Consider the following 72,089-nt stretch of genomic DNA (forward strand, 5'->3'; position numbering starts at 1 on the left):
AGTGATATTTTCACTTTAGGCACAATTCTCAAAAAAATTGAATGCATATCCATTATGCAAACCACCACAAAGGATGCATAACACATTATGCTGCCATATTTTGGTTTATGCATAGTCTAATTTTCCGTTTCAAGAAAAGTGATACTTTCACATTCTGTTTTACGAAAAGTGACAGTTTCACTCTGTTTCAGGAAAAATGATATATATATTTTTTTAATTTGGCATACTTTTAGGAAAAAATGAAACTTGGAAGTATTTTTTTTTTTCTGAAACAGAGGTAGTATGTGCTTAAAAATATCATTCCAAAAAAAAAAAATACATGCATAAGGAATTATGGAGCCACCACAAAAGATACATAACAGTTTATACAGCCGTATTTTAGTTCATGCATCCACTAATTTGGTTATGCAATATGACTCGAAAATATATTATTCCTACAAAAGATGGATCTATAATATGTCATGTAATCAGCGGTGTTTCGTTTTTTTTCTGGTCGGCCCTTCCCACCGTTACAGCGATATTCTAGTTTTAATATGTTAGGTTTATTAAAACCTAACACGATGTAAGTCTATTATTCTCCAATATAATTAATCACCGGATTAGGCTTACCACTGATTGAAGGGTTTATTCTGATTATCATATTATTGTCGAATTGGTTAAAAGCTTTACAACGGATTGGATTTATACTGTTGGGTTTTGTCCTGGTGGGTATCTCTTATTGTTCATCTACAACACGATGCCAGTCTATTATGCTCCAATATAATTAATCACAAGATTAGACATACCACTGATTGAAGGGTTTATTCTGATTATCATATTATTGTCGAATTGGTTAAAAGCTTTACAATGGATTGGATTTATATCGTTGGGTTTTGAAAGCTCACCTTGGTGATGCCAAAAATTAATAAATGGAATTTTGTCATAATTGTGATACAAAATCATCTGATTCATTCGACGATAATATTTATCTGACCCTGGTCTAGAGATGAACAAGATAAGGATGTCAGAAACAAAGATGATTTGCATATATTTGTAATCCATATCCTCCTGACATTGTAAGGTAAACCCAAAACTTGGCAACTGTTACAGAAACCCAAATTTCAATATTAAAAAAGTACGAGTCATACGCTTCTTGTTCTAAAGAATGATGGTTGCTGGTGCATGTGTGTTGATAGTCGGGTTGTAAATAAAACTTATGAAGTACCGGCTTCCTATTTTTCGCCTTGATGACCTTTCAGACCAACTCCTTTTTTTCTTCTAAAATTGATCTGTATTATCAAATTACATTATGAGTTTAGGAGACGAATGGAAAAACTGCATTCAAGATAAGAGGTATGAGTAGATGATAATGCCTTTTGTTCTTATCCATGAAGGTAACCAGATTGCTTGCTTTCGTGCGAAGTTGAATAATCTCGCCTAGAAGGGTTGTGTAAGATAAACAACCATAACATTTTACAGTGTAAAATAGAATAGTACCGTTGGGTAAAATTTCAACTACATTATCTAAAAGTTGTGAGAAAAAAATTGTGCATGTAAAATCATTTTCATGTGTTGTATAAAAATAAAAATAGATACAGCAAGAGCCCTCAATTTTCATGTACATCTCATATTTACAAAATAATGCCCTCAATTTTGTTTCTTCTACAAAATTCTTATTCTTTCAGAATATTTTTCTTTCCCATACTCCCCATGTAACAACTATAAAATAAAGTTTAAAGACATTAATCATTAATACAAAACAAAGCTAGGCTAAGTTTGTCTGTGTTAGTGGTGGTCAGGATTTGTCTAGACAAAGATAAATCAAGGGTTGTGGTTCTCCTGACCACCCCCTACAACTCGCACGCGTGGCATTAATTCCAATATTATGAATGAAAAATGAATAATCAAGTCAAGATATGGATTTTCAAAAATTATAACGGAGAGGTTCGAACTCATGACCTATTGTGCCATAAGAATGGCCTCTAACCAGTGTTCCACCTTGATTGGAATTAATAGAAAAGATAAATCAACGGTGGTGGTTTGTTCAACTTAAATATCATAATTGCTTTATTAATTAGTGTTTCACTAATTGCACATGATAAATAATGTATTCATTATAAAGTGTTCTTTTATTAGTGTTTCACTAATTGCTCATAATAAATGACTAATCATTTTTTAATTATAAATGTTTTCTTAATTAATTATAATATTTATTTCTATTAATAAGTAATTTTGATAAATAATATCAATTGACATTTTTGGCGACAATGAGCAGTAGAAGAGGTGGAGGCCGAAAGATTAGTGGTGGTTAAGGACGGAGCCAAGCACAATTATATTTATTTTTGTTCTTTTATCGTAAAATGGGATACAAAGTCCATTTTTCACATGTATCCAACTTTTCAAGAATTTTTTCTCCCTCTTTCCTCAAAACCGTGACTCCGCCCCTGATTTGTGGTGGAAGAAGTAGTGACGGTGAGTGCTGGTGAGTAGTGATGGACAATATTAATTTTATGTTGTCGTTACAACATCGTAGTGTGGAAGATGTGGTTGGTTGTTTTTAACACTTTTGATAAATGAAGGTACCATATATTTCAGGGATGATATCATACAAGACAATATTTTCATGATTGTAGTTGGATCACCCAAATGGTATCCATGTTATATTTGGTACTATATCGTACAAATAATGATTTTTTAATGTAAAATAAAATTGATCGCAATACAAAAAAGAATATATACACGGAAAAAATAATTAAACTAATCAATTGACGACATTTTGTTCAATCTAAACCTCATACATGGCATTTGTAATTGAAAATTAGAATTGCGTCCAACAACCTACATGGGGTGGGCGACAATGATGGTGGCAGTGGTGGAGTCAAAAATTGACATTGAGGAGGCCTACTTTTAAAAAAAAAAACGAAACATGTAAACTTTGGTGGACTAAGCCATAAATATATATGGACAAAGTACTATTTATAAAATAAACTAAAAAATTTATGTAGTTATTAAAAATTTATGGGGTTAGAGCCAGGTTAGTCAACCCTTGGCTTTGCCACTAGGTGGTGGTGGATAAAAAAAATGGATTCATATGGTTTTATGGTGGTGGCCGGTATTGGTGAACAAAAACATATTATGCTAATTTCGTAACGCCAATATGTAACATTATATTATAAAGTATAACACGTGGTTGATCATTCTAATATTAAAATAAACTCGATAAAACACATGTCCATTTTAAAAAAATTGGTGCAATCAATTGTCATGTTATATAATAACTAAAAGAACGACACGAATCAAGATCAGAACATATAAAATTATTTATTATCGATTTGTCTATGTAAAGTGTGGTCAGGATTTTTCCTTGGCAAAGATAAATTTACCGTTGGGGTTTGTTCAACTTAACCATTTTTAAATGTTTTATTAATTAGTATCTCATTGATTTTTTCATAATGATTAATTAAATTGCTATTATAAATGCCCCTTTAATAATCTAACATAAATGCATAATTCTATTAATAAATAATTTTACTAAAAACTATATTAATTCTAATGATGGCGGGTGTTTGTGAATGGTGGAGGCGGTAACATTACTATTGGTGGAAGAAATAGTGGCGGCGGATGGTTTTTATGGTGGTGAGTGTTGGTAATAGTAGTGGATAATAATATTTTTTGCTTTTTAGTGAGTTTTATTGACCGAGTAAAAAAAAATCTTCACTAAACATGCAACATTGTATTGTGAAAGATGTAATCGGTTATTTTTAGCACGATTGATAAGGACAAAAACCTAATATTTCGAGGATGATACCAGAACGTATAAGACAATATGATCATGACTGTTGGATCACCGAAACGATATCCGTATTATATAAAGGAAATTGGTGTACCCGCGTAAGAGAACATTATCGCTCTCTCAAGTACTATTACATACTTTTTCCTGAAAGACCATAATGTCGAGTTGTTTCGCGACAACTACCTACAAAGACAACAACGTACTTTCACTCAATTCCCGATATAAAACATTATTGACCGGGAAAATGTATTTACATTCTAAAATATTTGTTTGAAAATTATGTTTGTTCATCAAAATCATCATAAAAAACTCTAAATCATAAATCTAAATTTTCCTCCAATGTTTATAGAATATTTTTTATATTTTACATTCTCAAATCATGCGACCTCTTGATTACAAATCAACAATATCAAATTACGGATCAATATGTATAGGTTTCATTCACTGGGTTAGAAGGTATAATACATACAGATGGGTAGATCACACAAAGCAGAACATGACTGAGAATAGTTCAATAATTTGGTTAAGAAATAAGGTCAAAAATTTAAGATTAACTTTCTATAGGACTAACTAGATCGGCTTCGATAAGAGCCGATTAAAATATGGATTAATAATAATTTCCACGTAAGACAATTGCAAAACATAGTTTGGCTAACTCTTCCTATGTAAAGAGTTGTCAAGATTTGTCCTTCCTCAATTGCTATGTTATGTGAGAAGAAGGTGATATCTAAGATTGAGGTACAATTCAAATCTATTAGATTCATACCATTTAAAACTGGACGCCTTGAAAAAAGACGTGTTGTTATTATTATTACAGTTAAGGGATACATTGACCACACTTGCCTAAATAGCTCACTTCGCAAATGATTGGTGTTGCATGTACTGTCAAATTAATTAAGGAAATAAATATAGTTTCCTTAGTTACAACACATTTCCCATATTCTATTACAATTTTAAAACCCGTATCATCTAAAACACCACAAGAAACAAGATTTTTGCAGATGTCCGGAACATGAAGAGCTTTATTCAAAATGAGAGTCTTGCCAGAAGTGAGCTTGAGCCCAACTTTGCTTTTTCCTACCCGAAGCTACAAATGAGTTACCCATATAGAGTTTCTCGCCTTCCCCTACCTTATTATGAGAGGTGAACATATCTTTGTTTCCACAGACATGTTTGGTAGTACCAGAGTCTACCCACCAGTCTCTCACATTTGTTACCAAATTTACTTCAGACACCGTGCCAGAAAATTCATCTTTGTTGTTTTCAACCAAATTAACATTATTTTTCTTTTTAAGGTCCTTACAGTTTGTACAGTGTCCAGGATTTCCGCAAGCATAGAAATCACCTTTAAGGCTATAAGCAGTGTCCGGAGTATTTTGGATATAATAACTTAGACGCGATGTAAGAGTTATGTTCTTTTTTTTTTAGTTTTCCACAATCTATTTATTTAAGAAAAATGAACATTGCAAATACATAACATCAACAAAAATTGGACAGATTGCGTTTGACAATAATGACTACTGATGGTCCGGAAATGGCAAAAGAAAGGAATTGCTGTAGAAGAATTGTTGGGACATACAACGGATTACTTGATACGAATGAAAGAGGTATAACTATTTCGATTCTGAAATCACATAAAGTTCACAATAGAAGATGACATCAAGTTTAAAGTTAGTAACAAACATAATATGACTAACTAAAATGTTAAAAACAATCTTAGAAAGCAACGATCCACAATATCATAATTTTCTTTTAATAAATATTCAACGTAGAAGATGTCAACTTTTGGTAAAGGATCTATTGACAACCTATTAATTTGAAATAGGATCAGGGAGTACAATATGTGTTCAAGGTTCTTTATGAGGTAATGTGTCGCCAGATTGTATTCCAAGTGAATGTAGGAACATATAGAAGTGACAAAATGTCCAAGACTTTTGAAGTTACCAAAGCCTTCGTTAAGACGAACTGATGGGCACAATATTTTGTTAAATATTTAATGGCAGAGGTTCACATATATACAATCACTTTGAAAAGATAATGGGTACACATTTTAAACATTGTCATCTAATGGATGTTGAAAAATTAAAGGAAAATCATGTCACATTGAAGAGTTTGTATCATCCGTTCAATGCAAAAAAAAAAAAAACTATTCTATGCCTATTTGGAGGTCGACAACATGACCATGATAGATGAGTCAGCTGGAGCGAAATAGGAGCATGGGGAGACTTTTATGGACAATATTAATTAGTTGATTTCACTGAGATGAGCGTTGCTGACGACATATTTCCAAAAAATATTTAAACTTCCATGTTCATGTAGAGCATTGTCTCATTATAAGCAATGAACCTAAATAAAAAGTGTCTGGAAGTTAAGATTATATTTCTTTCCTTTGAGCAAATCTTCGGCGGTAAAATATTAAAGAAAAAAAACAAGAAAAAAGAGAGGAAAATCCCAACTATTTTTATGACAAACCCATATTAAATCATAGGGAGTTGATAAGTATTCGGGACGCAAATTATACAATATATTAAAAATGAACCAACATCATGGCCTGTGCCGTTTGGGCACGGGTTAAGGGCTAGTTACATACAAATAAAAGACATTTATTTGTGTATATACCTACTCCGGCCCATCGTATTGATTAATCAATGACAGATGAACACAAGAAGAATAAGGAAAATTGTTATTGTCAGGTAGGTAAGAAGAAAAAGAAAAAACCGTGTCGTCGCAATGTGATAGACACATTTTTGTGTCTGATTTGTCCTCGATGTCCGTATTGTTAGAACTCGATTTTTGTACTAATATTATGTTTTTATGTATTTTTAGGTATTTTTGGAAATAAACATTTTTGGAAAAATCAGCTCGTGAAGTTGTCTAAAGCACCCGGAGGAACGTGTTATTCAGACTCTCTCTTTTGGATAAGAGGCACCTCAATTACTAAGGGGTACCCTAAGTGATATTCTCACCCCAAGCTGCTGGTTAAGGGGCACCTTCATCTTCCCCATTCAAATTGCAGTTTTAGCGGGAATTCAAGTGGCAGAATTAGGGTTCATATTTTGGTCGGGATTGAAGGAGACTCAATGGAGAATATTTGTTGGGATGACTAGATTTATCTTAACAGGCGTGGTAAGGTTGCTGAAATTGATCATAATTGGATGAATCATCGGGATTAAGTGAAGTAGGGAATTACGGGTTTTCCTTTTTGAAAGTCCAAGAGTTTTTGTTTCTGATTTGAGAGATTTCTGGAGAGATTTAATCTCTCCAATGGAATGTTATGGGCATGTTACTCTTGGACAGGTTTTTTATAGTCGCTTGATTCGAGTAGAATGGGACGGATAATCAGTTTCGAAGAAACATGGCATTCACGTACAAAAGTGACACACGAGATTCTGTTGGAGTCGTTTTGGAAAGACTGCGTGTGTTTTCAGCATGTTGGCTCATTCTTTGATGTATTTTATGCATTATTGGAACGTGTAAACGCTGATTGACAGCTTCAAAAGACGAGAAGGGAAAGAATATTCCAAGAATATTATTATTTACTGCCGGAGTTATGAAGATTATTTGGAGTAATGGGGTGATATTCGAAGGCATGTATGGGTATATATAGGCTTATGGCATCACATAGAAGGGGGATGGAGAGTTTGGGAGACGAATAAAACACCACAGAGCCGAAACAAATCGAGTTGCAGAGAACTACCATTGCTGCTGGTGAAGAAGGCAACGAAGAACATAAGACCCCTAGGAACAGTCGTTCATGCTACAATGGCAAGGACATCAGCTCGAGGGTCGTAGTGTTACAGCCACAGTGACACTTCACCATTATCGTTCTCTGTAACAATTGCGTTTGTAACTTATATAAGTGTTACAAACTTGAAAAAGCGGGGGTCTAACAACACCACCCAATATTTCGCTTAGCAATCTGTATGGACTAACTCTGAAATACTTTGCTAGAGAATCAACTAGACAGTCTGACTCAATCTAGATAAAAAGTATCTCAAGGAGTTATTATCTCAATCTCTCGATTTGATCTTTACTCAAGCAAATAGAAATCTGCGAGTCTTTATCAAAGAGAGATAACTTGCACGGTACCAAAGACCAATGTCCAAGGATCATTCAATATCAATCAACAACCAAAGTTTGGATTTCCAATTGATGATCACGAACATACAACCTGTATTATTTCAATTATATAAAATATAATGCGGAAAAGAAATAACACAGACACCAGAAGTTTTGTTAACGAGGAAATCGCAAATGCAGAAAAACCCCGGGACCTAGTCCAGATTGAATACACACTTTATTAAGCTGCTACAGACACTAGCCTACTGCAAACTAACTTTAGACTGATCTATAGTTGGACCCCTACCAATCTCCCACTGATACAAGGTACAGTTGTACTCCTACGCCTCTGATCCCAGCAGGACACTGCGTACTTGATTCCCTTAGCTGATCTCACCCACAACTAAGAGTTGTCGCAACCCAAAATCACAGACTTGATAATAAACGAATCTGTCTCACACAGAAAAGTCTATCAAAAGGATAAATCTGTCTCCCACAGATAAACCCTAGGTTTTGTTCCATCTTTAGATATAAAATCAAGGTAACATGAACCAATTGATAATTCGGTCTTATATTCCCGAAGAACAGCCTAGATTAATCAATAACCTCTCTACAATCCTTCCTGACTACACAAGCGGATAATCCCAGCAGAAATTCTCGGTCGAGAACTTCCGTCAGTTCGCGGACTTGGAAAGCCAATTCCACAATCCTACTGATTTCTCTTGTTCAACAAAGTTCGAAAACTTCGGTTCAAGAAATACATGGTTATGTAATCTAAACTCTCATTTCAATCATTGAAACATTCTCAGAGGGCGATATTCAGTCGTGAAGAACAACAAACCTTTCTCGTCAGAGCAATTTCCAAAGTGATTGAAACTTTCATGACTTTCGTCACTAAGTGGAGATAAACCTGATCAAAGCGAAACGCTTTACCAACACATGATTTCGAGTGAAAGATAAGCAATGAATACTCAACTCGAAATATCAAGTGTATATGATCTAGTTTATATAGCATACGACTTTTGTCTCATAAGAAGTATGAGAAGAATAAATAGACTTTCGAGTGATAGATAAGTTCAAGTCTTCACATACCTTTTTGTTGATGAAGTTCCACGATTCCTTGGTGTAGATCTTCGTCATTGTCGTTGAATCACCATGAAGTCCTTGAGCTCAACTACACTTTTCCTATCCTAGTCCGAGACTTAGCTAATAGGCTAGAAATAAAGACTTTATAGTTTTAATCACTAACATTGACAAACATGCTTGATATAGCAACGCATGTGAGGTTGACCGAGCTATGATCCAACAATCTCCCCCTTTGTCAATTTTAGTGACAAAACTATTAATACATATGGAACACAAAAAAGATAAACTTTAGTGGCTCCTATTCCATAGTCTAATCTTCAACGTTCCTTGAAATCTTCGTCCTTCCAAGTACTCCAATGATCCCAAAGGTTGTAAGTTTAGTATCACCGTTGTTGAAGATCTGTAGCTATAACACTGATAGAAATCGAGATTCTCGATCATTATTATACGGTGTCACAGTATTATTATGAACATCAAAGTCCAATTGCATCAAGACTTTAACAATAATACTATGGTGATATGTATCACTCCCCCTTAGTCAATACTCCATCTCGATCATGGAAACCACTCCCCCTTACATAATGATCCGAAAACCATATGTATTTGTAGTGTGACCTACAATATTTCTCCCCCTTTTTGTCAATAAAATTGGCAAAGGTACAAGAATGGGTTCATAATGAAATTTCCACAAGAGACATTTCATGACCAAAAGAAAGACAACATATCATCTTAATTTAGATGCAATCTTATAGCCGAAGCTAACAACATTCATCAAGGAGTATTACGACGCAAGATAAACCCTTTAAAATTCCACAGCCGCACTCCCCGCAAGATATTACCATTAAGCACAAGTTCAAAAGAACTCTCCCCCATTTGATGTCATTCCCAGAGGAACAACAAGAGCGACCTTAATTTCAAAAGAAAAGAAGGATTTTTATTTGGACACCAAAAACCATGTGAACGATTTTTTATATCCAAAACTCAATCAAAATACTCACAAGTAAACCCATGAATATTATAATTGGAATACACAATTAAATTAAAACCACAAAAGTGATCAATTCAATTGAAAGTGCTCAACATAAGTAAACTCACGGAGCAACAGTCTACGACTAAGTTAATCAAATGGAGGTGACTAACTTAACCGTTAAAGTACTCAACATAAGGAAAACCTTACGGAATACGTGACTACATTAACCAACAGACATGATAGTGTAGCCGTTCATATACTCAACACAAGAATTTGTGGAATATATGAAAACTCAACTAGATTAATTACAAGAAAACCTATAACTAATCTAATCAGAATAAAAACAAATAACCAAACTAATCACCGAGGTAATCAATTTAATTATCAAAGGATTTGCTCAACAAAAGAAGACTTTCGGAGCAAATAACTAAATAACCAAGCAAGATGATTAACTTAGTTCTTTTGGGTTCAATATAAGAGATTATGGAACCCCGACTAAGATTATCATGGAACATGACCATCTTAACCGTACATGTACTCAACATAAGAAGGAAAACTTATGGAGTACAAAACTAAATAACCAAGAATGATTAATTTAGTTCATAATGCTCAACATATAGCATCTTACGGAACAACCAACAAAGCCAAGGTTAATCGACTTAGTTGTAAGGTGCTCAACATAAGACACACAATGGAGCCTTCACGGTAAAACATTGCAACATGGATCAATGAAGATCAATACCGTGGTTAACATACAGGGATCTATTCTATCTTTGCATCATTATATGCATAACAACATAATAGACTTTATCCTTGTCACAAAAAAGATTTAATCCTATTTTCCATCAAATACATGATTGCATAGGCATAACTTCTATATATATCAAAAGTCCATTCGTCCTTTCATCAATACGAGTACCAATTCATGGAAGACTTTACTTTTGACCGCAATATGGGACCTTCAAGTTCACGGACGCAAACAATACATATCCCATAAAATATTGCAATATAACAAACCAAGAAAATATTGCAATAATAATCATCCTCCAAATATTTTTAGAATTTAAAAAATAAACCTAAAAAATAAACACAAGAAAATGAAAACAAAAATAACTATGTGTAGTCACAATCATCGCTATTCAAAGCACTAGTTATTCTTCCATCTAATCCAAAAAAGAAGACATCCTAGGCGACAATGCCTTTGAGAAATTCAGCATCATTCCCGAACTCCTTGTTGTCAACAACCATTGTAACATACGGTTCACGAAGATAGGAGTTTATATCAACGAACTGTCTTGACTGACTATGTTATACCAGGGCTTTCTGAATTTCTAAGGACTTTGACACAAAAGCCTTTATTTTACGAATCTCCTTTCTTACTTCCTTCAACTCATCAAGAACATCGGAAAACTTCTGAGAGTTAGAAGACAATGCCTTTGGCTTTCTTGTATTCCTCCTTTTTCTTTTTCGGGACGGAGTTACATGAGATTTTTCTTTTTCCTTGATTGATGGCTTAACAATCATGTTGACATCACTTATCTCCATATACATGCTTTCAGAACAGTTATAACCAACTTATTTTTGTGGATGGAATTCACAATCTCATCAGGTCTAGAGATAAAAAGGATTTCAAGAAGGAAAAAGGAATGTAGGGTTCAAAACCTATAAACATGTTCGTGGTCGTTCAACTCTAAACCCTATAAAGAGTAGAATTATCGATAATAATCCTTTCTTTTATTTGATAGACAAACACAACAACTCTAAAGAAAAACTTTTCTACAAGCCTGCATGTTTGCGATCTTGTCTCTTTCGATCAGGCACATGAGACAAGATTTGCACAACAACACAATTAATTTGTTCTGTGGTGAATAACAAATTTTCCACCACTTTCCTCAAGAGAGGAATCTTCAGGCTTCTGTCTATCAAAACGATTTGACCATACTTTCTTTTCAAATGGTTTAATTCTATCCCTGGAAACCAACTTCTTCGATGAAGATAAGATCCTACATACCTTGGCGGTCTTCTGAGCAAGTTCCAACTTTCTTGCTCATCGATCTTCTCTTCGTTGAAGTTTGTAAGCGTGCCTTATTTGATGCTTGTACTTGTAACATCTTAATAGTTTGTGACCCTTCATCGAACAAAACAAGCACGTCAATCTTGGATAATATTCAGGCATCTGTGGTGCGACAACAGCTAAACATATAGTAGATCCTGAAACATCATGATCAGAGTTTCCATAGGATAAATCAATCGAATCTTCCAGCTTGATTGGGTTTCCTTCTTCCCTGAACCCATTGAGGTTGATATATGTATTTCTACAAGTATAAAAATCGATGTTTTCACCAAGAAGCCCTACACTTGATTTCCTATCTTCATCGGAATCATAGGTTTCAGACATTTCATCAAGTGCTACAGCTAGACCTTTGTTCCCAGTGTATTTTCTGCGATTAGGGCATGCGTTTTCAAAATGGCCAAACCCCTTACAGTTAAAGCACTGAGGCATGTCCTCGTCAGCATCCCTGTTTTTAGGAGGTACGCGACCGTGAGGTTTGTCTGATGACCTAGGTTTGTCTCTTGGAAACCGTTTACTTCTCTTCAACAGAAGATCCCTAAACTGTCTTGTGATCAAGGAGACCGACTTGTCAAGGTCTTCATCTGAAAAATCATTCTCAGACTGATCATCCTCCGAGACATGAACACTTTTACCTTTGGCAAGTAATTTAGTGCTCTTCTGTGCTTTAAAGGTAACATCCTTACCGACTTTGGATGTATGCTCATGATCAAAGATCTTTAGCTTCCCAACCAAGGTGTTTCTGGAGAGATTATTAAGGTTATTCCCCTCAACGATGGCATGCTTATTAGACTCGTATCTGGATGGAAGCGATCTGAGAATTTTCATCACAATGTCCTTTTCAGGAATAGTCTTACCCAATGCAATAGATGCATTAACAATTTCAGACACTTTGTGATTAAACTCATCAAATGTTTCTTCATCTGCCATACGAAGGTTCTCCAAATCGGAATTAAGGTTTTGAAGCCTAGCTTCCTTTTCACTGGAGTTTCCTTCAAATACGGTTTTTAAGATATCCCAAGTAGCTTTAGACCTAGTGCAATTAGACACATAGTGTTGAAGACTTGGGGCAATGGCATGTAAGATAGCATTCAACCCTTCAGAATTCTGCTTTGTAGAAAGAATCTCGGCAACATTATATTCACCAATATTCTTGGGAACAGTTATGTTTCCGGATGCAACAACGGGCGCATCATAGCCATTGACTACATATACCCATGATTGAAAATCACGCGATTGAAAAAAACTCGCATAGCAATTTTCCACCATAAGTAATTTGAGCCATTGAAGACTGGTGGTACGTTAATAGAGATAGCACCTCTGTCCATTGAGTCAGATCGCTACAAACACAGACTGATGAGGTCTTTAACGTGTTTGCCTGCTCTGATACCAATTGAAAAAACGGGGTCTAACAACACCACCCAATATTTCGCTTAGCAATCTGTATGGACTAACTCCGAAATACTTTGCTAGAGAATCAACTAGACGGTCAGACTCAACCTAGATAAAAATTATCTCAAGGAGTTATTATCTTAATCTCTCGATTTGATCTTTACTCAAGCAAATAGAAATCTACGAGTCTTTATCAAAGAGAGATAACTTGGACGGTACCAAAGACCAATGTCCAAGGATCAATCAATATCAATCAACAACCAAAGGTTGGATTTCCAATTGATGATCACGAACGCACAACCTATATTATTTCAATTATATAAAATATAATGCGGAACAGAAATAACACAGACACCATAAGTTTTGTTAACGAGGAAACCGCAAATGCAGAAAAACCCCGGGACCTAGTCCAGATTGAATACACACTGTATTAAGCCGCTACAGACACTAGCCTACTACAAACTAACTTCAGACTGATCTAAAGTTGAACCCCTACCAATCTCCCACTGATACAAGGTACAATTGTACTCCTACGCCTCTAATCCCAGCAGGATACTGCGCACTTGATTCCCTTAGCTGATCTAACCCACAACCAAGAGTTGCTGCAACCCAAAATCACAGACTTGATAATAAACAGATTTGTCTCACACAGAAAATTCTATCAAAGGATAAATCTGTCTCCCACAGATAAACCCTAGGTTTTGTTCCGTATTTAGATATAAAATCAAGGTAACATGAACCAATTTATCATCCGGTCTTATATTCCCAAAGAACATCCTAGATTAATCAATCGCCTCTCTACATTCCTTCCTGACTACACAAGCGGATTGTCGAGGAATCACAAACAGTGAGACGAAGATGTTTGTGACTTCTTTATCTTGCCTATCGGAGAACTCTCACGATCTCAAGCCAATCAATCGATTGTACTCGTACGATAGAAGATGCAAGATCAGATCATGCAACTACGATAAAAGTAGTATCGGTTTGGATTTACAATCCCAATGAAGTCTTTAATTCATTAACCCGATTTTAGAGAAGAAAATCAAGGGTTAATGGAGATCGACTCTAGCGAGCGCACTAGTATCACACAGACGTGTGGGGATTAGGTTTGCTCAATGCTAGATGTATCCTATATATAGCCTTTCAAATCAGGGTTTTGCCTTCGGTACAAAGCAAACTCTATCCACCGTTAGATGAAAACCTGATTTAGATTTAAGTCAATATATCTCAACCGTTAGATCAAAAGACATAGCTTGTCACACACACTAGAGTACACGTTTACTGGGTTTGAGAAAACCATGCCCAAACGAGTATACGTATGTTAGTTCAACATGATAACCCAAAAGGTCAACCATATGAGCATCTCATATTAATAATGTTCTTCTTCACCATAACTAGTTCAATTGACTTAAATGAACTAGTTAAGAGTTGTTCAATTGCTATGAGATCTTATGTAATTACACAAGACACAATTGAAACAAAGATGATTCGATTCGATTAGAATCGGCTCATGAACATTATATCCATGGTTTGCATAAAGCATTCCTTAATAATTAATGTTTCATGTTCAGAGCACATCTTTAGATCATAACCTCTTAAGCTCACAAACAAGTTCTCAGACTTAAGTTAATCGGTTGAGTTTTCCAAACTCAGCAAAAATTCTCGGGTCGAGAACTTCTGCCAGTTCGCGGACTTAGCACACAAATGAGTTTTGGAAATCCCAGCAGAAATTCTCGGACGAGAACTTCCGTCAGTTCGCGGACTTGGCAAGCCAATTCCACAATCCTACTGATTTCTCTTGATCAACAAAGTTCGAAAACTTTGGTTCAAGAAATACATGGTTATGTAATCTAAACTCTCTTTTCAATCATTGAAACATTCTCAGAGGGCGATATTCAGTCATGAAGAACAACAGACCTTTCTCGTCAGAGCAATTTCTAAAGTGATTGAAACTTTCATGACTTTCGTCACTAGGTGAAGATAAACCTGATCAAAGCGAAACACTTTACCAACACATGATTTCGAGTAAAAGATAAGCAATGAATACTCAGCTCGAAAAATCAAGTGTATATGATCTAGTCTATATAGCATAGGACTTTTGTCTCATAAGAAGTAGAAGAAGAATATATAGACTTTCGAATGATAGATAAGTTCAAGTCTTCACATACCTTTTTGTTGATGAAGTTCCACGGTTCCTTGGTGTAGATCTTCGTCATTGTCGTTGAATCACCATGAAGTCCTTGAGCTCAACTACACTTTTCCTATCCTAGTCCGAACTTAGCTAATAGGCTAGAAATAAAGACTTTATAGTTTTGATCACTAACATTGACAAACATGCTTGATATAGCAACGCATGCGAGGTTGACCGAGCTATGCTCTAACAAAACTCGGTTTTTATTCATTTTCACTCTATTCATCTTTGTAAGCACTTATTTGATCAATGAAATCATACTTTGAGCGTGTTTCCAATATGATGAGCTAGACCCTATCACTGGGACGACGATTGAGGCTGTTTTTCGTTCATGTGGTAATTAAAATAATTCTTTTATAACTATTTGCATAGAATTTAATTGTTTTATGATTTCTATTACTCCCTCTGTTTCTGAAAGACCGTCATCTATTCCTTTTTCGTCAGCTTCAAAATTGTGTCCAGCTTCTGTTTACAGTAATACTTTTTCAATGAACTCTCTAATATACCCTTGAATTTTTTTATATTCATAAATTCATTTTTAACGCGACCCAATCTAAAATATTAAAGAAATTAGTATAATTGAGGAAACAAATATATCCTTCATTCCTTTTAAGAAAATTTACACTTAACTCTAAAATTAAATTCCTTATAAAGTTTATACTTCATAAATTAGATATCTTTTAAATTTTCCTTTTATATTTCGTATTTACAATTCTCACAACAATTTTGGATAGTCTTCATTGCTACCATTTTTGTTAAAATAAAATAGGTAAGAAACTAAGTGTAGTCAAGTAAAATAATATGGTCTCCTTAATATTTTGAAAAATTCAAAGCGGACTATCTTTGTGAAACGGATGGAGTAATTATTTGTTATTTTGTTTGATGTCGCATGCTTAGTTTTAATTACTTTTGAGGCATCATGCTCACAACTTACAACTACTGTTTTATAAAATCTACTTTGGAAAAGAATAGAGTTATTATTTCTTTTGTTTTGAGTATAAATGTTTAGGACTAATTTATGAACCCATGAACATGAAAAACAGTAAAATCCCGGGTCCCAGTAAATTATTCATCCTGTGACAACATTTTTTATATATTTTTCTTTTATTTTAGTTTATTAATTCTTAAAATCAATCTCATCAAATACGAGTGAACGAAAACCTTTTTTTACTACAACATCATTGAAAATAACCATCAATTTTTGGCGCTGCCGACGCGCACTTGTTTATAGATTTGTTTCTAGGTTTTATTTTTGTTCATTTTTAGGCGTTTTGGTATTTCTGTTTGCTTTCAGATTTGGAGCGGAGCGAAAGAAAAAGAGAAAGTGCTGAAAAGAAAATCAAATCCAAAATAGGAAAGAAAAGAGAGATCAGAACACAGTGAAGAAGAAAATTTTGTATATAGTTTTATTTTTTTATTTTTTTTAGAAACTGCAATTAGGATTTTATTGTTGTAATTTTTCGTTTTATTTTTTTGGACATTTTCCTTTTTATTTTTGGACTATTTGGACATTATTTTTAAACCCCAAGGAAGGGTAAGTTTAAATATAAACTGCACAGGGAAGGAAAACAGTTACGATACTATCTCGGCTCCTCGAGTTCGTACACTGACACAGGAGTCGGTGGCCCGAGTCGACTTCAACGATTCATCCCCCGTCTGGACCCGCGAATCCCCTGTCAGCGGGTTTACTGGATGATTTTGTATGCATATATGTTGAGGTCTGAATACGGTTTAATTTCTAGTAAAGGGCAAGGCCTGGCCAAATTAAGATAAGGACTCAGATTTCATCACCGTTTCCTTCTTTCCCGCCTTGGGAACACGTAACCTACGCGAACCTAAGCCTTAAAATTTGACTAGAACGAGACTGATAGGGTAACGAGCTTAATAGGAAAGTCGTTCGAAATATATTGGTAGCTCTATTAAGCATACTTCGAAGTTCATGATGGTTAATGTAAGTTGAGCATGTCGCCTTGTAACCCAAGTGAATGTTTTTCCAGTGAATCCTGGGTGTCAAAGCTCCATTGAGCTTCCCTTGTCTCTATTCAACTTGCTTTAACTCAGATTGATTCCAGAAGGGTTTGCTGAAATTGTAACGAATTGCATTTCGAAAGAATAGAAGCTGGTCTAGAAACAATCTAAGGGAGCCATCATGCTTTTTGTTTGCTAGATAAAATAGGTTTGTTGTGGTCGATTCAGCCTTGTTTGTGTTTGTCTAGAATTCCCTTGCAGTTAGGATGTCAAACTGGTATTATAATAGCCATCAGAATGAATATAATTATCCAACTGAACAATATGGACATTACTCTTTTTATGACCATAGTGCGAATAATGGTTGGGAACACCAACCTTTTGAAGGTTATGGGTAATACCATGGTGAGCCAAATTACTATCCACACGTGCATCAGTCATACGAGCAAGAAGATTATAGAACTAGTTCTTCGTCTCTAGAGGATACAATCAAACTTTTGAAAAGTAGTTCTTTTTATGATCCATCTGTTCCTATTCCTTCTCTAGAAGAGTCCCTCAGGGGTTTAGCTGAGTCGACACGTAAGTTAGCTTATTCAACATGTAAGTTAGTCGAGGTGAATAACGTAGTTATGGACGAAAGAACTGCAACAACGACTGAATCTTCTCTAGAAGATATCCTCAATAGGTTAACTGAAAACTTAGATCCATCACTAAGGGAACTATATTTAGAAGAGATCCTTGAGAGGATAGCTGAGTCGACACGTAGACTTGAGTTTGAGACGAACGAAAGTATTGCTCAAAATTACTTGAATTTCCAATATAGTGTTTCCAATAACACCCTTGAAAATAATGATAGTTTTTATTCACATAATCATGACGGTGAGGTTAGAATTGGAGACACTACTTTAAATAAGGTTCAGCCATTTTAATGTTATTATAATGATGATTATGATGAGGATAGTGTTGATGAAGAATCATACATATGTAGGCATAGTGATCAAGAAATGGTTACTCCAGTTGAGATTCATAAGGATAGTATTATTTCTATTCCAAATCCCGATAATTTTAATGATTATTCACCTATTCAAAAGGATGTGGATTTGACTAGAGATACCACCGTTTTAGACGATGTAGTTCATGATCCTTTAGACTGCAGTGTGTTGGATAATCCATTAGTTGATGTGCCTATCAGTAAATCGGAGGAAGTAACTATGATTAACACCTTAGTTAATGAGCCTTTACTGGAAAATTTCGTTGATAATCCTTTATATGATTGTGATGATGGTTTATAGAAAAGAGTTTATTCTGAGAATATTATTTTGGAGTCTAGCGATTTAGAAACATTAGTCTTAGACAAAGAAGATAAGCTCATAGAGATTTCAAATATGAGTTAGGATGCACCTCCCAATTATAACTTAGAAGAATCAATTGACCATTTTCAAGAATCTGATGATATAGAAATTGTGACTAGTCTTCCTAGAGACACTGAAAACTCTAAGTTTGGTGGTGATTATCATTCTCCATGCGCCTTACCTTTAACTCTCAGAGAGTTCCCTCGCGTAGGACTTGACATCTGTGCCTCAACCATTTTACAAGATTATCTTCATTCACATTTTCCTGAACCTAGTTATGCCCATAGAGAAGTTCAGTTGTTAGAAACCCATCATCTGGTTGATGTGGTTAACCCATGCTATGATACCAAGATTAACTTTGTTTTCCCACCGAAAACCTTTCTTCTAATTGTGGGAACATATAAGTTTCAGATGTGTCAGTTATTAAGGTTTGAGACTAAACCTAATTACTTAAGGAGATTAGGGTCGACACATTTGCTTAAGAATGACCACCATTGTGGTCGATTGTGTGAGTCAAATATGATTGACTTAGAGGATCCCCAATTATTCAGGTTATTATTATGTGCTTCTAAGTTCTTATTTAAGTATTTCCAGACTTTACAACCTGATCTTCCGGATCCTGCATTTGAGGAAATCCATCCGATGAAAACTTTTTATCTAGACCCGTTTATAGAGCCCGAACCTGAACCACAACTAGATGTAGTTGTATTGAACAAAAAATCAGATAAGGGTATGTTCAATATCTTCTTAGTATATTCCAATTTCCTCTGTTGTGGTTGTCACTTTTTGCTCCAGATGACCCGTAGTTATTTCGGCTGCTGCTTTATGATTCTACGAGGTGACTAATCTCTTCCAATGTATGGTTGAAGACTTTAAACTTAGCACTTCTTGGAGGGTATCCCTTTCTCATGCAAAACGGTAATATCTTTCCTTAACTCTTTTCTTCAAGTGGTAACAGTTTCTCCTTGTTCATGCTTTTAATTTCATCTTTAGAACATTGAGGACAATGTTAGATTTAAGTTTGGGGTGAGGAAGAACTTTTAGTTAGTTGCATTTTTGAAACTTCTAGCGTCACATAGTATCCGGTTAGTTAAGTTTACATATTGTTTCTCACTGAAAAGATGGAAATTGGAATTGCTAGGGATAACATTATACTGAGACATTAAAGAAAAAGACATTGAGATCTTTGACTTTCAGGAGAGAACATGTTACTTTTAGAGGGTAATCGTGATGAACCTAACCATCCATGATGGAAAGGCAATTAGGCCAGAAGGAAATGCCAGAAAGACAAAGAAACCTCACAATGTAGTCTTAGTTATTGGATTACGACTCGCTCTCAGTAGAAACTTATCATCATCAACAAGCGGAGCGACAACAAAATCTCTGAAGAAAGTTGAAGGCGTTTAAGGTTTAGAAACAACAATATAAAAGCATAATTCAAAAATCAAAGTTGAAGACTTTATAAGAGCAAAGAAAATCAAACGATATAAGTTGTTGAAGTTCATGATACCAAGACATTACAAGTTAAGAAGATCCAAGTGCTAAAGTCCTTCTTTCATGGCCATATTTTGTGTCCTGTTATTAATTCGTTATCAAATAAAAAAATGAAAATGAAAAAAAAAATCAAGTTTAAATTTTGTAGTTACCTTAAGGGCATAGGGAAGTAGAAATCTATATGGAAGTTTCAAGCAAGAAATCGAAGAGAATAGTTAATTTTAATTGTCAAGGTTCTACGAGGTTCGAGAATTTATCATCAACAGTTGAAGCCAAAAAAGACATTGTTTCTACTGAGCACTATGAGAGAATTTAATTGTCATGGTTACGTCCAGGTAGGATAGAAAATAAACCAGGGCGTAACTCTGAGAAACACTTTCTGTCAGGCTTACGCCTAGGTTTTTTTTACCCTGAACCTGGGCGTAAACCTGTGAAAATCCCAAAGTCGGTTGTGTTCAGTCTTACGCCTCGTTTTTGCCTAGCCAAAACCTGGGCGTAAATGTTCCTGAGTACCTAATTTTGATTTTGCATTTCACTTTAAAACTAGCAGCACAAATCCAATTTTTGGACTTATTCATTCATTCTAGATAATACTAAGCCAAATTTGTGCATTCAGTCAAACCTAAAGATAAGTAAATAGAATTCATTATAGCTAATACAAACCAAAGGAAAATTTCATTCTTGAAAAGAAAACTTGTTCATAACAACCAAAGAAACAACCAAAGGAAACTAAATAGTCTTCTACACCAAAGGAAACTTGTTCATAACAACCAAAGAAACAACCAAAAGAAACTAAATAGTCTTCTACAATTATGACATTGATAGAGTTTAAGGACAATTACGACCACGACCTCTTTTATTGCTTTTGTTACCACCTAGAGTACGAGGACCGTCACGACCACCATGACCACGACCCCGACCTTGACCCCGACCATGAGCATGCATATCCTCTTCATTGGTTTCAGAACTACTAGGTGATGGCTGACGTTGACTAGTATCCACATCTCTACTCCTCTTCGTGCCTATCTCTAAGTTCTCGTAATCCTTGTTTGGATCCGGCAAATCTTTGATTTGTTGTTGGAAAACCTTTACTTGTGCACTTGTGAGGCCCTCACCCTTTTGGACGCATGGAGTCAATGTTTGTGCCAAGTGAAGGCATTTCTTTTTCTATTTTACATATCAAATGGAACATATTAGTACAAACAAATATAGTGTTATGAAATGGCGTCATGAAAAATAACAACTTTACTCACCATCTTGAAATATAGCGCCTTCCAATCCGTATCAAATATACTTCTCTTTTCGGCTTCACGCTTCTTCTTTTCTTGAGCCTTTTTGATATATGCTGCCGCTTCCGGATCATTATTAATCACATGAGGATGACCAAAAGGGTAATACCATTCCAAATAACCTTCTTCGGCTTCCTTTGTGCCTAGAATAGGAATAAGCTCCTTCATGCGGACTTGGTATAGTGCATTATTGCGGTCGTTCCAAACATCAATACTTGGATCTGGGTTGTAGTTGAGCACGACATTGGCACTTTTTACGGAAGAAGCATTATCCAAAAATTTGAACGATTCATGAGTGACTTTTTCTTGCACATAACCATATTGGCGGAGAACTCGACGTGGATTGGCCATTACGTACCCATGAGGATGAAACAAAGGCCCGTTGTAAGATTCCAAACTTGAAAAAACACGATGATCAATCTCTTCTCCAAACTTATCTTCCTTTAGATCTATGTAAGGATCAAATATCACATATTCAACAGTGAGAGCATCCATTTTCAACCTTAAATCAACTATCTTCTCTTCTTTGTGCTTTATTTGGGTACCAGTGAATACAAACTTCTTTCCTATAGGACGACCAATCTCATCGTCTGACCAAAATGTAGAAGGTCTCATGGTCGGAAAGTGGTCATATACCCATGCCTAACAAATTATAGATAACCATAAAAACTATATACATAAAACCAATAAAAAAACAAATGATAAATATAACAAAACCGAAACTATATAAATTATCTGAAAAAGACCAACATTCCCAGCAAGTTCAGTGGCTCCAACCCTCGAAGCTTTTCGAAAACTATCAAGTAAAAAAGCGAGGGCGGGAGTGCCCCAAGCATACTTTTTGGTCTCCTGGAATTTTTTTAACCATTGTAGATAGTGAGCATTAACTCGATTCCCCGAGTTATCAGGAAAGAACATGGTACCAAGGGAATGCAATAGGAATGCGGTGGCTGTATGACGAGCTCTTGTTTCATCTATCACCTCATGCCGTTCTACTACATCCATTTGTGTTCCTCCAAACATATCTTTCAGATTCTCCAACAGTATCTTTTTGACAGGTATAGCTGGACCTTCTCTTGGTTCAGTTGGTTTATCTCCACCAGCCCACTTAAATTGTTTCTCCGTCTCAGCTTTCTCCCATTCAAGTGTGTCTTTAACAAGGACAAAGGTCTTCCAAACTCATATTGTTGTCAAAACCTTCAGAAATAGATTTTCCTTCAACGTTTAAGTTCAAGATTTGCTTCACATCATCCGACGTTATTGTCATCTAGCCGAATGGAAGATGAAAGGTATCAGTTTCTAACCAATATCGCTCTCTAAAGGCATGTGCAGTAATAGAATCAAACTCATGCTGATGGTTGAGAATTCCATTACCTAGCCCTGTATTCACTACAAGATCACGAACCTCTTTAAATTCTTCACCTAACGACCAATAACCAGCCTTTTTATGTTTCAGTTTCTTTATCGCAATTTCATGATCCTACAAAGAATGTATAAACAACAAATTTGTTAAGAGAAAGTTGTTAAGGCAGTAATAGAATCAAACTCATGTCTAAATTGTACCAAATAAACAATATATCAAGTTGACCAAATCATGCAAAATAAGAGAACGTTATAGATTATTACCATGCTTTCACAAACCTTAGCATCCCATGAATGTGGATAACCGAATAAGACCGCAGATTTATCGGGAGCCTCACCCCAAAGTGCACCATTCTTCTTCTTAGGCAACAAATTACTGCCTTTAGTAATATGCTTGCCTTTTGGTGAAGGTTTCTTCCTCGACTTCTTTTCCTTCACTTGAGGTTTAGGTGTAGCTTCAGGTGAAGCAACAAAAACTTGTTTCCCTTTTCCTTGAACAACAACTTCTTCTTGTTCTTGTCGATTTGGTGTATCTCTAATCACGAGTGTACCTCCCGATATCACCGGTAGTTGAAATTGTTCCCCTTCAATTTCTAGATCTTGGAAAACATTATCTTCAATTCAGGACATGTTGAGCTACTTCCTTGAATCATATCCTTCTTCTTCTTAGCATCCTTGTGGAAACCTCTATGATCTACCCCACAATGAATATCATGGCGATGTGGAGGAGTATCTTTTGGTGTTAAGTTATTTCCTCTATTCTTTTTAGGATTTGCTCTATAACGATTCCTGCAAGTTACAAGAAATAAATCTTATAGAATCAGTATAGATGAATTAGCCACACAAGACAATCTATTAAAAAAAAATTTGTTCAGGCTTAATTACGCCTAGACTCGATATATAGAAAACCTGGACGTCCAGCTTTACGCCTGGGAAATGTAGTGCAAGAACCTAGGTGTAAACTCAAAGTTGGAATTCTTCAAAACATCCAGGAAGAATTACGCCTAGGATCGACATAGAGAAAACCTGGACGTCCAACATTACGCCTGGGAAGTGTAGTGCAAGAACCTAGGCGTAAACCAAAATTGGAATTCTTCAAAACATCCAGGAAGATTACGCCTAGCTTTTACATATAGCAAACCTAGACGTCCTAAATTACGCCTGGAAAAAGTGTCAAAGAAACTGGGCGTAAACCTAAAGTTCAAATTTCTTCAAAACATCCAGGAATAATTACGCCCAAGTTTCAATCGAAACGTAAAACTAGAATTACGCCTAGGTTCGCCATGGGAAAATTCAGTAACTAAACCTAGGCGTGAAATTGGAATTACGCCTGGAAATCAACTAAACCTAGACGTGAGCGACATGCAAATCAAAGTTTACGCTTGAATTGAACTAAACCTAGGCGTAAGTTCTTCAAAAACTAAATTACGACTGGAAAATCTAGTACCATACCCAGGCGTAACAGTAGCAGAACGTAAATAAAACCTTAATTTTACTTCGATTTCATTCGATTTAAGCACAAAAACGAGTACAAAAAGATGGGTTTGTTCGATTATTACCTTACATACACCATGGGTTGTTGTTGAGGAGTTTGAAAACTTGATTCTTCAATTGATTGAATCGGTGGAATGAGCTGAGGATGAAGTTGAGGTTGATTGAGATGTTGATTACCATCACTGGGATCAGTTTGCTTGTTGCTCATCTTTCATATAGATTTCAATCCAACGATGTTAAGGTTTTCGAATCGCCGATTAATCAAAAACGATGAAATGAATTGATGTGAAAATAGAAGTTTACTGTGAAGAAGAAGAGAAAGAGGAGAAGAAGAAGAGAGCAGGAGTCAAAAGGTTGAAAGTGTGAAGATTATATTAGGTTTTTATTCTGTTTTTGTTTTAATTTTAATTGAAGGATAATTTGGACAAATTGCTATTGAATCAAAAGTATCCCTTAACCAGATTTTTGGTCACCAAATATCCAAGTGAAACCCCTCTAATGGAACGTGACGCCTCAATAATAACCTTCTAAAAAAGTACTAATACTAGAGGCTCTGCCAATTGTTGGGGGATCATTAGCCTTCCTGAAGGCCATTGTCTATAAGAAAAAAGAAACAACCATACCCTTTTATAGTGTAAAACAGAATAACTACAGCATGTAAAAGCTGTGAGAAACAAATGTGCATGTAGAATTAATTTCTTCATGTGCTTTACAAAAATGAAAAACGAGACGGCAAGAGTACCAAACTGAATCAATCACGTTCATATACATCTCATATTTACATAATAATGCCCTCAAAGTTGTCCCTTCTACAAAATTCTTACTCTTTCCAGATATTTTTCTTTCCCATACCCTCCCATGTAACAACTATGAAACAAAGTTTTAAAAATATCTACATACAAGGAAAAGGCATTTATTTGTATGTACCTACTCCGGCCTATCATATTGATTGATCAATGATGGGCGAACATAAAAAGAATAAGGAGGCTTATTATTAGGTAGGTAAGCAGAAAAGGAAAAAAAAGAAAAAACTGTTGTTACAGGGCGTCGAGATCAACCTTAATCACCTTGACCACCTCAAGAACTGTTGCATTGCAAAAGAAACACCTTTGACAATTCAGAAGGTGCCTGGTTATGCAGCCAAAGCAGGATCTATGTGAACATGGCTCGAACTGAGCATCTGCCTTGGAGGCGTAACAGATGCAGCACTCAGAGTCGTCTTCATCATCCTGACCACCAATGACTTCCGTCGGCTCTGGTTTGCTTCTGAGCAGGCACAGGAAATCCTCAAGTTGCTCTAGTCTCACAATAGATGTATCCCCTGCTCTCAAGAAACCAGCCTGCAAACACAAATAAGTATTAGTCAGTAGGTATGGTAACCAGTACCACTGCGCCACAAAATGGAATCTTAATCACATAATTTAACAGTTTACGATGACTGCATCATTTGTATGTAAGTTTGTAACTGAAACTAACAGGTAATGGAACAAACCCAGTTGAAATCCAATAGGTACTGAAATCCACAATCAACAGTAACAGGGCAATCCATGCTTGCAAACACCGATACAACACTGTTCGTTTCCACAGAATCTGCGCGCACGCCAGCATCCAACAAATTCAAGATAATCCCAACAAGGGGTGCTAATATCATCCCCCGGTTTGTCTTCTCTACGGACTGCCCTTGCCGTCTATGTGACCTGTAAAAGCGACAGATGAACAAACTTTAACTTACACAGGCAAAGAAAGCTAAACGATAAGAAAAATGTGTCGTGCATAATCTAAGTTTACGAAATAGAATCTCTTTGCAAGTAAACGGATACCATTAGTTCAATACTAAACTAATGCATTATAGCTAGGCAAACTGTCTGCTCTTATTTTATTTTATTTTTGTGTATAGAGGCCTCTGTTATCAGCATTGGTGTCACAACAATGTCCACTACAAGCCCTTCCTAGGCATTCTATGTTTTCTGCACATCAAGGTTTATACTGAAAACTCAGAAAGTGGAAAGACAAAGAACACTTACAAGTCAAAGAACTCGGTATCAGCAGCAGAAGTAATGTGGTTCAGGATGAAAACAATCAACTCGGTCAGCCTTCGAAGATTCATGTCAGATCCTGATAAGAATGCTTCAGGGATCTCACGAGTACAGAATTCCAGCAATCTTGCAAGATTGCAAGAGAGATCAAATATAATTCCACATTTTCTTTGCTGCAACTCGATCACCTGCAACATATACTTTTCAATAAGCTACAACAGAACGGACTCCATGTAAAATAAAGCAAGGAAAGAGCAGCAAAACCATCATATATGGTTCAACGTTCATGTTAGCCATAGCATCAACAACCACAGGGGAACCTTTGATACTAGGGCCTACCGCAACACGCCTTAGTATAGGCCATTATCCAGGTGAAATCATGACACATGTATGAAAGATATGGAAATTCAGTAAGGACCTGATATTTTTCTTGCATCTCACGGACGGAAACTGAGAATTCAGTCATAGACCAGCTGAGAGTGTTAAATAACCGATTAAGGAAAGCTGAGAATAACACTTCATCATGAATGCATGCTTCACGCAGTAAACCCTGGACAAATGAAGTACATGAATAAGAAACATGGCAGATAAATAATCCCATAATATGCAAGGATAAACAACTCAGAGGATAATGAGGTTTACAGATGATTAGTCTCACCTGGAAAAGAACGGATGATAACTCTCCATGCTTTGGCAACCCAAATCCTGAACCTTTGCATAATCGCAGAAGTATGTTGGTAACTGGGATCCATGATCTGTTATCGAATGCAGATAGCAATGCTTTTGGCAATCTCTCTATGGCTGCTTTATTGCTTTCAAAAGCAGCCAAATAATCCTTGTACTGAACCAAGACCGAGATTGATTGGAGTAGGAGATCCCTCAGATCTGTACTTGATATCCGTGGGTCGTTGAAGTGGGTGACAACAAAAGTGACCTGATATAATAAACAAACCAAGCATACTTAATTAAGCACACTCCCATATGTTATCTAAAGTGAAGAAAGCTCAAGTCATGACGGTAAAGTGTGTGAGCCAACAAAAGCACAGCAAATAGAATTGAGTTACAAGAAAGAAACAGGGATAAAATTTGCGTGGTAATAATGACACTAAGCTGTCAGGACAAAAGGGACAAAGACGCATGTGGGGAAAATGTTTCAAGTAGATACATACAAATGAAGAAAGTCCTTGCTTGACAAAAACTGCAGAAGCTACGAAAGGAGGCTCGCTCCTTCGCAATGCATGGAAGCAATCAACCTGAAAAGCAAACCCAAGCAAGCAATAAGAACATGTCTGTGGGTAGCCGTGAAACAAAGTATCCATAGCTAATAGATGTAGTTACATGTCTGTTACCTACCAGGGTTTCTAAATAATATTCCGGGATATAAGTGAACACTGAATCCATTTTGCTAACAACCAAGAGAAATTGAGCTATCCACATACACACTGCATACATCCCTCTTTGTTTCCAATGCGGAAACAAAGAGATGCGGTACCTACACAGCAGAAAAGTATGGCTAACATAAATATTACTCTTGACGTAAACATTTATGCCTCATAACATGTGTATGATTAATGGTTTTAGAATAAGACAATATACCCGCAAAAAGGAACACAATAAGACACAGTTGAAAAATCATGAAAGAGATAGATTTACTGCAGAACATTTGAAAGGGTAAATTCGTATAGAAAATAAATAAATATAGAAGAACAGCTTTTTTACATTTACTAGCATATTTCTCTTGTGGGCACCTACCAGGCACAATGTCTCACACAATTAATTAGTTCTTCACGATACACATTTCGAGCTTCCTTCAAACGCTTTAGCTGTTCACCGCATGATCTTTCCCTTATTTGCTTATCAGTTTCCTCCAGCAGAGAGATCGATTGTGACTGATGAGACGTGTAGTATGATGCCTGCATTTAGGGAATTTACACAATGTTTCATTAGGAGAAGAAATGTAACCAACTAGCCTGTGAACAATTAGTATCATAGCAGCTAATAACTAAGAGGCTCGGAACATAAAACAAATGAAGCTAAACTGAGACATTATCTCATCACGCAATTGAGCAGCAAAGTTCAATCATTACAGAACCACTAAGTTCAAAACAAGAAAACATTGAAGATAAAACATTAGATCACCGTAAGGACTACACCACAGTACTTAGAAGAATTTTTTCCACTAACCTGCTTAAAGTTTGGAGCAAGTCCCAGATGATACAACAAAAGCAAGGCATCCAATAGTTCCTCCTCACTTAGTGTTGCTGTAGACAAATGGCTAGCCTTGGGCACACTCCTCAGTTGCTGCATGGGTCGGTAACTATATTCTGATTCTGATTGGTCACTTGTACTTGGTTTGTCCACTAGGTCATCATTCAAACTTCCTGAGCTGCACTCTGCAGCAACATGAGCAGATCTCTCCGGAATTGTGCTGCAATGGCCTCGGGATCCTTTGGCCACACTCCTAATTAGATCTTTGGAAGTTTTAGCAAAATCAGCATCAGAACTTGAGCAACAACATGGCTTCTGTCTAGTAGAATGTGTAATTATTGTTTCTTCATCATCCATACAACCTTCCTCCCATTGAATTACTCCTTCTTCATCAGTTACAGGGTGGGATTTCAGTAAATGGTCAAATGATCCTCCGAGTCTAGAAATGTCGATCCTATGAGGATCGCTTTTAAGGAACATGCTTATAGGAAAATTCTGGTGCCCTCCCTTATGAAGAAAACCAACATGGGTCCCAGATTTTGTCTCTGCTTCCCTTGTCCATCCACACTTATCTCCCATAGCAAAACCTTCAGACAGGATATGGAGGATCACCGTGTACATGGAAACAAGTACTGAATTGCTTGATACGACATGAGGCGAAGGGTTGTGGTCTGCACTCCTGTTCTTTAACAAGAGATTCTGTAAAAACGTTCTAAATACTGATCCAGGTAGCTGAGGAGGTTTGGTTGGAGGTATAAACTGTATGACCAAGCCACAAAGATTCCGGTGCATCTCTTCAATCTACACATAGAATTCACATAAATTTTTACAATCCTGTCATAATGTCCACCTTTTGGCAAAGACTGATCTTGCAATAATTTAAGTAGGATGAGGTTATCCCACGAACAAAATCAGGCAAGAGATAACAAGTAATAACAGGTTAAGCCTATGAATTTGTTCAACGCAAAACTTGCCTCGTGTCTCTTTCAAAATTTTAGTTCAAGATCTAACGTCCACCAGCATATGTACAATCACAAAATGATGCAAAAAAAATAAATTGAAAGAAAAGCACATCAGAACAGTATTCATGTTTATGTACCTGTTGAAAACTAAATTCCACAGTTTTACGGGCATATCTACTGTGTTAGAGATGGAATTTGAGATGCACATTTTTTGAAGGAAATATATAGATAAATGATTTTCCGAAATTCAGGGAAGTCCAAATATTGGTGGGGTGCAAGGCATGTACCTTGAGAAATGATAGCCTCATTATCTAACTTGCTTTCATTAAAATTTGCACTCCGCAAATACTTCTGAAAAGCAACGGCTTTCACCCATACTATAAAGCTACATAATTGAGAAAGGTACCAACACCGGCATGGTTTAAAAAGGCGCTTCTGGGGCGCGCTTTTGGGCGCTTTTTTGCGCTTTAGGTCATAGGCGCTTCTAGAGCGCCGCTCTGTGATTTGGTATATATTAGATGATAAAAAGTTGGGCTTTGAGGCCCAATAGGGACTGCTAGTCAGACCCGAGGAAGAGAAAATGAATGGTCCAATGATGAAGATTTCCCTATGGGGAATGATGATCATGATGACAATGACTGCCTACATGATGATATGAACGATGCAAACATTTGTGGCTAGTATATTTTTATAGCTCTTGAGTAGAATAGACATATCAGTATGCTTAGTATAAGTGTTCCTTTTATTATGTCTGAAGTTCACATTTTTCTTTTATTAGGTTGGAGACTTCATATTTATATAAATTATTATATATTTTAAAAAGCTCGCTTTCGCTTTACGCTTTTGCAACGCTTTACACTTTGATATGAAAGCGCTTCGCCCCACGCTTTCGCTTTTTAAAACCTTGAACACGGGTATGGATGGTCTGCGGCAGCAGCCTCAGAATGGCACGCCCATGCATAGAGTGCTAAGAACAAAATAAGCTGACCAGATATATATTACGAAAAGCCCTTCGAAAGTGTAGGTCATAGCGATATCCAACTCTATTTTCTCATGTTATGCGCATAATATCAACAGATTAGGGGGGTGGGGGTGGGGGGAGGTTTTCTTCCTATTCTTACCTTCCATTGTACCTTAATTATCTACAAAATCTATAGAGCTTATTATGTATTTTGTCTCATGATTTATGAATAATATCTGAGCGTACAACCACTAATCCCCTAAAATGCTTAAAAAAAAACTAACTCCCTAGAACACAAATATTTAAGGGTAGGAAAAACATGGTGTGAATCATAATCATTATAGTGAAACACCACAATCTGTTCTAAAGGGAGATAAAGAGTGCTATACGCAACCAAGTGCATACCTTACAAATAGCTTCCGATAAAGCAGATGTTGTCAGCATCATACTGCTTTCATGAGACACATCCTCGCACGAACCAGGCCACCAAACTGAAGGCATCAACAACTGTAAATCCTGCTTATTCAATCCCTTCATTGATAGGAACCCTTCAAACAAGAACTCAAAATCTGGTGAATTCCACCATAGTACCATCAACTCCTCCCGCCTCAAAATATGGCAAGCCAACGCGATGTAAGAGTATGAACCTGAATATGGACACTCCATCAGGACCAGTGAGGCTGTTCTGCAACTGCATGAAATGGCATTGATAACATGCTGGAATATCAAGGAAGATTTCTCAGAATTTAGAAATAAGTCCAGAAGTCTATCTAAGCTCACGTAATCGTGTGGTGCCTGTGTTCTGAACACTTCCGTCAAGAAGGAGATAAATGGACCCCACACAATGTATTCAATGCTTCCATATTCCTTGTCAATTGCAGAAAAAAACTCTTCGCAGATCAATCTGGATATTGGATGAAACAACTCCTTGAGTGGCGGATACCTCTTTAATCTGCTCAGTTTTTCAACAGAAGTAGACTCTGCCTTCTCCACGCATTGAAGTTCTAATAGCCTCGACAGACATTGAAGCAGGTCAGTGGCAAGAGAGTTCACGCTGGGAGGAGCTTGAAGAGGTATGAACCCTTTAATTGGATACTTAAATGGCCGAGCTCCAAAGTTTAAATCACAACGCTCGCCCTGAGAAAGAGAAACTGCAGGAAAATAACCAAGTCCAGCACCCATCTTTCGAACCCCGTCAAATGCCACACCAAGAGACACACCATTCCTGTAGAAAGATATCTCACCTTGATCTAAATCAATGCAACATCCAATTATATCACCAACAACCCATGATTGGCCATACGTCTCAGCATCCACATTCCATTTGCTAACTCTTCTGCCATCAAATGCATATGAATCTTCAGCATCTCCGACGCCTTTATGGTCTGTGAAGGGACACGAAAGGCTAGCCCAACCGAGCTGCTGTACTCCACAAGTTTCTAAAATGACTTCATACATCCATTTCCCTTTCCACACACATGCATTTGCTCTAGCACTACTGAACATAGCTAAGCTCTCCACAAGTAATGGTTGCTTGACAATCCGTAAATCACCACAGATACTACTTTCATCAATTACAACAGCTTGGCGCATATGACCACTATCGAAAACACATACCCCATCTATAAACTGATAAGAACTAAACGGAAACTTTTTAACTCGATCCTTCAAAATGGACCGAACAAAGTCTGAATCAATTGGAGTGTCTGATGATCGAATTGACTTGTAAGGGAGGTCAAATATGTGCTCGAGAGTACGTTCAATTGGCTGATGACCAATATCATCACAGTTAGATACAAGATGTGTTTTCTGAGATTTTCCTTTTCGGTGTTCCACACCCAATATCACAGCCAAACCAGACGATAATAACCCACCAATTCTTAGGCTGTCTTCAGCCATTGAAGAGGGAGGATTGAGTAATATCCTCCCCAATCAAAAACCCACAAAAGAAATCAATTAACAATTCCCAAACCCTAATTAATCAATCCAATTGAAACCCCCAGACCTCAGAAACCAAACCCTGATACTGATCAGATAAAGTTCCAATTTTTATATCTGAAATCCGCGAATTAATCACAACCCACCACTGCAAATCAAACAATTAACGAAAAAAAGATCAAAATCATAACCTCAATTGAAGCAAACAACTAATCACCGAAAACATCAAAATCAACAACAATCCTCAAACAAAAACATAAAAGAAAAAAACCCTTCAATGATACCCAAAAAATCTTCAAAACCCTTATACGAAACAGTTCGAAGAATATCGAATCAATACTCAAAATGAAGAGAAAAAAATGATCTTCAAGGGGACTTACAGGAATCGAAGCTGGTCTGATGCACAGGAAAGATGGAAGCTTTATAGTTGCTTTATACAGGCGGCTTTAGAAGAAAGTAGGGTTTTTAGACGCCATTAATGGAGACAGAGAGAGAAGATGAAATGTTCTTTAGTTATTACTTTGTTTGGTTATTCGCCAAAACTCGGGAACTTAAACGAACCACACAGAGAAATGAAAATGAAAGTGGTAACAGAATTACAGAAAAATGCACTACTGAAAAAAATAAAGCGTTTGACTAGAAACAGTTTTTTACCATATGAGGAGGCTGAGGGTGACCGACATGTGTCTGTCTATCTTTGTTGAATTTACCAGCTTATGACGTGGTTTATGTGACTACACTCACCACAAAGTATGGGTTTATTGATAATTTAAAAAAAAAAAAAAAAGAGAAAAATAGTTTAAATTTGTTTTACTTTTTCTTGTTGATTTTTTACAGGGTGTTAGTCCTCAAGGGAGTTGGGGAGTTGGGTGTAGTTGTGTTTTTTCCCGTTAGTCGTGAGGGAGTTCGAGTGAGTCTCTCAAAATCCCCGTTAGTCGTGGGAGAGTTTAGAAGAGTCTCCCCAACTCCCTAGAAAACCCCGTTAGTCGTGAGGGAGTTTGAAAAAAACTCTTAAACTCCCTGTTAGTGGTAAAAATTAGAATGATAGGGAGTTTGTTTTTTTTCGGGAGTTCTAGGGAGTTTATAATGAATTATTGCCTCACTCCAAATCTCTCAAAAAAGTAGAGATTTTGGGAGAGTCTCTCAAACTCCCTACACTCAACACACCAAACTCTCTCAAACTCCCTATACTCTCTTACACTCCCTCAAAATCCCCAAGATTCAAAATACATTAAACTCCCTCTAACTCACTCGTGGACTAACCCCTGTTAGTGACGTTTTATATTTTTATATAGCATGGAATTTGGGTCACGTGGTTAATTTTAAGTAAAGAATTTTGGACAAATGGTAGAATATTTTGATATTGTTGATGGTGGTGTTCACAGAGGAATTTTGTATGGTATTTAATACTAGATACTACTTCTCTATAGTTGTGGTTGATGTTGTCTATGTGAAGCTAATGAAGAATCAACTGAGCATATCATCTGGAAATGTAACTTTACCTATGTTATCTATGTGAATCTAGTGAAGAATCAACTGAGCATATCATCTGGAAATGTAACTTCGGTGAAATCATTTGGAGTTGGTTGGGAGGTGTGTTATAGGTAAGTCTCGATGTGGAGTTGTTAAAGAAGTCTAGACCATTGCTTCCTTTATTATTATGAATGTCCACGAAAATTATCGCCTTCCGGATACGCTCTGATGCGACACTCATTACGCAGTTATCTGACCATAAAGCTTTAAGACTTATCAGAAAATGTACTTGTTTTTCCTTTCTAGACATACTTTACAAACATGGTCCATTAAATGTAGTTTCCGTAGCTCCTCACTGTTCCAACATTCTCGTGTTTCACGAAGAGTGCAAGGACGTAAAGGTTAATAATGATAGTATTTGTATGCAACACATACTTCCGAGTACTTTACAAGCATCAGTCCATATAGACCATTGTAATCCTATGTTCAAGTACTTGCATCGCTTTGACAATGAGATGGATGCATGCATTACTCTTGTTCATCCAAGGACACATCTGTAACCTGTAATACCCAGTATTTTTAGTTACCATTTAGGATCATGTTATGCCCGAATTAGATCACCTAGGTTGTTGTTCCTTGGTTGTAGCCTAGATGAGTTGCTTGAACTAGGAAAACTACAAGCTATGGGTGCAAATAGTCACCTAATTATAGTTTGATTAAAATATAAAAGATAATATAATTAAGAAAAAAAATGAAAAGACAAATAAATAAATAAATACTACCTCTGTTTCTGGAAAATGTTACTTTCAATTTTTCCATTTTAGCCTAAAAATGTTACTTTCACTTTTCAAGAAACGGAAAGAGTATTATTATTAATGTTAGTATTAATATGAGTTTTATAAAAAGTTTAGAGAGAGAATTTTTAGAAGTTAGAAAACAAAATGCTAGAGAAGAAGAAGGAGGTAGAGCTAGGTTTCTTTTAGAAAAGAAGATTATTAGAGCATTGCTCGGTCTAACTCGCATGCATTGCTATATCAAACATGTTTGTCAATATTAGTGATCAAAATTATATGTCTTTATTTCTAGTATACTTATGACTAAGTCTCGGTCTAGGATAGTTAGGAATAGTTGAGCTCCAGACTCCATGGCGATTATCTTGCAAAGACGAAGAACTACTCAAGGAACCGGTGGAACTTCATCCGACTAAAAGTTACGTGGAGACTTGAACTCATCTTGTCACTCAAAAGTCTATCTACTCTATCTCCTACTCTTGAGACAACAGTCCTATAAGTATGATAGTTTTCATACATACACATTTGCTATTTCGAGCCGAGTTTACTCGCCTATCTTTTTCTCGAAATACGTGTTGGTAAGATTTAGCTTTAACCATATTCATCTTTACCAGTGACAAAAGTCATGATGACGTTTCAATATTGAAAATAGATTTGATGACGATAGTCGATTCTTTATGTCTAACGACTGTTATAACATTATAGAAGAATGTCTCAATGATTGAAATGTAGAGTTGAGAATATGTAACCACCTATGGATGTAAGCATTTGGTGTGTTCGCACATTTGTGTATAAATCCATGTGCCAGAAACCAAGTGTGTGTATATGTGTGCATGCAGTATTGGTTAAGGAGAGAGGTTGGGTATGCGTACCCGTACGCATACTGGCGGAAGTTCACGTCCGTGAAATTCTGTTGGGTTTGAAGTTTACGAACTCAAAAATCAGTCACTTAGGTATGTGTACCCGTACGCGTACTGGCGGAACTTTTTCACCCGAAAAAGTCTGCTGAGTTTGGAAACTAAAACCAACTCAAAATCCGGTAGCCTAGGTACGCATACCCGTACGTGTGCCCAAGCTGGTTATTTCTCAAATCGGTAGTTCATGGACTTAAAATAATAAATTATAAGGAATGCAATCTTTGCAAACCGTGGGTATATTGTTCATGAATTATTTCAAATGAATCAAAACGGTTTTGTTTCAATTGTGTCTATGTATAAAGACCTAAGCAATTGAACAACTCTTGAACTGGTTCTTATGAGTCATTTGAACTACTTATGAGAAAGATGAATATGGTTGATATGAAAGCTGTAGTTGCAGGAAATCCTACAGTACACCCCTCATATGATTTCATTGTTGATCAACTCATTTTTAGGTTTACACTCTTAGTTTTATTGATAAATCTTTGGATGTTCTTACAAGAAAGATAAAGAAATCAAGAATGATCCCTGCTCTGGACTTTCTCTCTCCTATTTGCTTGTTTCTTACTCAAAAAAGATCTCTCCCTTTTCTTTACAATTCGAATGACTATTTATAAGGAAATACATAGTGGATGACAGCTAATTTGTCCTTTATTTTCGGATATGGTTTACGACATTCTCGCAACCTTACAGATGTTAATTTCGCAAACTCTCTAATTTTCGCAGGACTATCATCTTTCTCGATCTTAGCTGACGTCATTTATTTTATCATTTCTGAAATTGTTGCTACGCTGTTGTTGTTTTGATAATTTCGCTGAAATATCGTTGCGAGATTCTGATCCTACATCTTGCCTCTTCTCATATCTTCTCTGCAAAGTAGAGAATGATGTGAGAAATGCCGCACTGCTTTCTTTTCATATTCTGCATTTATCACACGTATTCTTTCTTCCATTTATTTCTCGACACGTCTTTTGTAACCGTTACTTTTTAACCGCTTATATCTTTCCGTATTAATCGTGTTTATTTTCTCGAGGAAAATTCCCTCTATATATATTCCTTTTCACTCTTTCTTTTTTTTTCTCTGCAACTTCATCGTTCTTCTGCAAATTCCATTATTGCAACTTTTCTTCTTTCTTCTTCAATCTTAAGTTCTTCTTCATCTTCATACTATATTTCTTCATAGTTCGTAATTTTCTTCGAAACAATCTCCCTGCTATATTTTTCCATGGATTCATCAAGGTTAGTTTCTTTTTCTTCTTTATGAGTTTTTGATTGACTTTGAAATTGATCTTGTTTATTGCCTTATTTGATGTTGTTTATGTGATTCCCATACTCTTGTTATTTCAGCAAAAGCGCTCCAACACTAGATTTACAGTTCAGAACCCTAACATTCCCAAATCGCAGCATAAGGTTGTGCACATAAAAGAAAGTCTGCGAATGAGAAGGTAGTAAGAAACACTATCTTTTCTAATAACAATATTGTTGCCTCTGTTTCTTATCTGGATTGTAATTCGCAGGGTGATAAAGATTTAATAAACCTCTCAAGAAATCTCGCCACCTTAAAACTGTTCCAACTTCTGTTCCCTTCCACCTACTCATTCTTCAAATCTCCTGCGACATCTTCGCAAGATAAACCTTTATCTCCAATTCGCGAAAAGCTGCCTCTGACTTCATTTCTTCAGCTGACCTTTCTATGATTGAAATCCCCTTGTGATCCTTCTGTGAATGAAACCTCTTCTCTTCCCATTGAGAATGTTTCTCAACCTTCTATCTCTACCAGTTCTCTACCAAGTCTCTTCCTCTTTCGAAAGAAACCGTGGAAGGGATAGATATTGCTTCAAAGTTTTATCTGAATTCTGGATGATGCAAGAAGTCTTCTACTGATCCTATCAAGTCTAATGTTTGCGAAATTCTGAGCAAGCATTTGGGTTCTGACAGAGCTGCTTCGCAGACAGCTTTGGAAAAAGAATGTAATGCTCTTCGTCTCGAAAATCAGAAGCTTCAGAATGTTTTGCTGGATCGTGACAATCTTCGCAAGAAGAATGATGAATTGAGAGGTATGATTTTCTTATCTATGTCTTTAATTTGCCTTTTAATGGTTTTATCCTTCCCATATTTAATTATCCTTGAAATCCCTCTTTCGCATGTTAAGCTTTAAACCAGAAACGAATAATGGAGAGATATCAATTTGAATCTGCTGTTGAAGAAGCCCGTGTTGATAAAGAAATCTTGATGGATCAATATAACCAATTAGATAACCTCTATTCATATTCTCTGATGACATAAATAATCTTACCAATGAAAATACCCAATTAGTTCAAAGACAAGATTATTAAGTAATGAAGTATCTCGTCTTTCTTATTCTTTAACTAAAGCTAATTTAGGGATGGAAACTTTATCAGATGAGAATAAAACCTTATCTCAAGAGAAGAGAACTTATTTAAACAAGATGGCGATATCTTCGCAACAACTTAGTATTCTTCAAAAAGTATGTGATGACCAAGAGCAATCTCTTCGCTCTTTGAGAAATGAACTTAAAGAAGTAACAGAGTCATCTATCGCTGAAAGAATACACTCATTCAAGGTAGAATAGCTTTAAGTGTAAAAATCAGCTTAAAGAACAATATTCCAAATTAGAAGAATCTTATTCTTCTCTTGCGAAGAAAAATGCCTTTCTTATTTCTAAAGAGAAAAATCTTCAGTCTCGACTTAAAGGTTTAGTTGGAGATAAATTTGATGACGCAATGGACCGTTGAATAGTTGTCTGTCCTTGATTCAACACCTTATTTCGCAAAAGGAAGGTAGTCATAATAGTTTGACTGCCTTAATTATCTTTTCTTTGTCATATCTCTGAATTCTTATCTTAATAAAATTTTGTATTCTATTTCGCAGAGTCTGAGAAGAATCTTCATTCTTCTATTTCTGTTTTGGAGGCTAAATATGAAAATTCGCAAAGAAAATGCATTGCTCGTCTCCCTTACTGGTTCTCGCGACCGAGCAGAAAGAAGACTTGATTATCTTGCTTATTTTAAGGATATTCAAGATAGGAATCATCAGAGAGCACTTCTTCGCCAAGTTCATCTCCGGGCTGAAGTCCTTGTAAATGACATTTTATTGTCCAACTCTCTTCCTCCTACATCAATTGATCCTTTAGAAGTAGATGATGATGAAGTTCCTCGTCCTGCTGATAGTGATTATGATTACGAAAGCGGTGCAGAGGATAATTTCTTGGAAGATGAAGAAGAGTTCCTTCTAAAGAAGCATCTGCTGGTGTTAATCAGAATGAGAAAGAAATTTCTCCTGAAGAAGTAATTGCTGGCGATAATCAAGATGCTAGTCAGGCGAAGATCAAAACCGAAATGAAGGAGAGGCTTGCGAGAATATTGGCGAAGAATTTCTGTATCTCCTGCTACTAATTAATTGAAGCTTGAGCTTCTTATCTAGCTTTGTCTTCTTGAACTGTCTTATTTTTATCACTTTTGCGAGTTACACATTTTTCAACCAACTTTGGAGTCAACTTTTCCTTTAATATTTGTTGATGAGAAAGATAATGCTTCTTGTGTATTGATTCCCATACTTGCCTCTCATTATCTTTCTTGCAAAAAATAATCTGTTACGAATACTATTATAATTAATTTTTTATCATATGGTCTTATTTTGCCTTCCTAATTAAAGGTCTTATTTGCCTCTCTTGTCATTGCGACAAAATCGCAGGACGTCCTTGCACTTTCATACAAAAACCCATTGATCTTGTCTTAACTTTTTCTTTTGTATTATGGCCTCTTCAGGAATGTTGCGACAATATGACAGGCCTAAATATTCTTGCGAAAATAAAGCCCCATGACATTCGTCTTGCGACGAAATCGCAGGACGTCTTCGCACTTTCATGCGAAAACCCATTGATCTCGTTATCTTTTTTTTGTATTATTGCCTCTTCAGGATTGTTGCACAAATATGACAAGCCTTAATATCCTTGCGAATAAAAAGCCTCATGACATTTGCGTCTTAAGACACTTATCAGCTCCCTAATGGAGGGTGCCGCCCTTATCTCCCCCCTGGTTGCCCCTTCAAGGAGGCGTACTTCTACCATACAAGGTTAGCTCCTCCCATCCAGTCTTAACAACAACCAGTTTTTTCGCAGCCTCTTATCCCTTTTACCTATAGGGCTTATGGTTACGAGACTGCACCCTAAGTGGGGTTTTCTTCAGGCCGAGTGCAGTATAAGCCAAGACTTGTCAAGAATGGCAAGGACGCTTCAAACGCCCCCGCACTCTTGACTCAACCGTGTACCTCGGCGCCTTGATCAGATTCTGCACTCCTTGGGAGAGTCCTTATTACCTTAGTCGCCCAACCTAAGTCATATGCTTAAGTTGAGAATCCAAGGTGCCTCTCCCGGATGGGCTTTATTGACCCCAAATCTCCATGACTCAGGTTCCGGTGGCGGTGTAGCCTTTCCCTGAGCCATGTAACAGGTACCCCCTAATATGACGTACTTTAGGTCTTACATTTGCCTCTTGCGAAATTTTATTCGCGAACTAGGGTGTACGCCATAAAGGTTCGCCCCTTTCTTTTATGTCATTGTTCTGTGATTATCTCTGCGAAATTTCGCACATCATGATCTTCTTTTGATATGAGTAATTCTGCAATTATTCTTTCAGAATTCATAACTTCTCAAAGCTTCTTACTGATAATATCTTTTTAATACAACCTGTTCCATGGTCTGTCTAATCTATGACCAACATCTCTTCCTTCTGGATCCATTAATCTATAAGCTCTGTTCCAACTATCTCCTTAATGATGTAAGGTCCATCCCATTTTTTCGCTAATTTTCCACCATTTTCTCGCTGATATATTGGTGTTTCTCGCAGAACTAAATCTCCTGGTTGAAATTCGCGTATTTGACACGTTTATTATATTCTCGAGCTAATCTTCGCTGATAATTCTCCATATGTTGTAAAGCTTTTTCTCTTCTTTCTTCTAATTCATCAAGTTTGTTTAAAATTAAGCCCGCACTAAGATTTTTCTCCCAAGCTTCTCTTTTTGTTGTCGGAATAACAACTTCTGTTGGTAACACCGCTTCAACTCCGTATGTTAAACAAAAAGGTGACATTCCAGTAGCTTCTCTTCTAGTTGTATTATAAGCCCATACTGCATTATGTACTTGTTCGCACCATGCTCTGTGATGTCCTTCCAATTTCTTCTTTAATATATCTGCAATTTTTTATTTGTTGCTTCTACTTGCCCATTAGCTTGTGGATACAAAGGAGTGACTTTCCACATTTTATCTTGAATGCATTAAGTAACATTTCTATATTCTGCCCCTCAAACTGTTTCCCATTATCAGATACCAACTGTGCAGGAATTCCAAATCTGCAAATGATATTTTCGAATATGAATGTAAAGATCTTTGTCGCGAATATGTTGTACTGCCTTCACTTCTGTCCATTTTGTGAAATAATCTGTTGCGACTATTAAGTATCTTCTTTGTCCAGTTCCTGGTAAAAATGGCCCCACAATGTCTAAGCCCCATTTTCCAAAGGGACACACACTGGTTGAAGATGACAATGGTGCTCCTGGTGCATGTATTTTCTTTCCATGCCGCTGACAATCTTCGCAACGTCTTGATATTTGTTTTGCATCTTCATGCATGTATGGCCAGTAATAACCTTGCATTTTTGCTCTATGTGCCAAAGATCTTCCTCCACTATGATTGCCAGCATCTCCACTATCTAACATTTTCAGCACCTTTTCTCCTTCCTCTCATGTCAAACATCTGAGTGATGGTCCACTAAAGGATTTTCGGTATAGCAACCCATCTCTTAATTCATAATTAGTTGCTCGGCTTTTTAACTTGTGTGTTTCCAATCTATTTCTTGGTGTTTCTCCTTTTGCCAAATATGCATGAAGTTCCATTCTCCAGTCTGCGACATTGTTTATTTGTTCTTATTTTTCATTATCTATTATCATCACATCCACATCTTCCTCTTCTTTATTTATTGATGGTGACAGTAGTGTTTGTATTTTTATGCATCTCGCAGTTGGATCTGTCATCATGCTTGAGATAAAATCAAAAGCGTCTGCGAGTCTATTATCCTTTCTTGAAATGTGCCTCCATTTTATCTTTGGGATTTTCGCTGATAATTCTTCAACCAACTTCTTGTATTTCTTCAAGGATGGTTCATTTGTAGTATACTCTCCTTTTGTCTGGCGAATAACTAGCTGCGAATCACTAGTGATCCTGGCATTTTCTAGTTTCATTTCTATTGCGAATTTTAAGGCATGTATTACAACTTCATATTCCGTTTCATTATTAGTGGATGAAAATTCCAATCTGAATGAAAAAGCCATCTTTATTCCTTCTGGCGAAATTAAAACAATTCCAACTCCATTTCCTTCTCCATTTGATGATACATCTACCAATATTTCCCATCTATTTGATTCTGTTAATAAATCTTTTGGATCTCCATGTTCCTTCTACATCCATCATTTCTTCTACTGCTTCATTTTCTTCTAAAGGAAATTCTGCCAAAAAATCCGCAACAACTTGTGATTTTGGTGAAGACAAAATTTCATATTTAATATCAAAGTGGCCTACTTGTGCATTCCATCTCTCCACCCTTCCCGATCTTTTAGAATTCTTCATCACTGATTCAATTGGTACTTTTGTTAATACCTTTATCTTCTGTGCTTGAAAGTATATGCAGAGCTTAAATGATGCATAAACTAATACTAAGATTAACTTTTCAATCTTTGAGTAATTCTTCTCAGCGGGATTAAAAGTTTTGATAATGTAATAAATGGGTTTCTCCACTCCTGCGTCTACTTGCAATAACACGACACTTAATGCATGCGACGTTGTCGCAAGATAAATCAATAATTCTTCTCCTGGTTCTGCCTTTTGTAAAATAGTTGTATTCATAAGATGTTCTTTGATTCCTTGAAAAGCCTTTTCACATTCATCACTCTATTTAAATTTTGCACCCTTCTTGAGTATATCGAAAAATATTTGCATTTGTTTGATGATCACGAAATGAATCTCCCCAGCGAAGCTAGAAGCCCATTCAACTTCTGTACATCTTTTATTGTTGCTGGTGTTGGCATGTCACGAACTGCTTGCACTTTTTCTGGATCAACCTGTATTCCTTCCTTTAATACAATGTAGCCTAAAAAGTTTCCCGATGCAACTCCAATAGTACACTTCTCAGGATTCAATTTAATGTTATACTGCCGCATTTGTTCAAAAATCTCCCTCAAGTCTTGTACATGGTCTTTAGCTTCCTTACTCTTTACTAACATGTCGTCCACGTATACTTCTAATGTTCTATGTATCCATTTTGTGAACACCTTATCTACCATTCTTTGATATGTCGCTCCCGCGTTTCGCAAACCAAATGGCATTTTTGTGAAAAAAATAAACCTCTAAGGGCAAAGAAAGCAGTATGTTTTTGATCTTCTTCAGCGAGAGGGATTTGGTTATACCATTTGTACCCATCTAAAGATGATACCCTATCATTTCCCGCTGCGGATTCCACCATTTGAGGAATATCTGGTAACGGAAAACTATTTTTAGGGCAAGCTTTGTTTAAATCAGTAAAATCTATGCCAATCCTGATTCCCTTGTTTTTCTTTGGGACAATGACCATATTCGTTATCCATTCTGGGTATTTAGCTTCTCTTATAATTCCTGCCTCAAGCATTTTCTGTAATTCTTCTTCTATTTGGGAATGGTAAGTTGTTGCAATTTTTCTTATTCTCTGTTTAAATGGTCTCACATTTTTGTTAATCTCCAATTTTTGGCATGCAATTGATGGATCTATTCCTGGTATCTTATCCATGTTTCCTGCGAAAATATCTTTATATTCTCGCAACAAGTTAACAGTTCTTTCTTCTTCTTCTATATCCATTTTTGTTCCAATTCTCAACATTAGAGGCTCCTCTACAGTCCCAACATTTATTTCTTTTGTTGGTTCTGCGGCAGTGTAACTGGGTTTAGGTTCTCCCACTGGTGTTGGTTCTTTTATTGCTTTTATGGGTCTTTCCCCTTCTTCCGAAATTTCGCTGGGTATTCCTTTGCCTTCTTTTGCCCTTATCATATATACTCTAAATTCTTATTCCTTCTTTGCTTCTTTTGCCAATTTTCTGCGAAATTGTTTCTTTTTTGCTTGTTCTTCACAATGTTTTACTTCAATTTGATGACATAATTTCGCATTGTCAACATCTCATCTGATTTCACCTATTCCATTTGGAGTGGGGAATTTAATACATTGATGCAACGTTGATACCACAGCTTTTATCGCATGTATCCATGATCTTCCTAATAACATATTATATGGCGATTCCATATCCACCACGCACAATGTTACATGTGTTTCGATTTCTCCATGTGGAATTTGTACCATTATTTCTCCTTTAGGTTTTGTTGTGGATTTTCCAAAGCCATGAATATGTTGAACTGGACATTTCTTCGTCTTTAAATCCCATTCCCCAGAATGCATGATAAAATATTATATCAATTGAACTTCCTGTATCGATTAAAGTTCTGTTCAACATCCATTCTCTTGTGGATTTTATTGTTGTCTCCTTCTCCTTTCGTGTAATAGTCAATGTGATGACCAACGAAGATGTATGGTTCAAATTTTCTTTTGGTATTTCTTCCGCCACGAACGCAATTTTTTGCTTTCCCCAATCTTTCAAGAGTGATGTTTTTTCTACCGCCATCACTTTCTTTCCTCAAAATTTCGTTTATGTATTCTTCCTTTGATGTTTTCATGGAATTCATTAATCAAGCTTTTGGTTATCATATTACACTCCAATATTTTACCATTTTCATTAATTCTATTCATCTTTCTTCTAACTGATTCACTGATTTATTTAATCACTTTCTTGATTTGAATATTCTCAATCAACAATCTTCAACTTTCGATCTTCAATTCCCTGTTTCTAGCGCCATTATGTAGTTGCAGGAAATACTACACTACACCCCTCATATGATTTCATTGTTGATCAACTCATTTTTAGGTTTACACTCTTAATTTTATTGATAAATCTTTGGATGTTCTTACAAGAAAGATAAAGAAATCAAGAATGATCTCTGCTCTGGACTTTCTCTCTCCTATTTGCTTGTTTCTTACTCAAAAAAGATCTCTCCCTTTTCTTTATTCGAATGACTATTTATAAGGAAATACATAGTGGATGACAGCTAATCTGTCCTTTATTTTCGGATATGGTTTGCGACATTCTCGCAACCTTACAGATGTTAATTTCGCAAACTCTCTAATTTTCGCAGGATTATCATATCTTTCTCGCGATCTTAGCTGACGTCATTTATTTTATCATTTCTGAAATTGTTCTGCGACGCTGCTGTATTGTGTTATTCATAATTTCGCTGAAACACTATCGTTGCGAGATTCTGATCCTACAAAAGCACTCATATGGCTAACCATTGGTTAACCATTTGTGAACCAACCAATGTACACGTTTAGGTACGGTTACTCAAACCTAAATGAATACATTTCATTTGTGTGACAAGCTAAGTTCCGATCTAACGGTTGAAAGATATTAGCTTGGATAAATCAGGTTTTTCATCTAACGGTGAATATTGAATGCTTTGTTACCAAGGTAACTTGGATTGCAAACCCTGATTTGAAAACTATATAAGGAGACGTCTAGCAACTGTGCAAAACTAATCCCCACACCTCCTGTGTGATACTAGTTGGTTTGCTAGAGTCGATTCTCCTTTAATCGTAGGTTTCTTCTCGAGACCCTGTCGATTAACCACTGAAAGACTTCATTGGAATTGTGAAGCCAGACGAAACTACTTCTCTTGTAGTTGAGCGATCTGATCTTGCCATTTTCTATCGTACAAGTTCAATTGGAATAATTGACTTGAGATTATATCTCCGATAGGGCAAGATAAAAAGAAATCACAAACATCTTCGTCTCATCGTTTTTGATTCCGCAATATCTAGTTTCGCTACCATACGATTTAGATTATTGTGAGATGATTGATAATACGAGGTTGTTCTTCGGGAATATAAGTCTGGTTTATCAATTGGTTCTTGTTCACCTTGATTTTTATCAAAATACAAAACAAAACTTTTAGGTTTATCTGTGGGAGACAGATTTATCTATTTTTGTAGACTTTTCTGTGTGATACAAATTTGTTTATTAAAGTCTTCGATTTTGGGTCGTAGCAACTCTTGGTTGTGGGTGAGATCAGCTAAGGGAATCAAGTTCGTAGTACCCTGCTGGGATCAGAGACGTAAGGAGCGAAGATGTACCTTGAATCAGTGTGAGATTGATTAGGGTTCAACTACAGTCCAGACCGAAGTTAGTTTATAGTAGGCTAGTGTCTGTAGCGGATTAATACATTGTGGTGTTCAATCTGGACTAGGTCCCGGGGTTTTTCTGCGTTTGAGGTTTCCTCGTTAACAAAACTTCTGGTGTCTGTGTTATTTCTATTCCGCATTATATTTTGTTATATAATTAAAATATCACAGGTTGTGCATTTGTATCGATCAATAGTGAAATCCAAGCTTTGTTGTTGATTGGAAATTGATTGATCCTTGGACATTGGTCTTTGGTACCGTCCAAGTTTATTTCTCTTGTATTTAATCGAGACTCACATATTGCTTGAGTAGGATTTAAATCAAGAGATAAAGATATAAGTGTTGGAAATCTAAGGCTACGGATGCTATAAAGGCGAGTAGAAGTTGATCGAGGCGTGATACAATCATTTTCCTTAAGAATAGATTTCGCCCCTCAAGGTGCAACACAGTATAACGTCGTCTATTCCCCAGGATTCAACGATCACAATCCGCTAAGAGTGCACTATCAATACCAGATTCTCATGAACAATAAGAAGTCAACTGTAAACACAATGTTTATGCATTGAAAGCATAGACATACAATAATACTTGAACAAAGACTAGGGGGAATGAGATTGACAAAAAGAATTCAGATTCATTTAACAAGTGAGAAACTTCTATGCATTTATAGAGTTCCAATAGATGTGTCTCTTGGGTCGAAACCCAAGTATGTATCTGTTCACTTGAGTGTTAACCAATCAACACTTATTTTCACCAAATGGTGTTATTTGTTCCTAACCATTCTCTGTGATCAATCACTTCAAACACCTATTGGCATCATAACCACTTTAAGGTAGTTACCAGTAACTAAATGTGAACGTATTTTAAAATACATCACAACAATCCCCCACAATTTCAAAATACAGTAAACATTTTGTCTGTAAAAATTATGAACAAGTGCATTCGAAATGGTGCCTTTTGGGCTATGAACCAGTCATAGGATGAAAAATCATAGTTTACTAAAGAACACGGTGAAACAAAAGTTTCTATGAACCAGTTTTCTTCTATGTAAATTAGAGGATTTAACAACCACACTTTGTTTATAAATCATTATTGTTCTGCGGTTTGACGCATTTTGGTCCTGCCCTCCTGGTTTCATGATTTTATATAGAAACAACACCTTAGTTTCTGTTGGAATCAACCTCACTCCAAATTCAAATAGGTGAACTTCCATCAGATATGTACTGCAGTTATACACACCAACAAATGGTATGGAATCCATGAAGAGTATATGAATAACTCATCCTTACAAACTGCATATAAGTACTATCATGCCACAACAGGCTTCTCACAAAGTTTGATAGTGTTTTAACTATGGTGACTTGTTTTGACTCTATGAACTTATTTGTTGGAGTTTCCAGACATATAAGTGAGGTTACCATCGCTATCGTTCTAACATTTCTAAGCCACTAAGTCTTAGAACATGTTTTCTCTAGTTTCATAACTTAACATTCCGCGGGGTCAAAAAGACTATTCACTAGAGATTATATTTCTAGTTTGTAGATACAACACTTTAGTATCTCTACAAAGACATATAATATGGTTTGCACTTAGCAATTATTCTTAACCATAATCATATTTTCCTTTAATAGGAAAACCTCCAAATTTTACAAGGTGCACATACACCACTATAACTCTAACCAACTTGTTATAAGTATGTATATTAACAATTTTGACAATCCCTTTTTGTCGACTGGTTACGGTGCGTTGTCACTTGGATCATAGATAACTATCTCCTAGTTTCCCAATTGTTATGGATAGTATAAATTTATAATCCCCCACATTTCTTGACTTGCCTAATTGAAATTTTCAATTTCACCAGCATGACCAAGGGAAATGAAAGTACTGTGAAGTTAGTCACATTTACCATTCAGAGTACTTTGGTACCCACAACTAACAGGGTATATCGAATTCATTTGCATGCGTTTCAAACCCACTTTTTATCAATACGATATAACATATGATATGAACTACTTTAAAACTATAACAATCATCTCCCGCTGATGATATGAACTACTTTTAGTGCGTAAAAATCATCTCCCATACATGATATGAACTACCTTATATGTGGTAAACATCTCTTTGTAACATCATCATCTGACACAAAGTCCAATTAGGTTTGAGTTTGATATTCAACCCAAAGGATGTCGTTAGCCAACATCAATAGTACAAGTTGACTTAATCGACGAATTTTATTTTATTTCACACAATTCCAATTCTCATAATATACTCATTTATGAGAAATGTAGATTCCATAATTTCCAAACATATCTTTTAGTAAACATATCAAGTTAGATGTACCATTAATCTTTAAATGGTTCATCTTTGTACTCAGATATTTACATCATTTTTTTTACTGCACACCATCACTACAACAAACGATGTATCATGTATATCAACTAATAAGGTTTCATTACCATTTTTAATTGATACAGTTTAACAAACATGGTGGAACCTTTGGTCATACCAAATCACTGAAAACAAACTTAAGTTCAATTCTTTATGCTTGAAGGACTTCTGTAAGAAGGCCATATACTACATTTAGTACGCACGGTCCGTCACTTTTTGAACTTAGACATTTATTCAAACATCTAGTATGCATATCTAACTCATATTGATTAGGCATCAGTATATGGCATTTCATTACATGATATCACACTAAAGGTGAGATTAATTTACTTATCTGATTCCATCGCCATTTCCTTATCTAACCAATTACATTCGGTGATCCTGATTGCACAGTCTTTCCAATTTATCGTGTCGCTACAAATTCCAAAGATTTGTTCACTTTAGTGTTTCTCCATAACGTTCAGAATCTTCACTTTGTTTTGGTTGCCAACTGAATTTTATAACACCCATACAACTCTATTCTTAAGATTGTTGGAAATCTAAGGATATGGATGCTATAAAGGAGAGTAGACGTTGATCGAGGCGTGATACAATCACTGTCCTTAAGAATAGATTTCTCCCCTCAAGGTGCAACACGGTATAACAGCGTCTATTCCCCAGGATTCAATGATCACAATCCGCTAAGAGTGCACTATCAATACCGGATTCTCATGAACAATAAGAAGTCAACTGTAAACACAATTTTTATGCACTGAAAGCATAGACATAAAGTAATACTTGAACAAAGACTAGGGGAGAATGAGATTGACAAAAAGAATTCAGATTCTTTTAACAAGTGAGAAACTTCTATGCATTTATAGAGTTCCAATAGATGTGTCTCTTGGGTCGAAAACTAAGTATGCATCTGTTCACTCGAGTGTTAACCAATCAACGCTTCTTTTTATCAAATGGTGTTATTTGTTGCTAACCATTCTCTATGATCAATCACTTCAAATACATGTTGGCATCATAACCACTTTAAGGTAGTTACCAGTAACTAAATGTGAACGTATTTTGAAATACATCACAACAATACCAACAATAAGAAAGTATATTGGAGTTAGTCCAGAAACCTATTGATTGAGACCTATTGATTGAGTCTAACTGTCTAGTTGATTCTCCAGAAAGTATATTGGATTTAGTCCATACAGATTGCTAATCGAAATATTGGGTGAGGTTGTTAGACCCCCGCTTTTTCAATTGGTATCAGATCAGGAAAACACGTTCAAAACCTCAAAATTCTATGTTTATAGCGACCTGACTCTATGGACAGAAGTGTTATCTCAATAAATACGCCACCAGATCCAGGGATCACAAAATTTTCTTCCATGTCTGATTTAATCAAATATGTAGAAGAAATTTTGTCCAAATCTCCACCAGGTTTAAAATCCCTTCAAATCTTTTCAGAAATTGAAAAGAAACTTGAAAGTTTATCCTCTGATGTTGATCGATATCTCCAGAATGAACAAGAATCTCTTGACAGGCTAAATCAAGATATGAGGAATAATATTCATGTTGATATCGACATTGATTTACTAATCAGTGAGAGCAGTGCTCCTCCTCTGGGTAGTTCATCTAATTATAACAAATTAAATGAACTACAAGAGGAGTTTAACTCTTAGCCATCTGAGTCTATCACTTCTGAAAAAGCGGGGGTCTAAAAACACCACCCAATATTTCGCTTAGCAATCTGTATGGACTAACTTCAAAATACTTTGCTAGAGAATCAACTAAACAGTCAGACTCAATCTAGATAAAAAGTATCTCAAGGAGTTATTATCTCAATATCTCGATTTGATCTTTACTCAAGCAAATAGAAATCTGCGAGTCTTTATCAAAGAGAGATAACTTGGACGGCACTAAAGACCAATGTCCAAGGATAAATCAACTACAATCAACAACCGAAAGTTGGATTAGAGAAGTTGATGATCTTAACACACAACCTGTATTATTTCTAAAATATAACATATAATGCGAAAAAGAAATAACACAGACACCAGAAATTTTGTTAACGAGGAAACCGCAAATGCAGAAAAACTCCGGGACGTAGTCCAGATTGAATACACACTGTATTAAGCCTCTACAGACACTAGCCTACTGCAAACTAACTTCGGAATGATCTATAGTTGAACCCCTACCAATCTCCCACTGATACAAGGTACAGTTGTACTCCTACGCCTCTAATCTCAGCAGGACACTGCGTACTTGATTCCCTTAGCTGATCTCACCCACAACTAAGAGTTGCTGCAACCCAAAATCACAGACTTGATAATAAACGAATCTGTCTGTAAGGACCCGCGAGCTCGTCAACGCTATTAGACTAGTCAAGAGACGATTTAGCCGCTAATTACTCGATTAGTGTAACTCGAACGTTAATTAATAGGAATTAATCTAACCACGATATAGATACGAAACTAGTACCGTCAAATGGATCTCAAAAAGTTACGCAGAATGGACTGCTCGATCTTGTCATTCGGATACGGGATGAAGAGAATTTATCAATTTATTTTCGGAGGGTAAATTTGTAATTTTAGATGTTTCCTAGTGGCTGCACGTGTCGAAATAAGTGTGTGACTCAACAATTTGGTCGGCCTTATCTACCAAAATCAAGAGAAAAACTCTCATTTATTCTTTTCTCTTCTTCTTTCTTCTTCTTCTTCTTCTTCTTCTTCTTCTTCTTCTTCTCATTCCCCTGTTCTTCTGATCGAGATTTAGTAATGGAAATGGAGTTTTTAGATCGAGAAACAGATGGTTATGATTGAGTAGTGGTTGTTGGTGGTGTTGAGGTTGGTTAGATCTGAGAAGAAGAAGAGATGTCGCTGCTGTTGTAATTAGAAATTAGGGTTCGTGAAGGTGGATTGTCTAGAGATTAGAAGGTGAATTATGGAGCTGTTGTTAGACGTAGAAGCATGGGTATATGTTGGATTGAATAATTGAAGTTGTATTGATGGTCGAACCATGAGTTAGGGTTTCTGAGTTTGATATTGATTGAAGATTCATGAGGAATTAAGCATTAATTGAGTGATTATAAGAGGGGTTTCAGCTTAATTGAAGATATATAACTGTTTTCAATGGAGTATTGGTGAATTAGTCTTTGTTCTGTTCTTCCCCAAATCGTGAAATTAGGGTTCTTGTTTCTCAATCACAGAGAAAAGAAGAATTGAGATTGAGAACTGATGATGATGGATGAACTGAGTTGAGGGGTTGGTGTTAGTCTTGAGACGATTTGCAGAACTAAATCAAGTCAAGAAGAGATTGAGATTCAATTACATGAGTATTCAGTTTGAGGTTATTATTCTTCTCAGTTTAGTAAAGTTATTTGATTTCTATTTTGAAGTTGTATGATTGTGTTTGAGTCTGAGATGAAGATAAGAATAACATGAAACTAGGATGCTAGATCCCTTTCTCTTTTTGTGGTTTTCTTGATTTTAATTTCGTATGATTTTGGTTGTTAGGTTTCATTAAGCTATATAAAAACATACATGACTTCAATCGATGATCGAAGGTTATTGTGTTAATTTATAGCATGCTTAGGTATCTACGGTTAAAACTTGAGAATAATTGACCACATATTCTGTTAGAGCACTGCTCGGTCGAACTCGCAAGCGTTGCTATCTCAAGCTTGTTTGTCAAGTTTAGTTGCAAAAACTATAAAACAGTTTTTTACCATATGACGTGGTTGATGTGACTACACTCATAATAATTGAAATAAAAATGAGTGAAAAATATTTAAAAAAGAAAAATAATTTTTCTTATTGATTTTTTTCCTATTTTAGTGACGTTTTATATTTCTATATTTTGTGGAATTTGGGTCAGGTAGTAAATTTTGTGCAAATGAATTTTGGTTAGTTTTTACAGATGTTTTTTTTTATGGCGATTTTTGCATTAAGAAACAAGATTTATGAAGATGATAGAATATTTTGATATTGTTGATGGTGGTGTTGATAGAGGAATTCTATGTGGTATTCAATACTAGATACTTCTCTGTAGCTGTGGCTGATGTTGTTTATGTGAAGCTAATGAAGAACCAACTGAGCATATCCTCTGGAAATGTAATCTCGGTGAAATCATTTGGAGTTGGTTGGGAGGTGTGTTTCTTTTTGTTAATCCAAAACTTTTTGAGATATTTTCTATGGTCAAGTCTCAGTGTAGAGTTGTTAACGAAGTCTAGACTATTTCCTCCTTTATTACTACGAATGTCCCCGAAAATGCACTTGTTTTTTCATTCTAGATATACTTTGCAAGCATGGTCCATTAAATGTAGTTTCCATTATACGTAGCTCCTCACTGTTCCAACATTCTCGTGTTTTGTGAAGGGTGCAAGGACGTAAAGATTAATAACGATGGTATTTGTATGTAACATATACTTCCGATTAATTTACAAGCATTAGTGCACATAGATCGTTGCAATCATATGTTCAAGTACTTGCTTCACTTTGACAATAAGCTGGATGCATGCATTACTTTTGTCCATGCCAAGGGCACATCTGCATCTTGTAATACCCAGTATTTTTAGTTACCATTTTGGGTCAGGTTATGCCTGAATTAGTTCACCTTGTGGTTTAGGTTCTTGTTCCTCGGCCATAGCCTAGATGGGTTGCTTGAACTAGGAAAATTACAAGCTATGGGTGCAAATAGTCACCTAATTATAGTTTGATAACAAAATAAAATATAAGATAATTAAGAGCAAAATGAATAGACAAATAAATAAATATTATTATTGATGTTAGTAATAATATGAGTTTTAGCTATGAAGAACATCTCCATTAATTTACTCTCTTAACTTAAACTCTGATCATCCATAACTTTCTTATCTGATTTGAAACTACATAAACAACTGTACCCTATGCAGAACACAAGAAATTTGGATTTCTTCGTATTTCAACGAAGATTTCCATCACTTTAATTCTCAGAACTTTTAAAACTTTCATATCCTTTGGAATTTTCTACTAAATTCTTAATTCTTGTTTTAAACCATTTCTCAATCTACTCAATCCAACTTACAACAACAAAACTAAAACATAGACATGATCAGACAATTCGAAAACCTTCTCAATCAAGAGACCCCATCAAAACAAATCTGCATCGATACCCCATTACCAAACTCTTCTAACAATTATCAGAACTGTTTAGTACTTTTGATTCTTTCTCCTAGAACATTCCAAATTTCTAATGTTATAGAACTCTTACAAAAACTCTGGAGATCGTTTAACCAGAAATTCTATGTTTCTGAATTCATTTCAGACACATTTCTTATCAAATTCGAGTCTCACTCAGACTCAGAATTCATCATGGAATCATCGCCATGGGTTAATAGAGATGATCTATTGGCGCTTGAATGATGTGTTCCAACAAACTGCCACATGAATATCTATTTGACAAAGTCGAATTTTGGGCTCAACTTCACGGATTACCAGTCAATTACTTGGACATGAAATTCATACAACGATTAATTTCGTATGCGGGAAGTCAAAGAACAATAAATAATCAAGGAACTGGGGAAAGTTTTCAAGGGTTTGTTTGCCAGTTGATGTTAGACAACCACTCAGAGATTCCATTATATTTCCTGTTTCTAAAGATCAGACAATTTCGGCTGAAATCAGATATGAGAGACTTCCTAGATTTTATACATTATGTGGTCTTATAGGTCATCTGATGAAAATGTGTCCTAAAGTTCATCATTTGAAAGACAAAGTCCATCAAGACTTCCCACCAGAACTGCACCAACAGACATATGATTTAACTATTCCAAAATACAATCGCACAATCAATGCTTCAGCGAAATACAATGTTAATGAAATGGAAGATTTTCAGGAAGAAGAACTCGAAGATTCAGACTTTTTCCAGAAAAAAAACTCGATGGAGATCACAAGGATGATGAATCATCAATCCAACTCATCTATTACTAGGAACTTACAATCCACCTTATCAGATGAGTCACATAACTTCTATGAAGATAACTTATTCAGACAGTTACCTTAATCTGGTTTTCGTCAGGATAACACCAATCTGACAGTTAACAACTCCCTTAACTTCCATTCCCAGAACCATGATCTTTCCTCCTCTGTAACCATCCCAAATTAAGACTTTGAGAGTTCGTCATCAGCTCAACACCCATCTCTTCAGCAATTAAACTCTAAATTATCTAAAGGCAAAGGCATAACTTACAACCAAGAGGAATTATCAACAGACTTTCAATTCAACAGCTTCAAAACGGTGCAAGTTTCTGAATCTTTCAAGTTCATAACTAAGAGACAAAAATATACTTGTACTGAGGTTTCAAACAAGTCCCTCAATGAGAACCTTCATCAACTTTTATCTGGGTCCAACAACAAATCACGGAGTGTAACAATTGACGGATTTTATGGAATCCCAGACAATCAAGTAAGGGTACAAACAGCGTGATTGTAAATTGTTGGCTAGGAGTTCTAGCAATGCCACTATTCCGAGGACAATTACCAACATCAACCGAGATGTGCTAAACGAATATTGGATGGAGCACGATTACATTCTGTAACCACACAACCAAACTTGGCTTCGGGAATCATCGAGAATTCAGATAATCAATGGGAGATGGCGGCTATCCCTAATAGGCCGCGTGGTCCATGTTAGTCTTTGCCTGGAATTGTTGGAGGTTAAGGAATGACCCAACAATTCAAACATTAAAATCTTTCCGAAGAAGTTCTAGACCTGACATTGTCTTTATCTCAGAGACAAAGTTATCTGAATCTTCTTCTCAATCAATTCTACGTAGATTTGGTTATTCTAATCATTGTGTAGTTCCAGTAATAGGGCACAGTGGTGGCCTTTGGTTAATGTGGCAAGACAACATTAAAGAAGAAGTTATTTCTTCTTCGAAAATTTTGATTCACCTTCAAATTAAACAATCATGTCCTTATTCTTTGTGGAATTTATTATGCGTTTATGGACCTCCAAAAAGATCAGATAAAGGAAACTTTTGGCAAAGTTTATCAACTTAATCTCAACATGTATCTGGTCCCAAATGTTTCATTGGAGTTTTTAATGCACTCTCTTCTGTTAGAGAAAAATTTGGAGGTAATCATTCTTTAAACTCAACAATATCACAGTTTAACAACTTCATTCATGAAAATCATCTGCTGGATTTGGGTTTTTCGGGTCCTGCATATACTTGGAGTAATGGTAGGCAGTTTCAAAGCTTAATAAGACAAAGACTCGACATAGTTATTGCAACTACAAACTGGTGCTTAATGTTTGAGAAATTAGGTGTTCTGCATATGCCTAGAATCTCCAGTGATCATTCACCTATTTTTCTCAACACCTGCAGAGTTATAAAAAAAAATCCACCGACATACAGATTTGAAGCATATTGGTGTACACATCCGGATTTTCTAAAAGTTATTCTGGAAAGTTGTAGTATCAATCTCCCTGCAGATATGATGACCAAACTTACTTCTCTTGGTAAATTTCTGAAAAGCTGGAGTAAAAACAAGATAGGATGCATAAAGAATAAGACCAGGAAGCTCAAAAAAAAATTACTTCATCTTTAATCTGTATCTCCTAATCCTAATGTGATTCACCAAGAAAAATAACAACAACTCAATTGAATGATTATATCATCATGGAAGCCACTTACTGGGAACAAAGAATGAAACAAACTTGGATGAAAACGGGAGATAAAAACACCAAACAATTTCATCTCTCAGTACAACGGAGAAGGAAGAAAAATCAAATTTTTTGTGTTCGAAATAGTGATCAACAATGAATTTCTAATCATAAGGAAATTGCAAAATAACTAACACTATTTTTTGAATCATTGTTTAAAGAAGATCTGAACATTCAAGCTCCTTCAAATTTACAAGTTTCTCCTTACTATATGAGTTCTGAAGAAATCTTATCATTGTCTGACATTCCTTCAGGTGAAGAAATTTGGAAAACTGTCAAGAATATGAATTCTTTGGATTCTCCAGGGCCAGACGGATTTCCGGTTCTTTTCTACAAGAAATGCTGGACAATAGTAGGTGAAGATTTTTCAACAAATTTTCAATACTGGAGAAATACCAAGTAAGTTGAATCACACTCATATAAGCTTAATCCCAAAAGTCAAGAATCCTACATCTCCTGTGGAATTTCGACCAATTTCTTTATGTAATGTTTTATACAAATTTGTGGCAAAAATTTTAGCTGTCAGAATTGGTCCTTTCTTGAGTCACTTCATCTCTTGGTCTCAAAATGCTTTTGTCAAGAATAAACAGATTACTGACAATGTTGTCATTGCAAAAGAGTTATTTCACTCAATGAATAAGTCTAAATCTAAACAAGGTTATTTTTCTCTCAAATTAGACATGTCTAAAGCATATGATCGTGTCTCTTGGTCTTTTTTGAGTTTTATGCTTCATCAAATGGGTATTCATGGACACTCGCACCATCTTATCATGAGCTGTATTACTTCTCCTACCTTTCTATTCTCTTAAATGGTGCTCCTTATGGAAATTTTAAGAGTGGAAGAGGATTGCGAAAGGGGTGTCCTTTATCACCTGCCTTATTCATCATCTTCTCTCAAGGACTCTCTCTTCTCATGGAGAATTTTGAATTAAATGGTTTTTACAGTGGTTACATAATCAATTTTCAAAGTCCAACAATAAGTCATCTGATGTTTGCAGATGACTTATTCTTCTTTGGGAAAAACTCTGAATCAAATGTGGATCACCTAAAGTGTATTTTGGGTTCTTATTCTGGTTTTTTAGGCTAGATAATAAACTTCATGAAGTCTTCTATTCACTTTAGTAAAGGTACTTCTGCTCCTAATAGATGGTTATCAATCCAGAAATTAGGTGTGAAGGAAATGGAAAAAAATGAGAAATATTTAGGCACTTATCCTTTGAAGTCAGATTGCAGCATTGAAACTTTTGAACCATTGAACTCTAAATTTGGTTCAAAACTAGCAGGATGGAGAAATTTTTCCGTCAATCCAGCGGGAAGAACTGTTCTCTCAAAGAGTGTTCTATCAACAATCCCTAATTATACTATGGGTACTTGTATCCTTCCTAAGGGAGTCACAAAAGAAATGTCTCGATCTCAAAGAGCATTTTGGTGGAGACATGATGTTAGCACACAAAAATCTCATTTCATTAAATGGGAGAAGATGGAAAAATCAAAAGAATATGGTGGCTTAGGAATTCAAAATATGGAATTTGTGAATATTTCTCTGGTTGCGAAGTTGGTATGGAGATTCCTGACAAATACAAATGCAGTCTGGGTGCAGCTTTATTCCGCAAAGTATCTCCAACAAAATTCTTTCTGAGACTGTGTTTCCGAACCTACTGACTCTAATACATGGAAATATATGCTCTTAGTAAGAGAAATTTTCATAAATAACTGTTGTTGGTTTTTAGTATCTGGAAACAATATACGTATCTAACATGATCCTTGGATTCCGGGGTTACCAGGCTTCAGGCCATCAAAACTGCCAAATGCAACGGTGGATGTCACAAGGGTTTCAGATCTTATTAGTCATGAAGATAAGTCATGGAACTTGGAACTTCTTTCTCAAGTTTTCCCTCAGAACCAAGTCGCATCAATTCTGGATATTTATATTTCGTTACATACTGAGGTGGAAGATAAACTCATCTGGCTGAAAACTCCATCAGGTATGTTTTCTTCAAAATCAGTTTACAAGTTACTGATGGGTAATACAGCAACAAGTTCTTCAGAAGCGGAATTTCCATGGAAATTATTTTGGAAAAAAATAAAGATTCAACCTATAATACAGGTTTTTATTTGGAAAGTTCTTCATGAAGGTCTGGCATTCTATCATAATCTCAGTAAATTTAACAATCAGATTAATAATGCATATCCTTTATGTAACTGTGAAGAAGAGACGGTATTTCATCTTGTTTTCGAATGTCAATTTTCAATGGCAGTTCTACAGGAAAGTCCTATTCTTATAGAAGTGATGGCTGGTTCGAGTTCACGACAAATTATTCAACATTGGTTATCATACCCTGATCAAGGTATCATTTTGAACTTAGGCTCTTGTATTCTGTGGAACATATGGAAGGTGAGGAATGATCTAGTCTTCAACAATTCTCAACCATCGACCTCTCAATGCATTCAGAAGGCTTTACAGGATTTCAAATTATTTGATCTCCATAACGCCTTAAATTTCTGCTTTAATATTGCAGTCAGTGAGAACAATGCAACTTTATGGGAAACTCCTCCAAACTGTGTCATCAAAATTAATGTAGATGCATCGTTCAACAATGGGGATGCTGCAGCAGCTACTGTCGCCATAGATTCATTTGGAAATCATCTCGGTAGTGGCACAATTTGTTTCAAAACCATATCTTCTACTGTGGCAGAGGCAAAATCTTATGGTTTAGGAATCCAATTAGCAAAAAGACTGCAAGTTTCCAGAACTGTCGTGGAAGGGGATGCCTCAGACATTCCTAAGGCTATAAAAGGGAGTACGAATGAGATACCATGGAGTATTCGTTCAACAATTCTCTCCATTCGTGATCATATCAAGGATTTTAGTGAAATTAGTTTTACTTCAGTTCCTAGAGATGTAAATGCTATTGCACATGATTTAGCTCAAAGTGCAATCTCTAATAATGTAAACAGATGGTAGTTCCATGATGAACCACCTAGTTGTATTATGCAGCGCCTCATCTTGAATGAGGATTAATTCAATGAAATTATGTTTCCTTCAAAAAAAAAGAGTTTTATAAAAAGTTTAGGGAGAGGATTTTTAGAAGTTAGAAAACAAAATGCTAGAAAATAAGAAGGAGGTAGAGCTATGGTTTCTTTTAGAGAAGAAGACTAATGGTGAATCAAGAGGAGATTGTAGCTAATAAAAAGGTAGAATGCTATATCCCTTTATATTTTTGTGTTTTTCTTGATTTTAATTTCGGATGATTTTGGTTGCATTGTTAGGTTTCGTTAATCTATACAAAAACATATATGACTTCAGTCGATGATCGATGGTTGTTGCGTTAATTTATAGCATGCTTAGGATCTCTGGTTAAAATTTGAGAATAATTGACCACATATTCACCGTTGAATGTATGTGTGAACTATAATGATGATTTCTAAACTTTCTGGACAGTTTTGTTTTCTATGTCATTGACTGTGTTTTGGCAACCTTGATGACATTAAAATGATTTGAAGTCTTAACAAAAGTTATATAATGATGTCTTATATTTCATTGTTCTTTGGATTTGTTAAATTTCATATTATTATGAATTTACCATAAATATTTTGGTAATATGATGTAATCTTACCGGTTTTTAGAATGACCATCTAAAATCAATATCTTTTGTTTGAACCATTGGTTTGTTGTAATTCTAGATATATTATATATAAATATGTCATGAATGTTCATTTAAATTTTGAAGACGATCGAATCAATTTACAATATGAAACCTTTAATATAAAACTCTGCAGTTAGTGTGTTTGCTTAAATCCTTCAAAAGAAATACATGTTGTTTGTTATATGTTTCAACGCGATGGTTTGTTAGTATTGTTGTTTATTAAAATGGTTTACAAATGAATCTGTATGCTTGTTTGAATGGAGGGGATCGAACCGAGGAAACCTATGCAACGTATTGGAATGACATCGATAAGCGGATTGACAACACGAACTGAAGAAACTTGTGCAACTTTTCAGAATGATCCCGATTAGCGGATTGGCAGGGTACGAACTGCGGGAATTCGTTCAACTTATTGGAATTGCCCCAATAAGCGGATTAACAGCGCACGAATTGAGGAAACTCGTGCAACTTATTAATATATGATTGTATTAATAAGTTAAAACTGAATCGATTGATTTGTTGAAATGTTATTGGTGCCGTGAGTTTTTTTTATCGAATATATGTTTGTATCCTTGAAGTTGTGCCGAAATCTCTTCTTGTATGTTCTCTTTGATTGTGTGATATTTTTCACATCTTTTGAGAATGAGAATGCATTCTATTGAGTTGTCATCTCACCCCAATTGAAATTTTTGCAGATTTCACAGGAGGTGGAAATGGAAACTAAAAAGCTATCCCAATGATTGTATTATTATTTTCATGTATTGCTTGAAGTGTAATTTGAACTAATATGTTTGATTGAAAAAGTTACTAAGGATTATTAGTGAATTCATATGCTTAAATTCATGTATATAATCTTTTTCAATTATGTTTAATATAAAAAGGTAATTTAAGAGAAATATATGCATAAGTCTCATATTCCGACCTGTAGCGCTTCAAGTTCGGATCTCCATATAGGTTCTACCCATGTATCATACCTGTGATGCAAATATCTTATGAAAGCTCCAATAACTTGCATATCGGTTATCTTCCTTTTCTGACCACTCCCAATTAGCAAGTGGTGCATGCCTATACCGTATAACTTGATAATATATATATATATATATATATATATATATATATATATAATCATCCAAGGAGCAGACTGCAACTACCTCATCAAGTATGGCAACAAAGTATACTTCCTCGGGTAAGCAACATATGGATAATGATGCTTCCGTGGATAATCATGCCTGGGTAAAGTTTGATATTATCTCCAAGCATTGGTTGGAAGATATAAGGATTTGAGAGATATATTCTATATACCGAGTAATGCCTCCTTCAACGAAAAGCGTGCTGATACCTTAGCATTATGATACTTCCTTGGGAAAGCAACATAAGAAAAGTGATGCTTCCTTAGGTAAGCACCATAAGGATAGTGATGCTTCCTTGGTGTAAGCATCATATCATAATGATGCATTCGCTACCAAGATACTTCCTTCGATAAGCTTGGTAGTAGTGATGATTTCTTTAATAAGCATTATGAAAAGTATTGTTGTTAGAATGAAAAGAATTTTATTTAAAGAAACAAAATAATATTTAATATTGGGACTCCAAATATTTCTATTTTGGAGAAGAATTATTCATCTTACTAGTGAATGTGAAGTCGGAATGAAGGGTGTTATGTGGAATTCCTCTTATAATTTGTAAATATCAGAAATTTTGGTTTAAAGTATAAAATATTTCAAAAAAAATGGACTATTAGAGTGGTGGTTGCTTCTTCAACTTATTAAAACTCTTTATTGTTGTTACGGTCCTTCAACATGGAATCCAAGTAATACTGATTATAGCTTCATAGGGAGAAGCATTAATGAACAGAAGACTCTTAATTTAATGTGTAGGTGAACTGGAATGGAAAACCTGAAATTGAGAGTGGTTTTTAAAACTGACTCTAATATTGTCATAAACGATTTTTACATATCATCATTAAAGAAGAGTGTTTGGATATATCAAGAAACGATTATTTATTTTTTTAATTTTTTTTAGTTATAACTTGTAAGAATCCCTACTACCTTTGGTACCAAACATGCTCTGAAGTAAAAAAAAATAATGATTTATTCCGGTTTTAATATACACATTGGTTCCATCTAACATCATTTGAACAAAAATTATTGAATTATTACAATATCTATCAATCTGATGAAAAATCAGGCTGATTATCAACCGTACAATGAGTAGACTATTTTTTTTTCCACAATTGTTTTATTAGTAAACATATTGAAATTATATTACAACCTGGCACACAGTATCATCAAAATTTCATTTGTGGGTGAACATTAAGGAAAATTCTTGCTTGCTCTTTTCATTTTAACGATCGAATTCTTCCGGATGCAAACCCATTTCTGAAAAAAAACTAGCTGCCTTTGGGGCTTGTAGCTCTATTTCAGGTAAAAATCTTGTTTTCTTTTTCGTTTAATTTGAAGTTCATGAAAGTAATAGTAGTAGCACTCTACTTTGTTGTTATCGTAGTAATGCATGCTTATTCTTTTTAATTATTTACTTGATTTTTTGTCTTGGTTTTTGGTTTTTGTTAGAGCACTACGCGGTTGAATCCACCAAGCGTTGGTATGTCAACTTTGGTTGTCATATTTAGTTCCAACTAGAGTCGATTAATATGTTAATTAGAGTCAACTTCGTTAGGTTAGACTAGGAATGATAGAAATATTGAAACTTGCTCTAGTTACTCAAGAAGATCTGAAGATGGGTTGAAGACAACAAAGACATTATCCTTCATTTTGAGGTTAGTAACTATAGACTTGACTTTTTCCAATTCTATCTTGTTTTTTTTTCTTTTCAAATCTTTATATATCTTATTACTTAAGGTTCAATTATTCTCCTTGATACTCAAGGCGAGATCCCATAACCGAAATATTCTTAATATCTTTTGATATTTGGAAATATGCTTTTAATATGTTAATATGGAAATGTGTTGTTTAACATATTCGGTATTATTAAGCATATCTCTTGTTTTATGTTAGTAAAGTATCATCTCAATATCCAGAAGTCATTATGTAGTACTGAAGGTATTTTTCGGGTAATGGTTTTGGAGATGGCTATTAGGATTTCCATTCTTGTGGTATGGTTTTTGACAATCCTAGTGTGCCCTATGCCTCATAGGATGATAACATATACATCAACTAAAATGTCAGAATGAAATTTATAGCTCCAACAACATTCGGCATCGGGAAGGTGATAATTCTCGTACCTACTGGTAGTTTAGGGGGATTTGTAACTAGAGATCAGGTGAAAAATTCCCATATTTGTTGTAGTAAATGTTCTCTAGATCCAGTTGTTACTCAAAGATTCCTTCAGTTGACTGTGGGGTAGGAAAGGTTCTTTCTGTATGTTGGTGGACCACATGGTTTCTTGAAAACAATGTGTTGCTGAAGGAGTCTGTTCTACGAGTAACTAAAAAGGGACTGCAGACCTGTTTGGAAAATGCGATTGATGATCGCCTAAATAATATGCTAGACGCCATAACATCATGTTGGAAGAAAAAGAAGCAAGACATGCTAATTACAATTTAGAACAATAGAGCAATTGTTGAACAAACTTTTATATGAAGAGAGAAGAAGGACAGGAAACAGTTTGGGAGATTACTGAAAGGTATTTGTGAGATATTGCTAGTAATAGTATTCATAAGGTTTGGCTGGAAGACATAACACATATAATTCATTGTTTCCTAATTAGTTTCCCAGCCATAAATTTTGTTCCAGCTGCCATTGTGTACATTATCATCGCTTTGTTTCTAAATCCAAGATGTGAAACTAGTGCAAACAGATAAAAAATAAAACACGAATACAAGAAACCAAAGATGTAACAGTACTAATGTCAGTTAAAATTTTTTTTTTTCTTTTTTTGAAAGAAAGAAAAGAGTACCATGAACTTAAAAGGATGAGATTTCCCAAGTAGGCTAACCTTTCATCCTTAGCACCCCTTGGTTTTCAAATGTCAAGTAAAAAACTTGTGCAAATAGGTATGAAAAGCTGAATAATAGACATCAAAAAGAACACAAAGACAAAATTGGTTAATATTTGGTTGTCAATACAAGAGAGATTTCGTTAATATTATTTGTAATTTTAACAAAACCGAAAATATGTATTATTGCATATCTTTGAGAATTTTCAGAATTTGGTAATTACTTGGTATCCAAACTAGTTTGTCCTATAAATAGAGAAGTGTTTTCAACTTATAAACTTGATCCTAACAAAGGAATTCTCTTTTGGTAGTCACCGTGGAAGCCAACTGTAAGTATTCTTTGAATACTTGATTTGAGAGGAGAATAATCTAATTAGGATGAAACCTCTTATGTCCGCTGCACTTTAAAGACTTCTTTGGGATTAAGAAGCGTCTATGAGTACCGTTGGTTGGAAATTAAAATCATATTGTTATTTTAGTTTCTTCGTTTTGATTAAGATCTAATGAGTTATAATCTTTTATACAAGTTCTTGTTTATTCCATTGTCCTTCTTACCTGATATAAGGCCACTCAAGACTTTGAAGATTTGACTACTACATATCTAAGTGATTCTAGATTTGTAAGATAAATCTATTGATTTCTATTCTTAACATACTCCGTTAAGTGCGACAAATTAATAGATGAAGCAAGTTATTTTTGCAGGTTGTTACTTTGAAGATTAAATTGAAGACTGAAGACTTTGAAGATTTGAATACTTTATTTTTTGTTTTGATCTCTGCGTGACTTTCTGTGACTTGATTGGAAAGCAGTCTATTTCGATGAACATAAGTCTTGTGAGATTTACAAGTTGTTTTTGATTTTATCATAAACCTTGTAGCCAAGATTGATTATTTCGGTAGTCGTTGTCTTTATTGATCTCTTAACCAAGGAGTTTTGGATCTGGTAATAGATCTTAAACGAAAAATATCCTAAACTGGGCTTTTATCGTATATTTTGGTATTGTGATTGGAAATTGAGTTTGGTTACCAAATTGTTTTGATCCTTTAACTGTTTGGAATACGATCCAACGGAATCTTGTCTTACCAGTTGAAAGACCAGAAGCAGAAGTTATTGTCATCTATTAAGAAGATCTACTAGATCTGGTCCTAAACAGAACAACTGTTCTGCTAGGACATCTAGTATTATGACTCTATTGAGAACTCGAGTTCTGCTAGATGTTACCAAAATAAGAATATTGTTGAAGCTGAGTAACTAGGATTTTAGATTGCTTGGTCTCGTCTACACAAAATTGCATATTTACTTTTTATAGCGTCTTAATTCATTGATTATTCAAAACTGGACTAGTTCCCGGGGTTTTCCTACAAGATTGTAGTCTTCCTCGTTAACAAATTTCTGGTGGGTGCTTTACTTTATTTCCGTATTACAATTGTCTTATTACAATTAAAGTATTTGTACTTGTACGTATAATTAAATATTGAGTTTTGATTGTAATGGTTAGGTTCGGTTTCGATACTTACTTTATATACCTAGTGTTACTTTGTTGAAAAGTAATCTCCTTGACAATACTTGTCTGAATTAGATTACACAAGGTATGTCTGAATAGGTTGATCCAAAATATTGTGGTGTATTTGGTACCCTCGTCTTTTCAGTTTTACTTTGTGAGAAGATGTTAAGGATGTGGTATATGGTTGGTTTTAGTTCATAGTAGTTAGATTTTGTGGTGATTAGACTTTTGACAAGTTTTTTTGTTTTTTTTTTGTGTCTGCGGGAGGGGGGGTGGGGGGTGGAAGTTAAGTAGTCCTTTTTTGTTGTAGTTTTCTGGTGGACTTTTGTTTGTGTGTTCTTGTTCATGGTAAAATCATGCTTTTCATTGTGGGTTTGTGTTGATTTAGATTTTGACAACTGATTTTTTTTTTGATAAAATTTGTATTTTAAGTGGGATATTTCTTGTTTGTATTTTGGTAATAATCTTCGTATTATCGTGGGTACACGTTCGAGTTTATGTTAACGTGTTCTTATGTCACGAATGTGGTTTCTGTACCAACTCGGACTGATTTTGCAGACGACATTTGGAAATGAAGGAACTAAAATGTTTCTCGAGGTCGGGGTAATTTAAGCCTGCTTGTGGCCTCTCATCTTTTCGTTTCGCATAATGCTGGTGTGGTTAGCATTTACCGTTGTGGGCTGATGCTGATTTTGATTTTATATTTTAACAGTTTATAAACCAACGACTAATCGACGATGTGTAACGTTGATAAGATATGGTAAAAGAGTAAAAGAGACGAGATTGAAATCAGAAATTCGGCTAGGAGGAAAAAATCGGTTTTTGTGCTTGCTTTTGAGTTGAGTTATTATATTATTAGGTTTAGTTCTATAAGTAGGTTATTAGTTTAATTTTCGGTTAGATTATATTAGTTGGAGTCAGGGGTAACTTATACATTTATGTGATCTTAGGACACCCCTTATCATCCATTATTATAAGATGTTTAAAATTTTAGGGTCACCGAAAATATGGGCTGGTTCCAAAATTCTGATTTTGTTACACTTGTATGATCTAGTTTTGATTTTTTATTTTATTTTTTTCTTCTATTAGGGACATCTTGTAATCTTAATCAATTAGACCGAATGTACACTCATGACTTCTTTTTCTTGTCCTGGTGGGCACAAAATTTTATCATATGTCAATACTGAGAAGCATATATATTAAGGATCGGGGTGTTTCCTCTCATAGGGTTGGACATCACAAATTTCCTACCTAACAATTGTTGCAGTAAAAAATTATGTGATTGCCTATACCGGCTTGTTTGGATAAAAAGAAGATGCTTTTACATAATAATTGTTCTGATATGGTCAAAATTTAAAAAAGGAAAATAAATTCCTTTTGACTAGAAGACCATTCTTATAGAAAAAGCTAAGAGGATTTACCGGTTATACATATCATCAGTATAGAAGGGTGTTTGGATATATCAAATAAAATGATGAAACGTTCTTTTTTCTTTTTACGTATGTCTTGTAAGAATTCTTAATGCCCTCGGCGCCAAACATTCTCTAAAGTAAAAAGAAAAAAGAAAAAAATCTTTAAGTCAAACAATGCGTTCAAATTTCGAGAATTTTAGATGACCATTGTTTTTTTAACCGAAAACAAAAACTCATGTTATTCACTTACCAAAAAAGTAATTTATTCATTTTCATACACAAAGAACAAATCCATACCGATTCTAATATAAACATTGGTTCCATCTAATACCATTCGAACAAAAGTTGTTGCATTATTACAAAATTTATCATTCTGATGAAAAATCGGGCTGATTATCAACAATACGATCAATAGACTATTTTTTGCCACAACTGTTTCATTGGTAAACGTACTGAAATTATATTATAACCTAGCATACGGTGTCATCAAATTTTCATTTGTGAGAAAACACTGAGGTATATTCTTGCTTGCTCTTTTCGTTTTCAGATCTCATTCTTCCAGCCGCTGACCCATTTTTCAAAAAACCTAGCTTCCTTTGGGACTTGTGGCTCTGGTTTTTGATAAAAATATTGTTTTCTTTTTCGTTTACTTTGAAGTTCATGCAAGTTTTGGTGGTAGTAATACACTCTTCTTTGTAGCAAAACCACAAGCCAAAACAAAAAAATCCAGCAAATAATAGAAAAAAGAGCATGCATTACTACAATAACAACAAAGAATAGTACCACTACTAATTGCATGAACTTCAAAGTAAACAAAAAATAAAACAAAATTTTTACCTGAAAATAAAGCCACAAGTCCCAAAGACAGCTAGGGTTTTGTGAGAAATGGGTTTGCAATTGAAAGAGTGCAATCGTGAAAATGAAGAGCAAGCAAGAGTATGCCTCAGTGTATGCTCACAAATGAAAATTTAATGATACCGTGTGCTAGGATATTGTATAGTGTTAGTATGTTTAACAATGAAACAATTGTGACAAAAAATAGTCTTTCGGACGGTTGGTAATGAGCCTGATTTTTCATCATAGATTTTGTAATAATGCGACAATTTTTGTCCAAAGGGTATTATATGAAGCCAATGCGCACATTAAAGTCGGAACGAATCCGTTCTTTGTGTATGAAAATGGATAAATTACTTTTTTTGTACGTGAATAGAAGGAGCATAGCAGGAGTTTCTAATTTCGATAAAAGACAAGGGTCATCCAGAATTCTCATAATTTGACCGTATTTTCTGATTTAAAGCTTTTTTTTTTTTTACTTTAAAGCATATTTGACACCGAAGGAAATAGGCTCTTAGAAGTCTGAGGTAAAAATAAAAAGGAAAAAAAAAAATCTTTTCATCGTTTTATTTGATATATCAAAGCTCCCTTTTATACCGATGAAATGTAAATCCGGTAAATCCTCATAACTTTTTCCAATCGGGGAGTGATCTTCTAGTCATAAGGAATTTCTTTTCTTTTTCTAAAATTTTGACCATGTTGAAACAACTATTCCGTAAAATCATCTTCCTTTTAGCCAAACACGCTGGTAAGTATAAAGAAATCACATAATTTTATGTTGCAATGATGGATGTCACATACAGGTAGGAAATTTGTGATGTCCAACCCCAAGGAGAGGAAACACACAATCCTTATTATGTACGCTTCTTGAATATTAATATTAATATGGTACAATTTTGTGCCTACCAAAACAAGAAAAAAAGTCACGAGTGTACATTTTATGTAATTAATTAGGCTTACAAGATGTAAACAAAGTATACTCGAAGAGAATCAAAAAAAAAAAAACTCAACCAATGATAAGACTAAACCAATATATACATGTGTACAAAATCAGAATGCTCTTTTTGGGACGAACCCATTTTTGAGGTGACCCTTAAATTATTAAACACTCTATAATATTAAATGATAAGGGGTGGCCTAAGACCACATAAATGACTACGTTACCCCTGACTTCAATTAATATAACCGAATTGAAAATTAAACTATTCACCCGTTTATAACTAAACCTAATAATATAACTCAACACAAAATTAAAAACAAAATACGATTTTCTCCTCCTAGACAAATTTCTGATTTCAATTTCTTTTCTTTTTCTTTTCTCCCATATTCTTCCATAAACGTTTCACATCGTCGATTACTCGTCGATTACAAGAGATTTGAGAAATCACTCATATATTAGGAGCACATCTTCTTAAAGAAGAAAAACAAAATAAATGGTTGAAATTTAATTACAAGAAAAATCATTCTTCCTCCGATCTAAACAGATCTTATCATACTTATATTTATCTTACTCTGTTAATCCTTCTCGTTCTCTTGTTGGATTTCTCGGTATTTTACTTTACGATGTGTTCTTGTTACTTCTTATTCTCTTATTTTCAATCTTGAACTCATTGTAACCTCGGATTTACATTAATGAAAGTGTTCCTTGATATCAAAAGAAAAAGAAAAAAAAAAGAAAAAAAAAAGAAATTCATGTACATATATTCATCCTTCTCCCGACAATCCACAACATCAATTTATATTTGAAATCGAATAAAAACATATCACCAAATCATTTTTGCATTGGGGACAAAATTAAATCCAAATCATTGCGTGCAACAAAAAATCATACTAATAGTACTAATACTACATTTACCTCAAATAAGATTCAAACCCAAACAACCACGAATAGACCAAATTCCAGGGTTTAATTTTTTTTTTTTGATTCAAAAGATAAATTTATAAGATTAAGAATAATTGTGAACATATTTTGCTGCCTCCTCCAAGATTACACTTGCATCGTTCTTTCCATATCTCCCATGTTGTATTTGACATCTTAACAATCCAGTCATCTTCAATCTGAGAGAAATCACTGATGAACCAGCTTTTGATCTATTCTTGTATACTGGTATCTGGATTCATCATGCTTCTTCTCGCCCCAGGACGTGTAGTCCAAACTTCCCTAGAGAACGAACATTCCCATATAATATGTTTCGTTGTTTCAATACCATTCTGACACATCTTACATTGATCTCCTGTGTATCCCATTACTCTAGCCATTCTCTCATTTGATGGCACAATATCTATCATGCATTTCCATAAGAAATGCTTGACTTTTGGCAGAGTAGGAATAGCCAAAAGCTTCTTCCAGATCTTAGCTGCTTCCTCATCGAAGGTACTATTTGGATTCTTCAATTCGACAAGTTTTCCATAATCCGACTTCACTGAAAAACCCCATTACGTGTCAACAACCAAATTAATCAAATACAAGTTTTTTGTTGACACGTAATAAATAGCGAGTCTTTATCAAATACAAGGAATACTTGGACGGTACCAAAGACCAATGTCCAAGGATCAATCAATATCAGTGAACAACCAAAGGTTGGATTTCCAATTGATGATCACGAACGCACAACCTGTATTATTTCAATTATATAAAATATAATGTGTAAAAGAAATAACACAGACACCAGAAATTTTGTTATCAAATGCAGAAAAACCCCGGGACCTAATCCAGATTGAATACACACGATATTAATCCGCTACAGACACTAGCCTACTCCAAGCTAACTTCGGACTGGACTATATTTCAACCCCAATCAGTCTCCCACCGATCCAAGGTTCAATTGCTATGAGATCTTATGTAACTACACAAGACACAATTGAAACAAAGATGATTCGATTCGATTGAATCGACTTATGAACTTTATATCCACGGTTTGCATAAAGAATTCCTTAGTAATTTAATGTTTCATGTTCAGAGCACATCTTTAGATCATAACCTCTTAAGTTCACAAACAAGTTCGCGGACTTAGCAAGCAAACGAGTTTCGGAAAATCCAGCAGAAACTCTGTCGAGAACTTCCGACAGTTCGCGGACTGAGTCTGCAGACTGGGTTCGCGGACTTGGTAAGCCAATTCCACAATCCTTTTGACTTCTCTTGATAAAAAAAGTACGAAAAATTCGGTTCAAAGAATACATGGTTATGTAATCTAAACTCTCATTCCAATCATTGGGACATTCTCAGAGGACTCTATGTAGCCGTTATTCACAAACCGATTCACGTCAGAGCAATTCTCAAAGTGATTGAAACTTTTCATGACTTTCTTCACTAGGTGAAGATAAACTTGATCAAAGCGAAACGCTTTACCAACACATGATTTCGGTAAAAAGATAAGCAATGAATACTCAACCCGAAATATCAAATGTGTATGATCTATTATATATAGCATATGACTTTTGTCTCATAAGAAGTATGAGATATAATAGATATACTTTTGAGTGATAGATAAGTTCAGGTCTCCATATACCTTTTTGTTGATGAAGTTCCACGGTTCCTTGTATAGATCTTCGTCGTTGTATGATGAATCGCCATGAAGTCCTTGAGCTCAACTACACTTTTCTATCCTAGTCCGAGACTTAGCTATGTAGGATAGAAATCAAGACTCATAGTTTTGATCACTAACATTGACAAACATGCTTGAGATAGCAACACATGTGAGGTCGACCGAGCCATGCTCTAACAATCTCCCCCTTTGTCAATTTTAGTGAAAAATCTATTGATACATATGGAATAAAAAAAGATAAACTTTAGTGTCTCCTATTACATAGTCTAATCTTCAACCTTCCCTGAAATCTTCGTCCTTCCAAGTACTCCAATGATCCCAAAGGTTGTAAGTTTAGCATCACCGTTGTTGAAGATCCGTAGCTATAACAATGAGAGAAATCGAGATTCTCGATCATCATTATACAGTGTCATAGTATTATTATGTAACGTCAAAGTCCAATTGTATGAAGACTTTTACAATAATACTACGGTGATATGTATCACTCCCCCTTAGTTAATACTCCATCTCGATCATGGAAACCACTCCCCCTTACACAATGATCCTAAAACCATATGTATTTGTAGTGTGAACTACATTATTTCTCCCCCTTTTTGACAATAAAATTGGCAAAGGTACAAGAATGGGATCATAATAAAATTTCCACAAGAGACATTTCATAGACTAAAATAAAAATACATACCAACTTAATTTAGATGCAATCATAAAGCCGAAGCTAAATGCATTCATCAAGGAGTTTTAAGATAAAATTCCACAACCGCACACCCCGCAAGATATTACCATTAAGCACAAGTTCAAAAGAACTCTCCCCGATTTGATGTCATTCCCGAAAGAACAGCAAGAGCGACCTTAATTTCGAAGAAAAGAAGGATTTTTTTTTTTAATTTGGACACCAAAAACCATATAAATGATTTTCTATATCCAAAAACTCAACCAAATTAATCACAAGTAAACCCATGATTAATTCAATTGGAATACTCAACTAAATCAAACCACAAAAGTGATCAA

At 35.4% G+C, this 72,089-nt stretch overlaps 1 protein-coding gene across 1 annotated transcript; it reads right to left on the minus strand.

The window, feature by feature from the left end:
* Window positions 1-25,165: 25,165 nt before the first annotated feature.
* LOC113282323 (E3 ubiquitin-protein ligase RKP-like) lies at window positions 25,166-33,199 on the minus strand. The gene is made up of 11 exons (XM_026531304.1): window positions 32,986-33,199; window positions 31,073-32,753; window positions 28,721-29,545; window positions 28,289-28,449; window positions 27,890-28,028; window positions 27,706-27,789; window positions 27,195-27,470; window positions 26,955-27,086; window positions 26,525-26,724; window positions 25,993-26,197; window positions 25,166-25,840 (listed from the first exon to the last, which is right to left on the minus strand). The coding sequence occupies exons 2-11, from the start codon at window positions 32,564-32,566 to the stop codon at window positions 25,538-25,540; spliced, it is 3,819 nt and encodes a 1,272-aa protein (XP_026387089.1). The 5' UTR covers window positions 32,567-32,753; window positions 32,986-33,199; the 3' UTR covers window positions 25,166-25,537.
* Between the last annotated feature and the right edge of the window lie 38,890 nt (window positions 33,200-72,089).

The sequence above is a fragment of the Papaver somniferum genome, chromosome 1, assembly GCF_003573695.1.
Source record: "Papaver somniferum cultivar HN1 chromosome 1, ASM357369v1, whole genome shotgun sequence".
Lineage (NCBI taxonomy): Eukaryota > Viridiplantae > Streptophyta > Magnoliopsida > Ranunculales > Papaveraceae > Papaver > Papaver somniferum.

What these genes read in the sequence shown, in the direction of transcription:
- LOC113282323 (XM_026531304.1), bottom strand. Translation starts at nt 32,566, where the DNA reads ATGGCTGAAGACAGCCTAAGAATTGGTGGGTTATTATCGTCTGGTTTG. An exon ending in TATCGGAAGCTATTTGTAAG is followed by an intron (nt 29,546 to 31,072) that starts GTATGCACTTGG and finishes TTCTATGTGTAG; the next exon opens with ATTGAAGAGATGCACCGGAA. An exon ending in TTGCTCCAAACTTTAAGCAG is followed by an intron (nt 28,450 to 28,720) that starts GTTAGTGGAAAA and finishes CCCTAAATGCAG; the next exon opens with GCATCATACTACACGTCTCA.